Source organism: Amblyraja radiata, chromosome 22, assembly GCF_010909765.2.
Source record: "Amblyraja radiata isolate CabotCenter1 chromosome 22, sAmbRad1.1.pri, whole genome shotgun sequence".
Lineage (NCBI taxonomy): Eukaryota > Metazoa > Chordata > Chondrichthyes > Rajiformes > Rajidae > Amblyraja > Amblyraja radiata.
In genome coordinates, this window is record NC_045977.1 from 87,726 (window position 1) to 159,814 (window position 72,089).

The following is a 72,089-nucleotide window of genomic DNA, read 5'->3' on the forward strand; positions in this document are numbered from 1 at the left end:
GCCAAGTCATTGTGTATTCTTAAGGCACAGATTGACTGATTCATGGTTAGTATGGGTGTCACGGGTTATGGGGAAAAGGCAGGAGAATGGGGTTGAGTGGGAAAGATAGATCAGTCATGATTGAATGGCGGAGTAAACTTGATGGGCTGAATGGCCTAATTCTTCTCCTATAACTTATAAACTTATGATTTCTAACAACTTTTACAGATGCAAGATAGAGAGCATTCTATCAGGATGCATCACAAGTTGGTTTGGCAACAGTTTTAGCGAAGATACAAGAACTTACAGAGTTGTGGATGTAGCCCAGTCCATCGCACAAACCAATTCCCCACCATTGACTCCACCTATACTTCACATAGCCTTGGAAATGCAGCCAACATAATCAAGGACATTTTTCATCCTTTTTCATCCCCTCTTCCCTTCCCTGGGGTTTGTAGATACAAAAACATGAAGGCACATACCACCAGATTCAGGAATAGCTTCTTCCTTGCTTTTAAGTAACTACAGACAGGCCTCCCATTAGGGTGTAGTCTCAATCTTCCAATCTACCTGACTGCAGAATTTAGACTTCTTCTCTGCAACTGTAACGCTATAAGGCTGCAACAGTATATTCTTCATTCTGGTATTTTTTCTCTTGTTGTATTTGTATAGGACTTGATTGTCCAGTATGGTATTATTAGACTGGATAGCACACAAGTAAAGCTTTTTCACTGTATCTCAGTGCATGTAACCATAATAAACCCCAATACCAAAACCAACAGTAATCAATAAACCATTTAGCTTAACATCAGTGGTGCTAGAAACTGCGTTTCAAGACTTGTAAAGTGAACATTTGTTAAGAGAGAATGTAAGAGTATGATGTAAACTTTCTTACAGAATGTAGCGGCAGGTTTTTATATCGTTCAAGCGATTACTCCCTCTAGCCGCTAAATGGACTGCATGGTTTAGGGGAATGTCTTTATACGCATGCGATCTCACCGTCAGACCTTCAGAGCTTCTTCACAGATAAGTTTGCAAAACACAGTCTTTTGATTTATAAATTATTTATTGTTGATGAAAAACAATAAGGCATATCCAAACTTCTTCCGACTCGTTACTATAATCTTCATTGAACTCCAACTTATCGCTTTAAACATTAGAAAAATCCTTGTGTCTCTGTTACACTTCGCATGGTCAAAGGGTAAATCTTCTCCATGCTGGTCTGAAACTAAACTAACAACTAAGCTTCTGTGCAAGAAACTTAGCTCGAAACACGCCCAAACATACGTCATAAATCCCACCCACAATATAACGGGCAGTCTAAAAGTTAAAGACACATGCCATCATCAATAACAGACAAAACAAGCTAAATGGCCACCACACAGAATGCTATAATGTTCTGGGTAAAAGGTTATGCTTCATATTATTAGAGATTTACAGTATGTATTGGACCGAGAATAATAGTTAACTGAAAGCAGTAGAAGTAAACAGTTGTTTGCAGAGTGTAGCCAGTGGATACCATGGGGATGTGTAAACTCTACAAGTCACTGATGTGGGAAAGTACGTTGTGAAGCTGAATGTGCTACAGACAACTGGAGGACTGGCAAATGTATTGCTGTATTGTGTGTTGAAATGTGAAGTCATCCACTTTGGTCGGATAGCTATTAAGGCAGGTTAGTGAAATGTGTTGCACCTGTAGTCAGGATCGATCCCTGGTCTCTAGTGCTGTAACCAGCAACTCTACCGCTGTGCCACTGTGCCACCCTCCGGCTTTTCCTTCTTATCCTCCCACTTTCCCTTCCTTCCTGTTCCCTTGCATCCATATCTCTCCACCCGGCTTTACATTTCACTCCTTCACATTTCATTCATTTACTTGTCTGAAACGCTTTTGTCTCCTTTTCACCTCTTACAAACCTTTGTCACTTGCTCCACCCATCTGCCAATCAACTCCCTTGTCTATATCCACCTATCGCTAACCAGGCTTTGCCCCTCTCTTTTCCAGTTTCCATCGGTCTGTAGAAGCCTCCTGACCCAAAACATTGTCTGTCCTTACCGCCACAGATGCTGCCTGTCCCGTTGAATTCCTCCAACCTTTTGTTTTCTTGCTCAAGATTCCTGCAGCTGCATTTTCTTGTGTCACTGCTGGTATCACTGTGGGTGGAGGAAGGGAAGCCAATGCTGCTCATTCTTTGGCTGCATCAGGACAGAGAAGAAAAGAGTCAGACAGCTCGGCAGATGCTGGGCTGACTGGAGAGATTCTGGTGTGTGACCACATGCCTGACCTTATCAATAAAGTCTGGGGAACATAAAGTTCCTGACGAGGGTTTCATGAACAGATGGGCTGAATATGAGAGGAGGTGGACAATGTCATTGAGATAATGCAAGCCGATTTTATGGTGAAAAAGACGGATGTAAGAAGCTCAAGGTCGTTGGAAGCTTAAAGTCAAGTGGAATGCAGTTTAAAAGCAACATACAGGTCCACCACTGATTTTCCAGCAAATGGTGTTCTGCACCCCTCCCCCCCCCCCCCACCCTTTAATCCGGTCAAAATCCCTCCCCGAATGTGGCGCCTAGGCCGGTGAAGCGGCCGGTCTCGATCTCTAGCGGACCTCTGCGCCGATCAGTGGGTCAAATTTGTTGCCCGCGGCTAGGAGCTGGAACTATGGCCCGTCCCCACAGCTGTCTTCCATGGCTGAATTTGTGGGCTGGTATCTCGGCCCTTAAGCCGTGACCTTTGTTTGTCAATGGTTTGTCAAATTGGTGGTGGACCTGTACCTCATTCTGATGGAGAGTAAGAATTAAATTGTTATTGTGCAAACAAAGGGAGAGAAACACTATGTTGAATCCCCTCCACATCTAAACTGTAGTTCCACTGACTTCATAAAGTCTTAGACTCATATGGGATACAGCATAGAAATAGACCCTTCAGCCCAATGAGACCATGCTGACCATCAAGCACCTACTGACACTAATTCTACATCATCCCTATTTGTTCTCACATTCCCATTAACTCCTCGAGACTTTATCACTCACTTAAATATCAGGATAATTTAACAGTTAACCTATGAATTCTCATTAGTTTAGTTTAGTTTAGAGGTGCAGCGAGGAAAATAGGTCCCTCGACCCACCGAGTCCATGATGACCATTGATCACAAGCACACTCATCCCACTTTCACATCCTACACGCAATTTGACAGAAGCCAATTAACCTACAAACTCACACATCTTTGGAATGCGGGAGAAAACCGGAACACCCGGAGAAAACCAACGCAGTCGCAGGGAGAACGTACAAACTCTGCGCAGACAGCAAAAGTAGTCTGGATCGAACCCTGGTCTCTGGTGCTGTGAGGCAACAGCTCTTCCAATGTGCCACTGTGCTACCCTCATGTGTGGGAGGAAATCAGGGCACTGGGAAGAAACAAATCTGTCCACAGGAAGAATGTGCAATCTTCACACAGCCAGCACCATAAATATGTATCATATAATTCATCAGAATTTCTCAGCAAACAGATAATTGCAGAAGTGCAAAGGGGATCAGAAATAGAAAATAAGTAGGCGTAGGAGTAAATATCTTAGATGCAGAAACAAAAACATTTGGAACCTATTGTGATACTTGAAGACATCCTTTGAATTCCAAATAGGCAATCAGTGTACATGTGCAGGAAGGAACTACAGATGCTGGTTTACACCGGACGATACAGAATGCTGGAGTAACTCAGCGAGTCAAGCAGCATCTCTGGATTCCTCGTATTATCCTCGACTCATCATTACCTGTAATTCGTTCAATAATGTTGGTATTGTCAGTGAATTTAAAGATGGAGAAGGAACTGTGTCCTGCTACACAGAGTGAGTAGAGCACTGGTGCTCCTGCACTGATAGTTATTGAGGAAGACTTGTTGTCAATCCATTCCAATTATGGTCTGTTACTGAGGAAGTTGTGGATCCAGTTGGAAAGGGATGCAGAGAGACCCAGTTCCCTGAGCTGAGTAACATGTTTGGAGGGGATGATGGTGTTGAATACGGAGCTGTAGTCGTTGAACAACAGTCTGCCGTGTGTGTTTTGATTGTCCAAGTGGTCCAGTGCAGAGTGGAGAGTCAGTGAGACTGCATTCTCCATTGATCTATTGTGGTTGTAGTCAAATTGTGTTGGGTCCAGGTTCTTGCTAAGGAAGGCATTGACTTTCTGCATAACCAACCTGTTGCTCAATGTTGGGAGCAGGAGGAAGAACCAATTAACAAACCTATCCATCTTGGCCCATTGGTACCATTTAGGTTATTCCTGTGTTGAAGTACTGTGTTGGCTCTGTGGAAGCTACAAAAACTAATTATTTTAATTATTTAAAACAAAATTTAAAAAAAACAATGGAGTGGGTGATAACGGCAGGTAAAATAAAGTACCTAAAGTTCTACTGAAGACATATGCAAAGGTGATGTTTCTGTGAGCAAAATAACTGATAACTAACAAACTACTCAATATAATACAATACTGAGTCTGAACGAGTGTCGATCCAAAACGTCACCTATTGATGTTCTCCAGAGTTGCTGCCTGACCTGTTGAGTTACTCCGGCACTTTGTGTCCTTTGCATATTAACCAGCACCTTTGCTTAGACTAATACATTTGCCTAGATTGGAGCCTAGCGCTCAGAAGGGACAAGTGTACTCTGGGACATGTTGGCCGGTGTGGGCAAGTTGGGCCGAAAGGCCTGTTTCCACTCTGTATCACTCTATGACTCCATGACTAAGCGAAAGGGAGGAGAAAAAAACCTGCTAAGTAGCAATATTTTTAACAAACTCACTTTGCCATTCTTTCACTTCTCAAATGAAGCATCAGGTCGGAATTATCACCATGAAGTGAGTGTTATGATATGAGAATAAATTGGAAGAATCATTGATGAGATTTAATAATAATGACTACAGACCAGTAGCGCTCACTTCACATATAATGAAGACATTTGAGAGACTTGTCCTTTCCTACATCAGGACTAGTGTGTCAAATCAAATGGATCCTTTACAGTTTGCATATCAGCCTAACATCAGTGTCGATGATGCCCTCATTTACATGCTGCAGAGGGTGTACACACATTTGGACACTACTGATGCATCTGTAAGGATTACTTTTTTTGACTTTTCAAGCGCCTTCAACACAATTCAGCCCCGACTGCTAGGGGAGAAGATGGAGAAGATGAAAGTGGATCCATCACTGGTACTGTGGTGTTTGGATTACCTTTCCCTCAGACCACAGTACGTGCGCCTACAGAACAGTGTCTCGGGCACCATCTTGAGCAGCACAGGGGCTCCACGAGGAACTGTGCTGGCTCCGTTCCTGTTTACCATCTACACAGCGGTTCTCCAATGTAACACCAACAGCTGCTTTTTGCAGAAGTTTTCGGATGATACAGCTGTTGTCGGCCTCATTAAAGGGGGCAATGAGGAGGAATATAGAGACATAATAAGTAACTTTGTGGAGTGGAGCGCACACAATAACCTCCATCTTAACACCAAAAAAACAAAGGAGATAGTTGTGGACTTCAGGAGGGGGAGGAGGAGGACTCAAGCAACGCCGATCACCATTAAGGGCACTGAGGTGGAGGTGGTCGCTAATCACAGGTACCTTGGGGTGCAGCTTGACAGTGAGCTGAACTGGAAGTGTCATATGGAGGCGGTGTACAGGAAGGGACAAAGCCAACTGTATTTTTTAAGGAGGCTGAGGTCATTTAATATCTGCCAACCCCTACTGTGCAGTGTCTACCATTCAGTGGTGGCCAGTGCTCTGTTTTTTGCTGTGGCCTGTTGGGGAGATGGCGCCCGTATAGCGGATAAAAACAGACTGGACAAACTAATCAGGAAGGCCGGCTCAGTGGTCGGGGCTGAGCAACGAACGGTCCAGCAGGTGGCAGAGGCCAGAACTCTGAACAAACTAGGTTCTATAATGACCAACCCCACTCACCCACTCCATGCCCTGAAGGTGATCAAGAGCAGCATCTTCAGTCAGAGGCTGATTGCACCAATGTGCAAAACGGAGAGACATAGGAAGTCCTGTTTACCAGCTGCTATAAGATTATATAATGCGCATAAATAACTGCACTTTTTTAAATTAATTGTATTTTAACTTGTATTTTAACGTATTTTAACTTGTTAAGTATGGAAGCCATTTGAGGAAATGTGTGGTGTTATGTCTGTCTTGAAGCTGTCGTGGCACTGTAATTTCCTGAAAAGGATTACTAAAGGTATAATCTAATCTAATCTAATCTAATATGATGTTAGGTTAAGTGATTTAGGCTGGCACTACATCCTGTGAGAAAATAATTTCTTTGCATATTTCATGTGGTATGATTTGTAGCTCGAGTGACACAATTGTGCATGAACACTCCTGGAGGTGGATTTGAGTGATAACAAATTACTTGTCACAACAAACCACTTTGCTCTAACTATGATAGATTGCAGGAGCTGTACAGTATCCATCTTTCAAATTTGCCAGGCAAATGGGGGTTACTGCAGTTTATTGTTTTATTTATATACAAATAGCATAATATTTATTTCTTACATTCTGGACAAGTTTATTCATGGTGAGTGTCACAGGCCATCCTTATTTTGTTATCTGTTAAATAGAGCCTCAAAATAATAGCGTAAAATGGTGTCCCTTGTGGAGCTGCTGCTTCACAGTAACCTGGGTTCGATCTTGACCATGGGTGCTGTCCGTGTGGAGTTTGCACATTCTACCTCTGACCATGTGTGTTTCTTTTGGGTGCTCCAGTTTCCTCCCACATCCCAAAGACGTACGGGTTTGTAAGTTCGTGTGTAGATTGTGCGTAGCGAGTAGATGAGGCGAGTGCGATAGCAGAACTAGTGTGAGCGGGTGATCAATGGCTGGCGTGGACTCGGTTGGCTGAAGGGCTTATATCTGTACCGTTTGGTCAATCAATCAAGTGTGGAATGTGATGGGTGTGCAGCAAGGCTTCCTCTTGCTAATAACACATCTTCAGAAGTATTTGTACTTCCTGGACATACTTATTCCACACAAGGTCACTAAAACTATATTGACCAAAAGAGATTTCCATTTCATTAATTCAAATGACAAAGATGAACACAAAAAGCTGGTGTAACTCAGCGGGATAGGCAGCATCTATGGTTTAAACTAGCATCTGCAGTTCCTTCTTAGACAAAAATGAACGATCTATTCAAAAATGTTCTCTGTCTAAACCTTAAAAATGGTTTCCCCACAATTAAAGATTGATTGGCAAAACACTAGGCTGACATATCAAACTAAGTGTTTGTTAAGATTCTCTAACTTTTAGTATTTGTGTGAAAAAAATGAAAGATGCATTGATTTCAAATATCTATCCTCAGGCAGTTTAACAATCCAATTGTTAATATGCTCCAGCATTTAAATTTGATATCGAGAAATGCCTTCATTATATAGTAACTTATTGTAAGGTTTATTTGCAGGTTGCAAAATTAGTCATGACCTAAAATGTAAATCCACTGTGCAATGGTGACAGCCACATTGATTTCAGAATTGGGACTATCACGCATTAGGCTGTTGTCGTTGTAAAATGGTGATGTTTCAGGTTAAGACCCTTTTTCAGAATGATTGTCGGGGGGAGGGAGAAGAAACCTGGAAGAGGGGAGAGGCAGGATAAGGCATTGCAGGTTAACACAGGGGAGTGTTTATTCTTTCATAAGCAGATGGTTGAAACAAAGGCCAGAGATAAAAGCAGGTGTGAGAGAGAGTTGAGTGGTTGTGAATTGTAAAGCCAGAGGACGGAAAGTGGGGGTGGGGGGGATATGTGGGGTGGAGGCGGTGGGAAAGGGGAGAAATAGCTGGGAGTCTAGGTTGGACACAGAGGATTATAGGGGAGGGGGAAGAAATGGGGGGTTTGCAGGGGAGAAATGGAGGGGTTTTATTTGAGAGATTTATTAGGAGGTTACCTAAAATTGGAGAAATTGTAAGCTATGATGTGCTGTTCATCCAGTTTGCTTGTGATCCCATTCTGGTAATGGAGGAGGCCCAGGACAGAAAGGTCAGTATGGGATTGAGAAGGGGAGTTAAAATGGTGGCCTTGACTTACTGAGCGCAAGTGTTCAGCTTGTGTAAGACCTACTGGATCTCTCGGTTGCTAAGCATTTTAACGCCCTTTCCCATTCCCATACTGACCTTTCTGCCATGGGCCTCTCTCTCTACTGATGTTGTTTGAACAGTGGAGCATTCCCAGCACTCTGCTTTTGTAGTTTTACACTCCATCACCAATTTCTCACATTCAATATCATCCTAGTGCACCTCCCTGGCAAAATGATGCTGAATGAGTTGAAGTAAAAATGGTGCTGTCAGGGACCTTGTATCGTAGAGTCATGGAGTCATACAGCGTCAGCCCAACTTACCCAGACCCACTACACTAGTTCCACCTGCCTAATTTGGGTCCATATTCCTCTAAACCTACTCCATCCATGTATCTTTCTAAATGTTTCTTAAATGTTCCGATAGTACCGGCCTCAACTACCTCCTCTGGCAGCTTGTTCCATACACCCACCACCCTTTGTGTAAAAAAAGCTACCCCTCAGTTTCTAATTAAATCTCAGGTTTTTAATTGCCCGACTCTGGGAAAAAGATTGTGTTTACCTAATCTATTCCTCTCGTGGTTTTATACCTCTATAATATCATCCCTCATCCTCCTGCACTCCAAGGAACAAAGTTGCCCCCGCATCCTAAAGTTGCGCAGGTTTGTAGATTGATTGGCATCGGTAAATTGCTCCTAATGTGTCGGGAGCGGATGAGAATGTGGGATAACAAAGAACTAGTGAGAATGGGTGATCAATAATCAGTGTGGACTCAGTGGGCCAATGGGCCTGTTTCCATGCTATATCACTAAGATAAATTAATTGCAATTCAAACCACTTTACAGAGGATTTCACTGGGTTAGTTTTACTTTGCTGAAAACAAGATTTTGTACATGTGGTAGGCGGTAATGCCATCTTTGCGTCTGTGCAATGATCTTACAGAATTGAATTAAATTTATAAATTAAAAGGCCATAAACTTTAGAAAATGATTAGTAATTTGATGATGCCAAAATGTAAAACATCCAGATGTTGGATTATGGAGAGATTTGAAACAAGGATGGGAGTTTCAGTAGAAAAAATGAACTTCAGATACTGGTTTACAAAAAAAATGCACAAAGTGCTGGAGTAACTCAACAGATCAGGCAGCATCTCTGGAGAACATGGAGAGGCGATGTTTCAGGTCAGGTCCCTTCTGTGGACAAAGAACTTCAGATGGGAGTTTTATTTAGTTAGTTTAGTTTATCGTCACATGTTCTGAGGTACAGTGAAAAGGTTTAGTTGCATTCTCCCTAGTCAGCGGAAAGACTATACATGATTACAATCGAGCCATGTACAGCAACATGATAAAGGGAATACCATTTAGTGCAAGATAAAGTCCAGTAAGGTCTGATTAAAGATAGTCCAAGGGTCTCCAATGAATAGATGGGAGCTTGGGACCACTGTCAAGTTGTTGATAGGATGGTTCAGTTGCCTAATAACACTAACTTTCAGTGCTTATTCAAATAATTTATAGGGAGAAGTCAAGAATGGAATAGCATGACTCAGAATTTAGAATCAGGCATCATAGTCTGGCAAGTACATTAAACAGAACTATGGTAAGCTGCAAACAGTACAGACAAAAAGGAGGCTTTGATTGCTGACAGCCGTCACAGATTTACTTGAAGCCTTCACTCAGAAAATTATTCCAAGCACTGAATTTACAGCCTGATCTTTGGATCCCTAGGATTGAGTGATGTCTTCCCTTGTACAGGCCATTAAAGAATCAGGGACATCAAATTGCTCCTCAGAATTGAACAGTGTTCAGCTACATTAACGTGAAAGAAGTTAATAAAAGAGAAGATAACTCACCACATCAGGTCTATCAGTTTATCCATATTAGTAAGATGGTTTGGTTGCTGTGGGCCTTTTCTATTAGGAGATGATCGTGGACGCAAAGGGCATAAAGTAATAATGGCAAATTCCTCAGAAGAGCACCAGGCCACTCTACAACTTGAATATGGCATCCTCCTGTCGTGTCCAACGTTGCTCGGTCCTCTGATGAGATGCACTCATTTTGCTTGCATTGCAGCAAGAGGAAATGGCATCAAATGCATTAGTGATGCTCACACAATGTGTGCCGGGCTGAATTTAAGGGTCTAAAACACAGTTAAAGTCTCCTCCAATTATAACATTTTGATAATTAAATTCTGCAATTATATTCAGAATTTTATTAAAAAATTGAGGGTTAACAAAATTGGGTGCATATATGTTTACCAGCGTAATTGGCATATTATTGATCTCTCCTGCTACTATAAGGTATCTCCCTTCGTTATCTGAAATAATATTCTTTGATTTAAATGGAATTCCTTTACGAATAATGATAGCGGTACCTCTAGATTTGGAAGTAAATGAAGAGTGAAATGTTTGGCCTATCCAGTTCGCCCTCAGTCTCGTCTGATCTTGATGTTTAAGATGCGTTTCCTGTAGAAACGAAATATCCGTGTTGTATGATTTCAACTGAGCTAGTATCTTGCCCCTTTTAATATGTTCATTAATACCACTTATATTCCAACTACATAGTGTGATTCCTCCCATTTTCTTTTGATTGTCGTCATACATTTTTACCTATTTTGATGACCTTATTTATTATGGTGCATTCATACCTCAGGACTCTGGTTATTTTGGGAGCATTTATAATATAGACTTCCTTGGTAGTTCCCCTCTGCGATTGTCCTTGAAAAAAAAACACATAGATGTGACATATTGTGATAAAAAAAAAAGTATATCAAATAAATTTACGGTGTCTGAGTTTCGGACACCGTAGTGAGTGGCCCACTCGTCTGTGGGGTACGACATCGATATCGCTTCCGGCGTAGATGTTATAAGGTTAGCCCCGCTGCCTTTATTACCCAAAACCTAGGGGGTCGGTACCGTTTCCAAATCAGTTCTATTTCACCCAGTTGCAGTATATATATACATGTTTCATTCCGACTTATCAAATCTAATCATGTATTCAGTTACTTATATTCCCCACTCTTTATCTCTTAACTATTTGTAATTGGTTTTAGTATTGTTAAAAGTGAGTTGTTCGCTGAAAGGGTTAACCGAAGTCAGGCTCCTGGAATTATGCCAGGTGCCTGAGTCTCCTCCCCTCCCCACTCGAGCTGCGGAACATATGTGATTACTGTTGTCTGCGTTATAAAGCAGGCAACACATTTTTATCAGTTTCAGTTGCTATTTCTATATTAGTATTGTTAATTATTAATTATTATTAATTCTCAATATTTTGTAAAACCAGATAAGCCATGTGATGTTTTTCGCTCTCAGCTCAGCAGATCGCCACTCCCATGTTATCAGTCTTTCCTCATTTGAGCACAGAATGTCCTTGAGTTAGATTCCGCAATGTTCAAGGCGAGATAATAATGTCTAGACACGTCTCGTGGAAAATCTGTTGCGTGTAGTAATTTTTAAAGATTGGTGTTGTTCACTTATTTCACTTTTCTTGTGATATTCTTGTTGGGGGAATAAGCAAATTAATTTGTTCATGACGTCTTGGTGATCAATCTTCAATTGTTGCTGCCTTGGCCACGATTTCTTGAGCGTATTTAAGAGATTCTACCGAGTTAATGAATGTTTTTGAGATTCCCATGAAAGTAATACGCATTCTGGCCGGATAATACACTCCACATATGACACCCTTGACACCGTAAAGAGCTTCTCTGGTCTGTGAGAACTTTCATCTCTTTTGCACAATCTCGTAAGGGTAGTCCCGTAGGAGTTTAATAGAATCATTTCTGTACATCATCTTCTCTCCGTATTTGATATTTTTCATCAGCGCTTCCATTGTTGGGATATCCCGAAGTTTAATTATGATCTGTCGTGGGTAGGCATGTTCTCCTTGAGATCTTGGTTTAAATCTGGGTAGTCGATGTGCTTCTTCAATTACAGGTGCCTCAGGTAGATTGAGCACGTGTTTAATTAGGTTGGCAGTGTACTCACGAGCATTGTCCCCCTCAGCTCCCTCTTTTACTCCACGTATTCGTATATTTTGACGTCTTGAGCGAGCTTCTAGGTCAACATATTTATCAGAAACATTTGTAAGTTGGCTCTTGAGGCTGTCTATTTCTAACTTCATCGTCTGCATCTCTCCGGTCATCTCTTCCACAACAGCTTCCATATCTTTCACTGCAGTTACATTTGCAGAAACAGTTTCATGCACAGCCTCAAACATCTTTGTGGTCTCTTCTGCCACCTTATTAATTTTTCCCGTTAATTCTTCTTGCACATCATCAACTTTTTTTTGCAGAGCACCAATGCCCGCAAGTATTTTTTCATTACCGGCATTAATAGATGCATGCATGTTTTCCATCAAATTTAAGTTTCCAGCTTTCAAATCATTTTTCAAATCTCTTACCGAGTTCTTTAACTCCTTTCGGTTTTCTCTTTTGTGGTCATCTCAGTCTTAGATCGTGTAGCCATTCCAGAGACCACTCCAGAGGTCAGTTTTGCAGTTTCTTGATGTTCCTGAGTCTTCAGCAGTTGTTTTGTGACTTTCCTCTGTGGGCTCTGACCTGGAGACGTACTTTTCATTTAAAATGACTTTCCCTCCGTTAAATTCATGGCATCAGCACCGCGACATGAGACTCCGGTAAGTCTTTAAAAACGGTCCCGACCTCCAGACCCGATTTTAACGCGAAAAATCGCGATTTTTTTCAGCGGAGCTAGAAAGTTTGTGACTGCTAACAAAGCATGTCGCCACCGGAAGCCTGTACCTCATTCTGATGGAGAGTAAGAATTAAATTGTTATTGTGCAAACAAAGGGAGAGAAACACTATGTTGAATCCCCTCCACATCTAAACTGTAGTTCCACTGACTTCATAAAGTCTTAGACTCATATGGGATACAGCATAGAAATAGACCCTCCAGCCCAATGAGACCATGCTGACCATCAAGCACCTACTGACACTAATTCTACATCATCCCTATTTGTTCTCCTCACATTCCCATTAACTCCTCGAGACTTTATCACTCACTTAAATATCAGGATAATTTAACAGTTAACCTATGAATTCTCATTAGTTTAGTTTAGTTTAGAGGTGCAGCAAGGAAAATAGGTCCCTCGACCCACCGAGTCCATGGTGACCATTGATCACAAGCACACTCATCCCATGTTATCCCACTTTCACATCCTACACGCAATTTGACAGAAGCCAATTAACCTACAAACTCACACATCTTTGGAATGCGGGAGAAAACCGGAACACCCGGAGAAAACCAACGCAGTCGCAGGGAGAACGTACAAACTCTGCGCAGACAGAAAAAGTAGTCTGGATCGAACCCTGGTCTCTGGTGCTGTGAGGCAACAGCTCTTCCAATGTGCCACTGTGCTACCCTCGTGTGTGGGAGGAAATCAGGGCACTGGGAAGAAACAAATCTGTCCACAGGAAGAATGTGCAATCTTCACACAGCCAGCACCATAAATATGTATCATATAATTCATCAGCATTTCTCAGCAAACAGATAATTGCAGAAGTGCAAAGGGGATTAGAAATAAAAAAGAAGTAGGCGTAGGAGTAAATATCTTAGATGCAGAAACAAAAACATTTGGAACCTATTGTGATACTTGAAGACATCCTTTGAATTCCAAATAGGCAATCAGTGTACATGTGCAGGAAGGAACTACAGATGGTGGTTTACACCGAAAGATACAGAATGCTGGAGTAACTCAGCGGGTCAAGCAGCATCTCTGGATTCCTCGTATTATCCTCGACTCATCATTACCTGTAATTCGTTCAATAATGTTGGTATTGTCAGTGAATTTAAAGATGGAGAAGGAACTGTGTCCTGCTACACAGAGTGAGTAGAGCACTGGTGCTCCTGCACTGATAGTTATTGAGGAAGACTTGTTGTCAATCCATTCAAATTATGGTCTGTTACTGAGGAAGTTGTGGATCCAGTTGGAAAGGGATGCAGAGAGACCCAGTTCTCTGAGCTGAGTAACATGTTTGGAGGGGATGATGGTGTTGAATACGGAGCTGTAGTCGTTGAACAACAGTCTACCGTGTGTGTTTTGATTGTCCAAGTGGTCCAGTGCAGAGTGGAGAGTCAGTGAGACTGCATTCTCCATTGATCTATTGTGGTTGTAGTCAAATTGTGTTGGGTCCAGGTTCTTGCTAAGGAAGGCATTGACTTTCTGCATAACCAACCTGTTGCTCAATGTTGGGAGCAGGAGGAAGAACCAATTAACAAACCTATCCATCTTGGCCCATTGGTACCATTTAGGTTATTCTTGTGTTGAAGTACTGTTTTGGCTCTGTGGAAGCTACAAAAACTAATTATTTTAATTATTTAGAACAATATTAAAAAAAACAATGGAGTGGGTGATAATGCCAGGTAAAATAAAGTACCTAAAATTCTACTGAAGACATATGCAAAGGTGATATTTCTGTGAGCAAAATAACTGATAACTAACAAACTACTCAATATAATACAATACTGAGTCTGAACGAGAGTCTCGATCCAAAACGTCACCTATTGATGTTCTCCAGAGTTGCTGCCTGATCTGTTGAGTTACTCTAGCACTTTGTGTCCTTTTGCATATTAACCAGCACCTTTGCTTAGACCAATACATTTGCCTAGATTGGAGCCTAGCGCTCAGAAGGGACAAGTGTAGCTGGGACATGTTGGCCGGTGTGGGCAAGTTGGGCCGAAAGGCCTGTTTCCACTCTATATCACTCTATAACTCTTATGACTAAGCGAAAGGGAGGAGAAAAAAACCTGTTAAGTAGCAATATTTTTGACAAAACACTTTGCCATTCTTTCACTTCTCAAATGAAGCATCTGGTCGGAATTATCACCATGAAGTGAGTGTCATGATATGAGAATAAATTTGAAGAATCATTGATGAGATGTAATAATATGATGATTAGGTTAAGTGATTTAGGCTGGCACTACATCCTGTGAGAAAATAATTTATTTGCATATTTCATGTGGTATGATTTGTAGCTCGAGTGACACAATTGTGCATGAACACTCCTGGAGGTGGATTTGAGTGATAACAAATTACTTGCCACAACAAACCACTTTGCTCTAACTATGATAGATTGCAGGAGGTGTACAGTATCCATCTTTCAAATTTGCCAGGCAAATGGGGGTTACTGCAGTTTATTGTTTTATTTATATACAAATAGCATCATATTTATGTCTTACGTTCTGGACAAGTTTATTCATGGTGAGTGTCACAGGCCATCCTTATTTTGTTATCTGTAAATAGAGCCTCAAAATAAGAGCGTAAAATGGTGTCCCTTGTGGAGCTGCTGCTTCACAGTAACCTGGGTTCGATCTTGACCATGGGTGCTGTCTGTGTGGAGTTTGCACGTTCTACCTCTGACCATGTGTGTTTCTTTTGGGTGCTCCGGTTTCCTCCCACATCCCAAAGACGTACGGGTTTGTAAGTTCATGTGTAGATTGTGCGTAGGGAGTAGATGAGGCGAGTGCGATAGCAGAACTAGTGTGACCGTTTAGTCAATCAATCAAGTGTGGAATGTGATGGGTGTGCAGCAAGGCTTCCTCTTGCTAACAACACATCTTCAGAAGTATTTGTACTTCCTGGACATACTTATTCCACACAAGGTCACTAAAACTATATTGACCAAAAGAGATTTCCATTTCATTAATTCAAAAGACAAAAATGAACACAAAAAGCTGGAGTAACTCAGTGCGATAGGCAGCATCTTTGGTTTAAACTAGCATCTGCAGTTCCTTCTTAGACAAAAATGAACTATCTATTCAAAGATGTTCTCTGTCTAAACCTTAAAAATGGTTTCCCCACAATTAAAGATTGATTGGCAAAAACACTAGGCTGAGATATCAAACTAAGTGTTTGTTAAGATTCTCTAACTTTTTGTATTTGTGTGAAAAAAATGAAAGATGAATTGATTTGAAATATCTATCCTCAGGCAGTTTAACAATCCAATTGTTAATATGCTCCAGCATTTAAATTTGACATCGAGAAATGCTTTCATTATATACTAACTTATTGTAAGGTTTATTTGCAGGTTGGAAAATTAGTCATGACCAAAAATGTAAATCCACTGTGCAATGGTGACAGCCACATTGATTTCAGAATTGGGACTATCACGCATTAGGCTGTTGTCGTTGTAAAATGGTGATGTTTCAGGTTAAGACCCTTTTTCAGACTGATTGTCGGGGGGAGGGAGAAGAAACCTGGAAGAGGGGAGAGGCAGGATAAGGCATTGCAGGTTAACACAGGGGAGTGTTTATTCTTTCATAAGCAGATGGTTGAAACAAAGGCCAGAGATAAAAGCAGGTGTGAGAGAGAGTTGAGTGGTTGTGAATTGTAAAGCCAGAGGACGGAAAGTGGGGGTGGGGGGGATATGTGGGGTGGAGGCGGTGGGAAAGGGGAGAAATAGCTGGGAGTCTAGGTTGGACACAGAGGATTATAGGGGAGGGGGAAGAAATGGGGGGTTTGCAGGGGAGAAATGGAGGGGTTTTATTTGAGAGATGTATTAGGAGGTTACCTAAAATTGGAGAAATTGTAAGCTATGATGTGCTGTTCATCCAGTTTGCTTGTGATCCCATTCTGGTAATGGAGGAGGCCCAGGACAGAAAGGTCAGTATGGGATTGAGAAGGGGAGTTAAAATGGTGGCCTTGACTTACTGAGCGCAAGTGTTCAGCTTGTGTAAGACCTACTGGATCTCTCGGTTGCTAAGCATTTTAACGCCCTTTCCCATTCCCATACTGACCTTTCTGCCATGGGCCTCTCTCTCTACTGATGTTGTTTGAACAGTGGAGCATTCCCAGCACTCTGCTTTTGAAGTTTCACGCTCCATCACCAATTTCTCACATTCAATATCATCCTAGTGCACCTCCCTGGCAAAATGATGCTGAATGAGTTGAAGTAAAAATGGTGCTGTCAGGGACCTTGTATCGTAGAGTCATGGAGTCATACAGCGTCAGCCCAACTTACCCAGACCCACTACACTAGTTCCACCTGCCTAATTTGGGTCCATATTCCTCTAAACCTACTCCATCCATGTATCTTTCTAAATGTTTCTTAAATGTTCCGATAGTACCGGCCTCAACTACCTCCTCTGGCAGCTTGTTCCATACACCCACCACCCTTTGTGTAAAAAAAGCTACCCCTCAGTTTCTAATTAAATCTCAGGTTTTTAATTGCCCGACTCTGGGAAAAAGATTGTGTTTACCTAATCTATTCCTCTCGTGGTTTTATACCTCTATAATATCATCCCTCATCCTCCTGCACTCCAAGGAACAAAGTTCCTCCCGCATCCTAAAGTTGCGCAGGTTTGTAGATTGATTGGCATCGGTAAATTGCCCCTAATGTTTCGGGAGCGGATGAGAATGTGGGATAACAAAGAACTAGTGAGAATGGGTGATCAATAATCAGTGTGGACTCAGTGGGCCAATGGGCCTGTTTCCATGCTATATCACTAAGATAAATTAATTGCAATTCAAACCACTTTACAGAGGATTTCACTGGGTTAGTTTTACTTTGCTGAAAACAAGATGTTGTACATGTGGTAGGCGGTAATGCCATCTTTGCGTCTGTGCAATGATCTTACAGAATTGAATTAAATTTATAAATTAAAAGGCCATAAACTTTAGAAAATGATTAGTAATTTGATGATGCCAAAATGTAAAACATCCAGATGTTGGATTATGGAGAGATTTGAAACAAGGATGGGAGTTTCAGTAGAAAAAATGAACTTCAGATACTGGTTTACAAAAAAAATGCACAAAGTGCAGGAGTAACTCAACAGATCAGGCAGCATCTCTGGAGAACATGGAGAGGCGATGTTTCAGGTCAGGTCCCTTCTGTGGACAAAGAACTTCAGATGGGAGTTTTATTTAGTTAGTTTAGTTTATCGTCACATGTTCTGAGGTACAGTGAAAAGGTTTAGTTGCATTCTCCCTAGTCAGCGGAAAGACTATACATGATTACAATCGAGCCATGTACAGCAACATGATAAAGGGAATACCATTTAGTGCAAGATAAAGTCTAGTAAGGTCTGAGTAAAGATAGTCCAAGGGTCTCCAATGAATAGATGGGAGCTTGGGACCGCTGTCGAGTTGTTGATAGGATGGTTCAGTTGCCTAATAACACTAACTTTCAGTGCTTATTCAAATAATTTATAGGGAGAAGTCAAGAATGGAATAGCATGACTCAGAATTTAGAATCAGGCATCATAGTCTGGCAAGTACATTAAACAGAACTATGATAAGCTGCAAACAGTACAGACAAAAAGGAGGCTTTGATTGCTGACAGCCGTCACAGATTTACTTGAAGCCTTCACTCAGAAAATTATTCCAAGCACTGAATTTACAGCCTGATCTTTGGATCCCTAGGATTGAGTGATGTCTTCCCTTGTACAGGCCATTAAAGAATCAGGGACATCAAATTGCTCCTCAGAATTGAACAGTGTTCAGCTACATTAACGTGAAAGAAGTTAATAAAAGAGAAGATAACTCACCACATCAGGTCTATCAGTTTATCCATATTAGTAAGATGGTTTGGTTGCTGTGGGCCTTTTCTATTAGGAGATGATCGTGGACGCAAAGGGCATAAAGTAATAATGGCAAATTCCTCAGAAGAGCACCAGGCCACTCTACAACTTGAATATGGCATCCTCCTGTCGTGTCCAACGTTGCTCGGTCCTCTGATGAGATGCACTCATTTTGCTTGCATTGCAGCAAGAGGAAATGGCATCAAATGCATTAGTGATGCTCACACAATGTGTGCCGGGCTGAATTTAAGGGTCTAAAACACAGTTAAAGTCTCCTCCAATTATAACATTTTGATAATTAAATTCTGCAATTATATTCAGAATTTTATTAAAAAATTGAGGGTTAACAAAATTGGGTGCATATATGTTTACCAGCGTAATTGGCATATTATTGATCTCTCCTGCTACTATAAGGTATCTCCCTTCGTTATCTGAAATAATATTCTTTGATTTAAATGGAATTCCTTTACGAATAATGATAGCGGTACCTCTAGATTTGGAAGTAAATGAAGAGTGAAATGTTTGGCCTATCCAGTTCGCCCTCAGTCTCGTCTGATCTTGATGTTTAAGATGCGTTTCCTGTAGAAACGAAATATCCGTGTTGTATGATTTCAACTGAGCTAGTATCTTGCCCCTTTTAATATGTTCATTAATACCCCTTATATTCCAACTACATAGTGTGATTCCTCCCATTTTCTTTTGATTGTCGTCATACATTTTTACCTATTTTGATGACCTTATTTATTATGGTGCATTCATACCTCAGGACTCTGGTTATTTTGGGAGCATTTATAATATAGACTTCCTTGGTAGTTCCCCTCTGCGATTGTCCTTGAAAAAAAAACACATAGATGTGACATATTGTGATTAAAAAAAAAAGTATATCAAATAAATTTACGGTGTCTGAGTTTCGGACACCGTAGTGAGTGGCCCACTCGTCTGTGGGGTACGACATCGATATCGCTTCCGGCGTAGATGTTATAAGGTTAGCCCCGCTGCCTTTATTACCCAAAACCTAGGGGGTCGGTACCGTTTCCAAATCAGTTCTATTTCACCCAGTTGCAGTATATATATACATGTTTCATTCCGACTTATCAAATCTAATCATGTATTCAGTTACTTATATTCCCCACTCTTTATCTCTTAACTATTTGTAATTGGTTTTAGTATTGTTAAAAGTGAGTTGTTCGCTGAAAGGGTTAACCGAAGTCAGGCTCCTGGAATTATGCCAGGTGCCTGAGTCTCCTCCCCTCCCCACTCGAGCTGCGGAACATATGTGATTACTGTTGTCTGCGTTATAAAGCAGGCAACACATTTTTATCAGTTTCAGTTGCTATTTCTATATTAGTATTGTTAATTATTAATTATTATTAATTCTCAATATTTTGTAAAACCAGATAAGCCATGTGATGTTTTTCGCTCTCAGCTCAGCAGATCGCCACTCCCATGTTATCAGTCTTTCCTCATTTGAGCACAGAATGTCCTTGAGTTAGATTCCGCAATGTTCAAGGCGAGATAATAATGTCTAGACACGTCTCGTGGAAAATCTGTTGCGTGTAGTAATTTTTAAAGATTGGTGTTGTTCACTTATTTCACTTTTCTTGTGATATTCTTGTTGGGGGAATAAGCAAATTAATTTGTTCATGACGTCTTGGTGATCAATCTTCAATTGTTGCTGCCTTGGCCACGATTTCTTGAGCGTATTTAAGAGATTCTACCGAGTTAATGAATGTTTTTGAGATTCCCATGAAAGTAATACGCATTCTGGCCGGATAATACACTCCACATATGACACCCTTGACACCGTAAAGAGCTTCTCTGGTCTGTGAGAACTTTCATCTCTTTTGCACAATCTCGTAAGGGTAGTCCCGTAGGAGTTTAATAGAATCATTTCTGTACATCATCTTCTCTCCGTATTTGATCTTTTTCATCAGCGCTTCCATTGTTGGGATATCCCGAAGTTTAATTATGATCTGTCGTGGGTAGGCATGTTCTCCTTGAGATCTTGGTTTAAATCTGGGTAGTCGATGTGCTTCTTCAATTACAGGTGCCTCAGGTAGATTGAGCACGTGTTTAATTAGGTAGGCAGTGTACTCACGAGCATTGTCCCCCTCAGCTCCCTCTTTTACTCCACGTATTCGTATATTTTGACGTCTTGAGCGAGCTTCTAGGTCAACATATTTATCAGAAACATTTGTAAGTTGGCTCTTGAGGCTGTCTATTTCTAACTTCATCGTCTGCATCTCTCCGGTCATCTCTTCCACAACAGCTTCCATATCTTTCACTGCAGTTACATTTGCAGAAACAGTTTCATGCACAGCCTCAAACATCTTTGTGGTCTCTTCTGCCACCTTATTAATTTTTCCCGTTAATTCTTCTTGCACATCATCAACTTTTTTTTGCAGAGCACCAATGCCCGCACGTATTTTTTCATTACCGGCATTAATAGATGCATGCATGTTTTCCATCAAATTTAAGTTTCCAGCTTTCAAATCATTTTTCAAATCTCTTACCGAGTTCTTTAACTCCTCCATTTCGGTTTTCTCTTTTGTGGTCATCTCAGTCTTAGATCGTGTAGCCATTCCAGAGACCACTCCAGAGGTCAGTTTTGCAGTTTCTTGATGTTCCTGAGTCTTCAGCAGTTGTTTTGTGACTTTCCTCTGTGGGCTCTGACCTGGAGACGTACTTTTCATTTAAAATGACTTTCCCTCCGTTAAATTCATGGCATCAGCACCGCGACATGAGACTCCGGTAAGTCTTTAAAAACGGTCCCGACCTCCAGACCCGATTTTAACGCGAAAAATCGCGATTTTTTCAGCGGAGCTAGAAAGTTTGTGACTGCTAACAAAGCATGTCGCCACCGGAAGCCTGTACCTCATTCTGATGGAGAGTAAGAATTAAATTGTTATTTTGCAAACAAAGGGAGAGAAACACTATGTTGAATCCCCTCCACATCTAAACTGTAGTTCCACTGTCTTCATATAGTCTTAGACTCATATGGGATACAGCATATAAATAGACCCTCCAGCCCAATGAGACCATGCTGACCATCAAGCACCTACTGACACTAATTCTACATCATCCCTATTTGTTCTCCTCACATTCCCATTAACTCCTCGAGACTTTATCACTCACTTAAATATCAGGATAATTTAACAGTTAACCTATGAATTCTCATTAGTTTAGTTTAGTTTAGAGATGCAGCGAGGAAAATAGGTCCCTCGACCAACCGAGTCCATGGTGACCATTGATCACAAGCACACTCATCCCATGTTATCCCACTTTCACATCCTACACGCAATTTGACAGAAGCCAATTAACCTACAAACTCACACATCTTTGGAATGCGGGAGAAAACCGGAACACCCGGAGAAAACCAACGCAGTCGCAGGGAGAACGTACAAACTCTGCGCAGACAGAAAAAGTAGTCTGGATCGAACCCTGGTCTCTGGTGCTGTGAGGCAACAGCTCTTCCAATGTGCCACTGTGCTACCCTCGTGTGTGGGAGGAAATCAGGGCACTGGGAAGAAACAAATCTGTCCACAGGAAGAATGTGCAATCTTCACACAGCCAGCACCATAAATATGTATCATATAATTCATCAGCATTTCTCAGCAAACAGATAATTGCAGAAGTGCAAAGGGGATTAGAGATAAAAAAGAAGTAGGCGTAGGAGTAAATATCTTAGATGCAGAAACAAAAACATTTGGAACCTATTGTGATACTTGAAGACATCCTTTGAATTCCAAATAGGCAATCAGTGTACATGTGCAGGAAGGAACTACAGATGGTGGTTTACACCGAAAGATACAGAATGCTGGAGTAACTCAGCGGGTCAAGCAGCATCTCTGGATTCCTCGTATTATCCTCGACTCATCATTACCTGTAATTCGTTCAATAATGTTGGTATTGTCAGTGAATTTAAAGATGGAGAAGGAACTGTGTCCTGCTACACAGAGTGAGTAGAGCACTGGTGCTCCTGCACTGATAGTTATTGAGGAAGACTTGTTGTCAATCCATTCAAATTATGGTCTGTTACTGAGGAAGTTGTGGATCCAGTTGGAAAGGGATGCAGAGAGACCCAGTTCTCTGAGCTGAGTAACATGTTTGGAGGGGATGATGGTGTTGAATACGGAGCTGTAGTCGTTGAACAACAGTCTACCGTGTGTGTTTTGATTGTCCAAGTGGTCCAGTGCAGAGTGGAGAGTCAGTGAGACTGCATTCTCCATTGATCTATTGTGGTTGTAGTCAAATTGTGTTGGGTCCAGGTTCTTGCTAAGGAAGGCATTGACTTTCTGCATAACCAACCTGTTGCTCAATGTTGGGAGCAGGAGGAAGAACCAATTAACAAACCTATCCATCTTGGCCCATTGGTACCATTTAGGTTATTCTTGTGTTGAAGTACTGTTTTGGCTCTGTGGAAGCTACAAAAACTAATTATTTTAATTATTTAGAACAATATTAAAAAAAACAATGGAGTGGGTGATAATGCCAGGTGAAATAAAGTACCTAAAATTCTACTGAAGACATATGCAAAGGTGATATTTCTGTGAGCAAAATAACTGATAACTAACAAACTACTCAATATAATACAATACTGAGTCTGAACGAGAGTCTCGATCCAAAACGTCACCTATTGATGTTCTCCAGAGTTGCTGCCTGATCTGTTGAGTTACTCTAGCACTTTGTGTCCTTTTGCATATTAACCAGCACCTTTGCTTAGACCAATACATTTGCCTAGATTGGAGCCTAGCGCTCAGAAGGGACAAGTGTAGCTGGGACATGTTGGCCGGTGTGGGCAAGTTGGGCCGAAAGGCCTGTTTCCACTCTATATCACTCTATAACTCTTATGACTAAGCGAAAGGGAGGAGAAAAAAACCTGCTAAGTAGCAATATTTTTGACAAAACACTTTGCCATTCTTTCACTTCTCAAATGAAGCATCTGGTCGGAATTATCACCATGAAGTGAGTGTCATGATATGAGAATAAATTTGAAGAATCATTGATGAGATTTAATAATATGATGATTAGGTTAAGTGATTTAGGCTGGCACTACATCCTGTGAGAAAATAATTTCTTTGCATATTTCATGTGGTATGATTTGTAGCTCGAGTGACACAATTGTGCATGAACACTCCTGGAGGTTGATTTGAGTTATAACAAATTACTTGCCACAACAAACCACTTTGCTCTAACTATGATAGATTGCAGGAGCTGTACAGTATCCATCTTTCAAATTTGCGTGGTTTTATACCTCTATAATATCACCCCTCATCCTCCTGCACTCCAAGGAACAAAGTTCCTCCCGCATCCTAAAGTTGCGCAGGTTTGTAGATTGATTGGCATCGGTAAATTGCCCCTAATGTGTCGGGAGCGGATGAGAAAGTGGGATAACATAGAACTAGTGAGAATGGGTGATCAATAATCAGTGTGGACTCAGTGGGCCAATGGGCCTGTTTCCATGCTATATCACTAAGATAAATTAATTGCAATTCAAACCACTTTACAGAGGATTTCACTGGGTTAGTTTTACTTTGCTGAAAACAAGATTGTGTACATGTGGTAGGCGGTAATGCCATCTTTGTGTCTGTGCAATGATCTTACAGAATTGAATTAAATTTATAAATTAAAAGGCCATAAACTTTAGAAAATGATTAGTAATTTGATGATGCCAAAATGTAAAACATCCAGATGTTGGATTATGGAGAGATTTGAAACAAGGATGGGAGTTTCAGTAGAAAAAATGAACTTCAGATACTGGTTTACAAAAAAAATGCACAAAGTGCTGGAGTAACTCAACAGATCAGGCAGCATCTCTGGAGAACATGGAGAGGCGATGTTTCAGGTCAGGTCCCTTCTGTGGACAAAGAACTTCAGATGGGAGTTTGTATTTAGTTAGTTTAGTTTATTGTCACATGTTCTGAGGTACAGTGAAAAGCTTTAGTTGCATGCTCCCTAGTCAGCGGAAAGACTATACATGATTACAATCGAGCCATGTACAGCAACATGATAAAGGGAATACCATTTAGTGCAAGATAAAGTCTAGTAAGGTCTGATTAAAGATAGTCCAAGGGTCTCCAATGAATAGATGGGAGCTTGGGACCGCTGTCGAGTTGTTGATAGGATGGTTCAGTTGCCTAATAACACTAACTTTCAGTGCTTATTCAGATAATTTATAGGGAGAAGTCAAGAATGGAATAGCATGACTCAGAATTTAGAATCAGGCATCATAGTCTGGCAAGTACATTAAACAGAACTATGGTAAGCTGCAAACAGTACAGACAAAAAGGAGGCTTTGATTGCTGACAGCCGTCACAGATTTACTTGAAGCCTTCACTCAGAAAATTATTCCAAGCACTGAATTTACAGCCTGATCTTTGGATCCCTAGGATTGAGTGATGTCTTCCCTTGTACAGGCCATTAAAGAATCAGGGACATCAAATTGCTCCTCAGAATTGAACAGTGTTCAGCTACATTAACGTGAAAGAAGTTAATAAAAGAGAAGATAACTCACCACATCAGGTCTATCAGTTTATCCATATTAGTAAGATGGTTTGGTTGCTGTGGGCCTTTTCTATTAGGAGATGATCGTGGACGCAAAGGGCATAAAGTAATAATGGGCAATTCCTCAGAAGAGCACCAGGCCACTCTACAACTTAATATGGCATCCTCCTGTCGTGTCCAACGTTGCTCGGTCCTCTGATGAGATGCACTCATTTTGCTTGCATTGCAGCAAGAGGAAATGGCATCAAATGCATTAGTGATGCTCACACAATGTGTGCCGGGCTGAATTTGCAGAGCTGAATGAACGATTTAGAAGTGATCATTTTTCATCAAATTTCTCCAACTCAATGCTTTAAGCACTGCATGTTATCTTTGAAAAAAACATTATTAATTTAAAATAAAATATGCTAACTGGCTTTCTTAATGCAGGACAAGGCTTGATTTATTCAGACACTGAGTGAGGATTTCTGTATCTTCTCCAGAGATGATTAACACTTACCAGCAATAAGCCAAGATTTTCCCTGAGGATAAACACAATATCAAGAAAAAATAACTTTGTATAAAATCATTAGGCTTCTCATGTATCTATAACTGCATGCCGTATAAAATGAAATATTGCCTTTTAAGGGATATATATATTAAAACAAATTTACTCACTGGCTCTTTTAAAACATTTATACACTTCTATTATGCTAGTAATAAGTGCATCACAAATATAGTTATAAATGTTCAAATACTTTCAGCTAAGCACAATTATCGTATCTGCATCTTTAATATTGAAGGGGAATTTAATAGTTATATAAGTTAACAAACTCTTTAATAAGATGCCACAAGGAGACAGTTAAAATAAGTTCAAGAACAATATACAAAGTATTTTTTTTTAAATTGAAGTGCATTTCCATCAATGAAGGCAGTTTGCACTTGAGTTACCTCTATCCCTAATTAAATTTGCTTTGGGGATCTTTGAAAATGACAGATGCTGCCTAATTGTAGAATGGCTGCAAAATGACAGCAAAAAGCAGGTGAGAAAAATATGGGCAACTGGATATGGAGAGAAGCATGAATGGTAGCAATGTCCTCAAACTATTTAGAAACATAGAAAATAGGTGCAGGAGTAGGCCATTCGGACCTACGAACCAGCACTTGATATGATCATGGCTGATCATCCAAAATCAGTACTCCGTTCCTGCTTTTCCCTTTGATTCTGTTAGCCCTAAGAGCTAAATCTAACTCCCTCTTGAAAACATCCAGTGAATTGACCTCCGCTGCCTTCTGTGGCAGAGATTTCCACTGATTCACAACTCTGGGTGAAAAAGTTGTTCCTCATCTCAGTGCTAAATGGCCTACCCCTTATTCTTAAACTGTGACCCCTGGTTCTGGACTCCCCCAACATGGGGAACATTTTTCCTGCACCAATTCCTTAAGAATTGTATATGTTTCTAAAATAATCCCTCTCATCCTTCTAAATTTACCAGGAATAATTGATGACTCCATCATGCATTTTCCCTGTGGATCAATTGCTGTTGACCTCATTATGAGCGACGGCTTAAAAAAAATGCTTGAATACTCTCCCTCCCCGGCTCAAACTTCCACCAGTAAAACACTATTAAAACATTACATTTTCTACTACCTGCAACATTTACTCCTGCAGTGATTTGCACAACCTCAATATGAAGTACAACACAGTACAACAAATGGATACAGTATGACATAATATATATATATATGACACAAAAAATATATAGTCCTCCTTGTGCCCTTTAAACTTAATTGATATTTTATATTACGAGAGCTAAATAAAAATTATGATGACAATCAATAAACCAACATCAACTTACACTAAAAAATTTGGCTGCCAAAAGTATTTTGATAATTGAACACTGTTCTTTGGGCAAAAGCCAAATTAATTCAGGATAAGAAAATCATTTGTAGGACTGTTTATACCAAGGTGCTCATCTGAATATTAATATGTAACTGAAATCATTTTGAGATGAATTCAAACACTTTAACCTGTTATGTTTTGGAATATTACAATTAAATCTAATAAGTGAAGAACATGGGATTTAGGGAGACATGCATGCTGGTTCCTGATTCAGTCAACAAATAATTGTTCACAAGTTCATAAGTTATAGGAGCAGAATTGGGACATGGTAAATGGTAGGGAATTGAAGGTAGGGTAGGGAATTGAAGAATACAGTTGAACAGAGGGATCTGGGAATAACCATGCATAGTTCCTTGAAGGTGGAATCTCATATAGATAGGGTGGTAAAGAAAGCTTTTGGTATGCTAGCCGTTATAAATCAGAGCATTGAGTATAGAAGCTGGGATGTAATGTTAAAATTGTACAAGGCATTGGTGCGACCAAATCTGGAGTATGGTGTACAATTTTGGTCGCCCAATTATAGGAAGGATGTCAACAAAATAGAGAGAGTACAGAGGAGATTTACTAGAATGTTGCCTGGGTTTCAACAACTAAGTTACAGAGAAAGGTTGAATAAGTTAGGTCTTTATTCTCTGGAGCGCAGAAGGTTAAGGGGGGACTTGATAGAGGTCTTTAAAATGATGAGAGGGATAGACAGAGTTGATGTGGACAAGCTTTTCCCTTTGAGAATAGGGAAGATTCAAACAAGAGGACATGACTTCAGAATTAAGGGACAGAAGTTTAGGGGTAACATGAGGGGGAACTTCTTTACTCAGAGAGTGGTAGAGGTGTGGAATGAGCTTCCAGTGGAACTGGTGGAGGCAGGTTTGTTGGTATCATTTAAAAATAAATTGGATAGGCATATGGATGAGAAGGGAATGGAGGGTTATGGTATGAGTGCAGGCAGGTGGGACTAAGGGAAAAAAGTTGTTCGGCACGGACTTATAGGGCTGAGATGGCCTGTTTCCGTGCTGTAATTGTTATATGGTTATATGGTTACAAGCTATTGGAAGTTTCATCGATCTGTTGAGATTCAAGAGACAATCTAGCGTTTTCTCCATTTAATTAAGAAATCACATCAATGTTTTATCTAAGTATTCTTTTTCTACACTGTAATTGCTGTTAGTTTCAAGGGCAGCAAAGGGCAGCGACTCCAATCCGATATTAATTTAGATGCGGAATTTACTTCCCTAAATGTCAATGATAAATTAAATTTGCCATGTTTGTCACATATACTCTGTTGGGGCACTCTTAATCTAAAGCACTCTGTAATATCTTAAGTTATACACGCTGATGATCTTCTTATCTACACCAACAACATTGCTGAAGAAAAATAAATCTAAAAATCAAAATCTAAATAAAAATAAAAATAAATCTTCTGAATTTACAGTATATGGTAGATGCAGAGTACATTTCTTTAAACTTTATTTTAGTTTAGAGATACAGTGCAGAACCAGGCTCTTTGGTCCACCAAGTACACACCAGCCAGCGATCACCCCTTACACTAACACTATCCTACATAGTCGGGACAATTTACAATTTTACCAAAGCCAATTAACCTACAAACCTGTACGCCTTTGTAGTGTGGGAGGAAACTGAAGACCTCGGAAAAAACCCACATGGTCACGGGGAGAACACACAAACTCCATACAGTCAGCACCCGTAGTCAGGACCGAATCTAGGTCTCTGGCGCTACAATCGCTGTAAGGCAGCAACTCTTCTGCTGCGCCACCGGGCAACCCTATGTATTTTTAATTGTTTTTGTTCCCATGGAAGCTTATTACACATCAGTAGTCAATGGTTCAATGGTGCTTTTAATCCATGGGGTTGGGAGGGAGAGATAGATCTGCCATGATTGAATGGCGGAGTAGATTTAATGGGCCGAATGGCCTAATTCTGCTCCGATCACTTATGAACAATAGGTTGTGTGCTACTGAAGAGAGTGATTCATAATTTAAATTATATAGCTTGTGTACACTGCAAAAGTGCCGCATTGATTCTTGATCATCAACTTGTCAAATGATAAATGCTCTTTGAATTGCATTCCTGCTTAAAACAGCAACAACAACAAAATACTTCATGGTTATTTGCGGATCTGAGAGCTGTAACCGTTACAAAATGTCAATCTAATTTCAATCAACAAGCCCATTTTCGGAAAACCATTCATGTTGCTTTACATAACAATTGATCTATGCCTGGGGCTGTCTTTCAAAGACCATTGTCAGGGTAATTGAGAATATGGAAACATAATAGTTAATGGATAAGTCTCTGGACCAGAGATGGATTTTTAGCTACGCATTGGAGACTGTACAATTTCCATGTGTTTTGTCAGTTTTATACCAGTTTTAGCATGATATCTGCCTGCATTGTTGCTGTGTCTCCATGCACACTGCATCAAGTAAATGTACTTTAGAAAGAAACTCTAGGCCAACGGATCAGCGGGACTGTAACCTCTAAACCATGGTTTAATTGCAAATACATTGACAAAGTAATACTGATGACAATGCATCTTTTCCTCTCTTGATTCAAGTCTCTGGATGCGATTTAAATGAAAGCACCAACATTTTAAATTCTGATCTGAGTGATCTTAGCTGCAGATAGATGCATTTTTAGAAGTTGGACTGGAGGTGGAAGAGATTTTTAAAAGGACTAGATTGACTTATGGGGCTTGGCCATATATTGTTTAGTTTAGTTTAGTTTGGAGATACAGCTTAGAAACAGGCCCTTCTGCCTGCCGAGTTCATGCCGACCAATGATCACCCCATACATTAGTTCTATCCTACACACTAAGAACAATTTACAGAAGCCAATTAACCTACAAACTTGCACATCTTTGGAGTGTGAGAGAAAACCAGAGGACCCAGGGAAATCCCATGCAGTCACAGGTAGAATGTACAAACTCTGTATAGACAATACCCATAGTTAGGATCGAACCCAAGTGGCTGGCGCTGTAAAGTGGCAACTCTACCACTGTGCTGCCCTAAATTATATTTGGAGCATTTGCATACGATGATGAAAGCAGTTCTGAAATCTATATTGTGGAAATTAATGATTGGTCCACTCTTACTGCGTATTAGTATTATCAGAAATTAGTGTTTTAAGATACAAAGAAAGGTTGCAGAAAATGAATGCCAAGAGAATCAACCATGCAAAATGAGTGGCGTAGCTGCAGCATATTACAACACATTGCAGGGAATGGGGTACATGTCATGTGCGATTAGTTTAACTTGGTTGTATGTTCAGGACAAACATTGTGGTGTGAAGGTACACAAAAATGCTGGAGAAACTCAGCGGGTGCAGCAGCATCTATGGAGCGAAGGAGATAGGTAACGTTTCGGGCCGAAACCCTTCTTCAGACTGATAGGGGGTGGCGGGGAGAAGGAAGGAAAAAGGGAGGAGGAGGAGCCCGAGGGCTGGGGGATGGGAGGAGACAGCTCGAGGGCTAAGGAAGGGGAGGAGACAGCCAAGGCTAACAAAATTGGGAGAATTCAATGTTCATGCCCGCCGGATGCAGGCTCCCCAAGCGGAATATGAGGTGCTGTTCCTCCAATTTCCGGTGTTGCTCACTCTGGCAATGGAGGAGCCCCAGGACAGAGGTCGGATTGGGAATGGCAGGGGGAGTTGAAGCGCTGAGCCACCGGGAGGTCAGGTAGGTTCTTGCGGACCGAGCGGAGGTGTTCGGCGAAATGATCGCCCAACCTCCGTTTAGTCTCACCGATGTAGATCAGCTGACATGTAGAGCAGTGGATGCAGTAGATGAGGTTGGAGGAGATACAGGTGAACCTCTGTCGCACCTGGAACGACTGCTTGGGTCCTTGAATGGAGTCGAGGGGGGAGGTAAAGGGACAGGTGTTGCATTTCTTGCGGTTGCAACGGAAAGTGCCCGGGGAGGGGGTGGTACGGGAGGGAAGGGAAGAATTGACAAGGGAGTTGCGGAGGGAGCGGTCTTTGCGGAAGGCAGACATTGGGGGAGATGGGAAGATGTGGCGAGTGGTGGGGTCACGTTGGAGGTGGCGAAAATGACGTAGGATTATTTGTTGTATGTGACGGCTGGTGGGGTGAAAGGTGAGGACTAGGGGGACTCTGCCCTTGTTGCGAGTGCGGGGATGAGGAGAGAGAGCAGTGTTGCGGGGTATGGAAGAGACCCTGGTGTGAGCCTCATCTATGGTGGAGGAGGGGAATCCCCATTCCCTGAAGAATGAGGACATTTCAAATGTCCTGGTGTGGAATGCCTCATCCTGGGAGCAGATGCAGCGTAGGCGGAGGAATTGGGAGTAAGGGATGGAGTCTTTACAGGGGGCAGGGTGGGAAGAAGTGTAGTCCAGATAGCCATGGGAGTCAGTGGGTTTGTAGTGGATGTCGGTCAGGAGTCTATCACCTGCGATGGAGATAGTAAGGTCCAGGAATGGTAGGGAAGTGTCAGAAATGGTTCAGGTGTATTTCAGTGCCGGATGGAAGTTGGTGGTGAAGTGGATGAAGTCAGTCAGTTGTGTGCGGGTGCAGGAGGTGGCACCAAAGCAGTTGTCGCTGTAACGGAGGTAGAGGTCGGGGATGGGGCCCTGTTATGTATTGAACAAGGATTATTCGACGTACCCGACAAAGAGGCAGGCGTAGCTGGGGCCCATGCGTGTGCCCATAGCTACGCCTTGTCTTTGGAGGAAATGGGAGGAGTCAAACGTGAAGTTATTGAAGGTAAGGACCAGTTCCGCTAGGTGGAGGAGAGTGTCAGTGGCTGGGTATAGGTTGCTTCTCTGGTCGAGGAAGAACCGGAGGGCTTTGAGGCCATCCTGGTGGGGGATGGAGGTGTAGAGTGACTGGACGTCCATGGTGAAGATGAGGGGGTGAGGGCCTAGAGAATGGAATGCCCAGAGATGACGGAGAGTGTCTGAGGTGTCTTGAACATAGGTAGGGAGGGATTTAACCAGGGTGGGTAGGATGGAGTCAAGGTATGTGGAGATGAGTTCGGTGGGGCACAAACAGGCAGAGACAATGGGTCTACCGAGATAGTCAGGTTTGTGTATTTTGGGGAGAAGGTAAAACCGGGCCGTGCGGGGCTGGGGAACGACGAGGTTGGAGACCCGGTCGGGCAGGGCGTGGGAGTTGATGAAGTTGGTGATGGTGCTAGAGATGGTGGCCTGGTGCTCGTCAGTGGGGTCATGGTCCAGGGGTAAGTAGGAGGAGGTGTCCGAGAGTTGGCGCGTGGCCTCAGCTTTGTAGAGATCGACGCGCCAGACTACCACGGCACCTCCCTTGTCGGCTGGTTTTATAACCCAATCTGGGTTTTTGCGGAGTGATTCAATGGCAGTACGTTCAGGGGGGGAGAGATTGGAGTGAGACAGGGGAGTGGAGAAGTTGAGGCGGTTGACGCCGCGACGGCAGTTTTGGATAAATAATTCCAAAGCTGGGAAGTCATGAGGGGGGTTCCACGAGGAGGGGGTGCGTTGGAGACGGGAAAAGGGGTCATCATTGGGGGGCGAGGACCCCTTCCCGTGGAAGTGCGCTGTGAGGTGGAGGCGATGGTAGAAGAGCTCCAAGTCGTGGTGGGCGCGGAACTCATTGAGGTGGGGATGGAGGGGGACAAAGGTGAGACTTCTGCTGAGGACAGACCGTTCGGTGTGGGAGAGGGGGAGGTCGGGGGGGATGGTGAACACCCGGCAGGGATGGGAGTGGGGGCCGGAGGAAGGCAGGTGGGTGGACTGGGGACGAGGCGATGGGGGTTGTGAGTGAAGGGGGGGGGTGGGTGGTCAGGGGGTGGGGGGGTGAGAGGGCTGTAATGTGGGTGGGGAAGAGCAGGTGTCACATAGTTAGAGGGGGATAGGGGGAGAGTCAGTGGAACAGCCACTGAGGTTAACAAGGCTGGGCAGACGGGCATTAGGACCCAGTGGAGTTGAGCCCAGGAGAGAGGGAGTGAGCAGCGTGGAGGCTTCAGGCCCAGTGGAGAGTCCTGGCTCCAGGTGAGACGACGGCTGTGGGTTGTTCGAGGGGGGTGGAGTGGCGCGGGTCAAGGGTTATAGGACCCGATGGTCGGTGTCCAGTGGCGGTTTAGTCGGGGTCGGCGGGAGATGTTTGGGAGGGAGGGAGGTCCCGGTGGGTGGATGGGCGGCGCGGGTCGGGCATAGCGGTGGGGGCGGCGGCCATGTTGGGGGAGCCCTGGTTCGGTGGTGATGTCGGGTGGGCCCAGTCCGGTAATGATGCTGGATGGGCCCAGTGGGGCGGCGATGTCGGGTGGGCCCGGTACGACAGCGATGTCGGGTGGGCCCGGGGCGGCGATGAGGCTGGGCAGTCCAGGGGGGCGGCGAGGGTCGGGTGGGCAGTCCAGGGGGGCGGCGAGGGTTGGAGGAAACAGCGAGGGGGAGGGAGTCCAAGTTACCGTTGAGGCGGTGAGACTGGGCATCATCGGTGGGCAGGTGAGGGTCGGCGGCAACATCGATGGGGAGGTCGGTGAAGGCCGCGTCCTGGTGAGTATTGAAGTCGCTCCTTGTGGCCAAGATGGTGTCGCGGGACTCGGGCAGGCGATGTAGGCCGGAGTTGGGGCCCGGAGTCTGCATCGCCTGCCCGTTGTGGGGTAAGGTCTTGTTCCTGTGCTGCACTTGTCTATGGTGTGCATTATATTACATTCTTCCTTCACAATTCATTCATAGTCATGGAGTCATACAGTGTGGAAATGGGCCCTTTGGTCCAACTTGCCCACACCACCCAACATGCCCCATCCACAGTAGTCCCACCTGCCCAAACCTACGTATGTTGGGCCCAGATTCCTCTAATCTTATCCTTTCCATATACCTGTCCAAATGTTTTTTAAACACTGTGATAGTACCTGCGTCAACTACCTTCTCCAATAATATTCCATTGCAAAGAATGTTTCTAGGCTGTTGTTATCATCGTGGTTGTTAAAACAAATTCAAAATGATGAATGTCGCTCCTTCGCTCCATAGATGCTGCTGCACCCGCTGAGTTTCTCCGGCATTTTTGTGTACCTTCAAAATGATGAATGCTTAACTGGATAAGTAACATAGAAACATAGAAACATAGAAAATAGGTGCAGGAGTAGGCCATTCGGCCCTTCGAGCCTGCACCGCCATTCAATATGATCATGGCTGATCATCCAACTCAGTATACTGTACCTGCCTTCTCTCCATACCCCCTGATCCCCTTAGCCACATCTAACTCCCTCTTAAATATAGCCAATGATCTGGCCTCAACTACCTTCTGCGGGAGAGAATTCCAGAGATTCACCGCTCTCTGTGTGAAAAATGTTTTCCTCATCTCGGTCCTAAAAGATTTCCCCCTTATCCCCCAAGTAGAAAAACAAAGCTTGATTTCATTGCTTGTTTAAAATAAAAGAGGATTAGCATTGGCAGGACAATGGATGATGTTACCAAAGCCAACTACTGCAAGAAGATCTGACAATTTGAAAGAAAATGGACAGTAATGAATTGGAAAATGTATCTAAAATACAAAGATAAAGGTAAAAGATAAAGGAGATTAGCCTGAACAGCTCTTATGAGATAGTCTGCATTGTTCCAGCAAAGATGTACTGAATGGCTTCCATCCACACTGTTACTGTGTTAGTTCTATGCCTGATCAAATGTTGCTTACATTGAAGTCAGTCCATGAAGTGAAAGACTGGCCAAACCTTTACCCAAGGTCTGGCCCTGCTCTTGTTTACAAATCGGATGAAGTGAAGCTGTCAGTAAATAACTTTGGAAAGCTAACAGATGGAAAAGCAAGTGTAAATCAGCAGGAAACATGGGTAAATCTCAATAGACTAATAATGTACACTAGGCAGAATATTCTTTGAAATAAAACCAGAAATACAAGCAGGCCTGCCAGAAAACAAAGGATGACATTTGGAACCATAGTCCGGTTGTTTTACTTACTGCCGATTCAAACATCCAACTCAAATCAGTAAATAAGAATGTTTTGGTGTTAAATTAGCTTTGAGAATGCATTAGGACCAATTTACTTTGGACTTTACACTTTGGACCCAGAGCTACAGCACAGAAACAGGGCTCTTCGGCCTACCGATTCAACGCCGCCCAGCAATCACCCTGTACACTACAATTGTTCTACACATTAGGGACAATTTACCTCCCCAGTTTCCTCCGACACTTCAAAGGTGTGCAGGTTTATAGGTTAATTGGCCTCTGTAAATTGCCCGCAGTGTGTAGGGAGTGGATGCGAAGGTGGAAATAGCGTAGACCTAGTGTGAACGTGCGATTGATGGTCGATGTGGACTTGGGTGAAACAATGGGGCTGTTTCCAATGCTGTATCTTTCATAGAAACATAGAAAATAGGTGCAGGAGTAGGCCATTCGGCCATTCGGCCCTTCGGGCCTGCACCGTCATTCAATATGATCATGGCTGATCATCCAACTCAGTCAATTCAATTGATTACATGGTTGACACTTAGTGCTCATAGCAAGGTCACCAATTGGCCCTGCTCACCAAAGTTCACCTGGTCTTGTGAGTTGACAGCCCACAGTTGAGTTTTGATATGGGTGAGGTGTAGCAAGGCTTCAGTGGTAAGTCGCAGCTTTGTTTTCAGGTCCCACCCAGACTTTGCTGACAGCCCTTAAAAGGAGGCAAAGTGGAAGCAGAGCTCTCTGCTTTTAGTTTTTAAATATCCACAGAAATATTTCCAAAATCATTAAAGTTACAACAAACAATTAAAAAAAAGAATAAAGCTAAATTATAATGTAAATAATAATTATTAAAAGTACTAAAATAATCCACAAGTTATTCACTAAAGGAACAAAGTGCTGGAGTAACTTGGCAAGTCGGGCAGTATCTCTGGAGAATATGCATAGGTGATTATTCAGGTTAAGACCCTTCTCAGTCAGAAGAAATATTGTCAGTCTGAAGAACGGGCTCGACCTGAAACATCATCAACCAATGTCATCCAAGGATGCTTCTCCCCAGAGGTATTCTTTTGTGTATTAACCAACATCTGTGGTTATTTGTTTCCATGAATTCACTAATGGAGCAGGATGTCAGATGCTCTAGGCATCTGAGACCTAGAATAGGTCAGAAACATAGAAAATAGGTGCAGGAGTAGGCCATTCGGCCCTTCGAGCCTGCACCGCCATTCAATATGATCATGGCTGATCATCCAACTCAGTATCCTGTACCTGCCTTCTCTCCATTCCCCCTGATCCCTTTAGCCACAAGGGCCACATCTAACTCCCTCTTAAATATAGCCAATGAACTGGCCTCAACTACCTTCTGTGGGAGAGAATTCCACAGATTCACCACTCTCTGTGTGAAAAAAGTTTTCCTCATCTCGGTCCTAAAAGATTTCCCCTTTATCCTTAAACTGTGACCCCTTGTTCTGGTCCTTGTCCATATATTGGTATTGAATATAGGTAGTCCACGGGCTAATAATGGGAAAAAAGCTCATACTTAAATTTTGGAAAAATGCGCCCACACCAACAATAAAAATGTGGACATCAAATATGTTTGAAACATTACATCTGGAAGAGATGAGGTTCCTCTTAGCAGGTAAAGCAAACCAATTCCAAAAGACGTGGTCTACGTTTATGGACCTATTACAAGCATGAGGTGCAATAGTAATTTTAAAAATAAATAAATAAATAAATGGTATCAGGACCTGGCATTGGGAGGTAAAACAATAAAAACAGACTTGGTTGGTAGTCTTTCTGCGGAGTTTAATGTTATAATAGAGCGATTGTCCTTACTTTCTTTTTCTTTCTTTTCTAGGGTCTACTTTCTTACTTTACTTCCTTCTCTAACTTCTTTTCTAAGGGGCTTTCTTTTCCCAACACTCTCTTGCACTTCACAACTCTTGCGCACCTTCTTTACTTTCCTTACTTCTATCTTTTTCTTAAAGCTTAAAAAAAAATAAAAAATGAAGCGGTACAAAAAATGTATTAAGATATATGTGCTGTGTGTTATTGTAATTTACCGTACTTCTAATAAAAAATAAATAAATAAATAAAAAGAATATAGGTAGTCCTCTTTGAAACCTTTGGCCATTGCCACCACGATTCAGCCTGATATGTCAGACAGCAACCTTTGTATGGATTCAATGCCTATCTATAATGCGGTGATGGACCACCTAGACCTGCTGCAGTCGCTTGGTGATGGTCCTCCTGTAGTCCTATTGTTCCTGGATTTTACACTCCATAATGACGGAGGATCAGTAATATATTTCCAAATCAAGTTGATGTGTGATGAGTACTGGAAGTTGAAGTTTGAGATATTTCCACACGCCTGCTGGCTTTGTCCACCAAGGTGGTAGAAGACACGAGGTTGCCAGATACAATGGGTGAGTAAATGCTGTGCACTTTGCAAAGGGAACAACTACAGCCAGTGTGCCCTGTACAATGCCGATGGAAGGAATTGAGAGATATCCACCTAATAAGTTTATTTGACTTGGATGGTTTGACTTGGATGGTGGAATGGTTTTGGGATGTCAGGATATGAGACTGTGTGATATTCCAGAAGAGTTTCTGATAAAGCGAAGGAAATAGGCGACGTTTGGGGCCGAAACCCTTCTTCACTGAAACGTTGCCTATTTCCTTCGCTCCATAGATGCTGCTGCACCCGCTGAGTTTCTCCAGCATTTTTGTGTACCTTCGATCTTCCAGCATCTGCAGTTCCTTCTTGAACACGAGTTTCTGATAGGTTTAGTTTAGAGATACAGCATGGAGACAGGCCCTTCAGCCCACTGAGTCCATGCTAAACACTAATCACCCATTCAGCACAGTGGCTCAGCGGTATGGTTGCTGCTCTACAGCACCAGAGATCCAGGTTCAATCCTCACTACAGGTATATATATATGAAGTTTGTATGTTCTCCCTGTGACCACTTTTGCTTTCTCTAGGTGCTGCGATTTCCTCCCACATTCCAAAGAGGTGCAGGTTTGTAGGTTAATTGGCTTCCGTAACAATTGTCCCTAGTGTGTAGGATAGAACTAGTGTACAGGTGAACACTGGTCCCCGTGGACTTCGGTGGGTCGAAGGGCCTGTTTCCACATTGTTTCCCTAAACTAAACTAAACAAACTAGGTCTAGGTTATCCCACTTTATCATCCACTCCCTACACACTGGGGACAATTTACAGAGGCTACTTAACCTACAAACCTGCACGTCTGGCATGTGTGTGGAAACTGGAGCACCCAGAGGAAGTCCATCTGGTCACTGGGAGAACATGCAAGCTGGTCACAGGGAGAACATGCAAGCTCTGCACAGGATCAAAACCGGGCCTCTGACGCTGTGAGGCAGCAGCTCTACCACCTGGGCAACTCTGCTGCCCACTGGTTACGCAAGATTCAGGTTGTGCAAGATTTTCTGTAAGTGCTGCTGGTTGAGAAGGTCAAGAGTAGCTGCAGTAAAAATGGAGAAATACAACGATATCCAAGCACTACATTAAAACTCACCATTGGACAATGGCTCGATTTCAATTGGATATTTATTCCAGCATTATGAAGATGAAAGAGAATGTTACTGACAGGGAATAAAAGAATGAGATCCAGACTGGCGTATAGATGCTCCCCGATTTACAATGCTTCGACTTACGATATTGCGACTTTACAATGGTGCAAACGCTGGGCAACAGCAGTGAGTCGCAGCTCAATTTCGGTCACGTGATCACATTGCATTAAATGCGTTTTCGACTTACGATATTTTCGATTTACAATGGGTCTATCGGACGTAACCCCATCGTAGGTCAAGGAGCAGCTGTATTGGTCTTATAGTGATCCTGAAAACAAACAGCAAGAAACAAATCCGTATAAAATGCCCTAAGTTATCTTTATAAAACTCCCTCTGTGCAGAGCCTGTGTTCCCAGACTCAATGTAGACGGAGAATTTAATCAAGTGATGTTATTTCTGATAATTGCTCTGATCGTACTATTCTGGAAACCACTCTTAATCATAGAATACAGAAAAGTACATCACAGGAACAGGCCCTTTGGCCCACATTGGTTGTGCTGAACTTCTTCTTCTTCTTGCCTTTGAGGCAGCAGAAGTCCGCAGCAGGGTGATGTCATCTAGTTCGAAATCCGCAGGTGCCCGCCCTAAAAAGGGCTCATGCTCCATGTTGGCGCCAAGCTGTGGTGCTGCTGCTGCTGTTTCTGTTTGTAGTTGTTAGCCTGACTGAGGTCAGTTGACAGTGCTCACCACGGGGAGGTCGATAACATGAGCCCCTAGGATAGATAGTGCCAGTGTACAGGGTGATCACTGTTCAGTGGGCAGGAGGGCCTGTTTCCACAAACAAGTGCAATCACTGTTTGTGGGTCAAAGGTCACCGGGCCCGATGGTGGGTCCAGTGGCGCGGGTCAAGGGTCACCGGGCCCAATGGTGGGTCCAGTGGCGCGGGTCAAGGGTCACCGGGCCCGATGGTGGGTCCAGTGGCGCGGGTCAAGGGCCAAAGGCCTTACTTCCATGCTGTATATCTAAACTAAAATAAACTAAACCTGATCGCAACTCCCCCCCCACCCCATTGTCTCCATTGCCCTTCTTGCACTTACTTATGCTCCCTTTGGGAGAACAATACATGCATTACTGGCAACCCCCAGCGCCAACAATGCATCCTTTCAGACTTCAAAATCAGATTGAGGAAGGATGCTTCGAACAAATAACATTTATAGCATTTTCATGATTTTGCAGCATAAAGCTCAAATGACCTCCAAGCAATGAAAATAAAGTAATAAATGTGCCCAGAACAATATGTAACCTGATTCTATCGAAGGCAAATTTATTGTCCATTTATCTTTGAGCAATGGGGCCATTCAATCCACTAATTAAGTGTCAACTAGATTATTTAATAGGACTCTCAAATGCAAACTCGTGTATAGGATGTTATAACCCTGATGTTGGCAGACACTGCAGATCTGTGTTCAGAGATGGCTCTGCATTGATGCAGTCTCAATTATGCTAGGGTGTTAAACCAGGGTGAACATATCCAGCCCCATGGGTATTCAGATAAAACAGTGATCCTCTTCTGCCATTAACTGTGTATGCCGTGGCCTAGTTTAACTTTCTGAAATACGTCACTCCGTACTTGTCTGAGATAAATTTCACCGCCCAATCTTTGCCCACTTTCCCAATTCATCTAGGCTCCATTTTAAATTGTAGACAACATTCTTCAGTCCATCGTATCAATTTTGATATAATCTGGAAACGTACTGATCATCTCACATATATATTTGCTTCCAATTCATTATTAAATGTGATTATATAATAAAGGAACCAACAGGGGGCTGCGCAGTGGTGCAGCGGTAGAGTTGCTGCCTTACACTGCCACAGACCTGTGTTAAGGGGCTGTCCCACTTGGACGACATAATCCGCAAGTTCTGGCAAGTTTGCCCTCGACTCATACTCACAGCATGGTCGACATGAGGTCGAAGGGGGTCTTTGTAACTCTCCTTCATGCACGAGAGTAGTCCCCGTGTACTCGAGGCCTCAGCTAAGTCGCGGTGTATTTATCAACGTTGAAAATGCCCGCGAGTAAAAAAAGGTCGCCATGGAAAAATCGATACTTTTTTTACTCGTAAGTTTAGTCGTAGTAGGTCATACTATGTCAAGGTAATCGTAGGTTAGTCGTAGGTAATCGAAGGTAGTCGAAGGTAGTCAAAGGTAGTCGTAGATAGTCTTCATCATAGTCGAAGGGAGATCGAAGGAGATCGAAGGAGGTCGTCTTCACTCTCCACTATTTGGTGACCAATTTTCCTGAAGTTATGGGGCTTTTTCACGGGGCGACTTGACGCAAGATGTAACCAGAGTGAAGTGGTCGTGGTCTAGCACGATATCACACGATATAACGGGGTGTAGATAAAGAGTTCCCACGGTACTCGGCATTTCCGTTATTTGTGCGAGTGACTTGTCCGTCTCCCGAGCTTTCCCGTTAAATCTTGAATGAACATTGTGAACTACACGTGGCACAAATGATGTCACTTTTTTTTCCACACACTATAAATATCCTCCCTTGGTTGAATTGGCTCATTTGGAGAGAGTCTGAAGAAGGGCCCATTTTGTGTCTATCAGTCATATCAATTTACACGTAAATCTTTGATCTTAAACTCATGGTCCAGTTTATCACTGCTGCTGTCCTAATTACTCCCCCAATTCCCCATTTACTGGTGCGCTCCTCTAATTCCCCATTTACTGGTGCGTTCCCCAAATTCACCATTTACTGGTGCCCTCCCCTAATTGACCATTTACTGGTCCCCTCCTGTATTGTTCTATTTTCTGTAAAATCACCCTTCCCATTCCCAGGTTTAAAGCTGGGCTGGGATATTAAAACACAGACAGGGAATCTTGGAACGGCACAGCGGCACAATAGTGGAGTTGCTGCCTAACCCAGAGATTAGTGCGGGTGTCACAGGTTATGGGGAGAAGGCAGGAGAATGCGGTATGAGGGAGAGATAGATCAGCCATGATTGAATGGCGTAGACTTGATAGGCCGAATGGCCTCATTCTACTCCTATCAGGGAGAGTTAGATTTCGCTCTCAGGGCTAACGGAATCAGGGGAGATGGGGAGATGGGGAGAAGGCAGGACGGGGTACTGGTTTTGGGTGATCAGCCATGATCATAGTGAATGGCACTGCTGGCTCGGAGGGCCAAATGGTCCTGCACCTGTTTTCTATGTTTCTAAAGCCACACCATCATCTCTCATGGATGGACGGATGCTAGCCACAAGGTAACCTCTAACAACCTCTCTCTCCTCCCATTTCTTACCCTTCCCTCGCCCGCACCCCACCCCACCCCACTGTGGCCCATCTAGACTCGCACCTCTTTCAGCCCTCCCCTCACCCTTCTCACCCCCCACCACCCCCTCCTCCCCCCCCACCCCCCCTCAAACATTCCTTCCCCATGCTTCACAATCCTATCTTACAGACTATGCTTTAATCTAGGGTCTTTGTTCAAACCATCTGCCCCCTCGCCCGTGTCCATCTATTACCTGAGATAGACACAGAATGCTGGAGTAACTCAGAGGAACAGGCAGCATCTCTGGAGAGAAAGAATGGGTTTAAGGACTGGGTGAGTTTGGGAAACCCATTCCTTCCATCCAGAGATCAAAATGCTGGAGTAACTCGCTGAGTTACTCCAGCATTTTGTGTATCTTCGATTTAAAGCAGCATCTGCAGTTCCTTCCGACACCTGCCACGCTTGATCCTGCCTCCTCTTTCCCAGCTGGAACCGAAACGTCACCTATCCATGTTCTCCAGAGATGCTTCCTGCCTGAGTTATTCAAGCATTTTGTGTCGAAAAGTGGAACTTGCTATGAAAAGTGGAATCAGATACAATCAGCAGGTTTGAGAGACATTTGATTTGAAGTTTGAAATTTCCAAACACTTTTTAATCAACTCGCACCGAATGACTAGTTCCAAAGTTTTCGCCAGTTAAAGGATATTGAGAACACCTTTTTTACTCACCTTCTGTCCCCTCTGTCCAGCTTCCGGGTTTACCGTTCGCAGGAGTTCCCACGGTAACCGCAAGAGTTATTACGGATATCGCACAGGCCACTACGTTCATATAATGTAGCAATACTCAACCACAAGTGTACAAGTCACTCTTGGAGAAATTCAAGCTTGCTTGAATTTTCTCCCGAGTGACCAAGTTACACGATTACCTGCCGTTAGCGCCACGGTGGTCCACGGTGGTCCACGAATGCCGTACTGTTATCGCACGAGGCTCCCACGATGTTAAACTCTGGTTAACTCTTGCGTCAAGTCGCCCCGTGAAAAAGTCCCATTAGTCATAGCTAGTCGAAGCTAGTCTTCAACATAGTTAAAGGAGGTGAAGGAGGTCTTCTACATAGTCGAAGGAGGTCTTCAACATGACATTTGTTCAAACTCTCCTAAACTCGCCAATTAGGTCGCCCAAGTGGGACAGCCCCTTTAGATCCAGAGTACAGGTGCTATCTGTATGGAGTTTGTACGTTCTCCCTGTGGCGGCGTGGGTTTTCTCTGGGTGCTCTGGTTTCCTCCCACACTCCAAAGACGTACAGGTTTATAGGTTAATTGGCTTCTGTACAATTGTTCATAGTGTGTAGGATAGAACTAGTGTACAGATAGTCACTGGTCAGCACGGACTTGGTGGGCTGATGAGCATGTTTCCACGGTGTATCTCTAAACTAAACTAAACTATCCCAGTGACACACCATTGGCTACTGGTCTCAAATGTAAAGCATCTCTGGAGAACATGGATAGGTGAAGTTTCGGGTTGGGATCCTGAGTTACTCCAGCACTTTGTTTATTTTTTTGTAAACCACCATCTGCAGTTCCTTGTTTGTATAATTTTGTCCCCAATTTTCTAACTCACTCTGGATCCTATGTAATCACACCTGAACCAGCCTACCATGGACCTTGTCAATGGATCTCGTCCATATAGACAATGTCAATCCTTTTGGGCATCTCCTCAAAATCTCAATCAAGTTTGTGAGACACTATCTCCCACAGAGTCATGCAGATTATTCCTAATCAGTCCTTACCTTTCCAAATGCAAACAAATCCTATGTATTCCTCCCAGTAGCTTTCTCGCCACTGCAAGGCTCACCACCCTGCAGTTCCCTGGCTTGTTCTTGCAGCCCTTCTTAAATCAAAGCAGTTTCCAATCTTCTGGTACCTTACCTATGACTAGTGAAGACACAGTAAGGCCCCAGAAACTCATTCACCTGCTTCCCACATTGTTCCAGAATTCTCTCAGTCAGGCCATTGTGGATGTGTCCACCTTTTTGTGCTTCACATCTGCAAGCATCTTCTCATTTGTTTGTTGATATGTTGCTGGATAACTTTATTCTCCTCCATGAACTCACTAGCTTCCATGTTCTTCACCATAGTAATTGCAGATGAGCAGCAGTAATTTCAGATCCTGCCCATTTCAAATGGCTCCACATATAGAATACAAAATTGATCCCTAAGGAAATTTGTTTCCTCCCTAGTTAATGCACTTAATGTTTAGGGATTCTATTTTAACCTTTTCTTCCAAGGATCTGACCATTTTTCCCTCCTAACCTCCTTCTTGAGCATATTCCTACCTCCTTTAGACTTCAATCTTTAGACTCTTAGAGATACAGTGTGGAAGAAAGCCCTTCCGACCACCGTGCCCACGCCAACCAGCGATCACCCCATACACCAGCACTATCCTACACACTAGGAACAATTCACAATTTAAAGAAGCCAATTAACTGACAAGCCTGTACATCTTTGGCGTGCGAGAGGAAACCGGAGTTCCCAGAGAAAAGACACACAGTCAAAGGGAGAACATAAAAACTCCATGCAAACAGCACCCATAGTCAAGATCAAACTCAGATCTCTGGCACTGTAATGGAGCAACTCTACCAATGAGCCACCTTCTACTCCTTACAGGATTCATTTGAACGCAGCTGCTTACACCTGACATATGTCTCCATTTTCCTGACAAGGGCTTCAAAAGGGTGTCAAAGAAAGGATGTTATTTTAGGAAAGAGAAGTGAAGGAATTTCTTTAGTCAGAGGGTGGTGAACCTGTTGAATTCTTTGCCACAGAATGCTGTGGAGGCAAAGTCAATGGATATATTTAAAGCAGAGATTAGTATGGGTGTCAGGTTATGAGGAGAAGGCAGGAGAATGGGGTTAGGAGAGATAGATAAATCATGTTTGAATGGTGGAGTAGACTTGATGTCAAATGGCTGAATTCTACTCCTATCACATGATCATGATCTTATGAATATTCCTTGTCAACAAGGGTTTCTTCATTCTGCAAGCTTGCCCTTCATGCTGGACCTCATCTTCATCTTCTTCTTCTTCTTTGGAGTTTTACGGCAGCCGGCATCCGCAATGTTGCATTGCTGCCACCGTGCTCATGTCTTTATATTAGATCCTTTTTATAAGGCCAGAGGCTCTCAAGAAATCAAACAACACCTTTATTCCTTTTCCTTTCCCTCCACACTCTAGAATGTTCTTTACTGATACTTCTGTCAATCCAATTTTCTTAATTTCACTGGTCATAATTCCTCTTTCTGTCTCATATCTCCTACATGCAACTAGGGCATGCTGAACTGTTTCTGGTTGATGGCATTCCTCACACAGCCCAGTAGGGTGTTTTCCCGATATTTTTAATGTGCTGTTCAGGTGAGTGTGTCCTATCCTCAATCTTGCTAATACTACCTGTTCTCTCCTGTTCCACCCTCTTCTTGCTGTAATGCCCACTCTGTTTTGTAGCGAATAGAGGTGTCTCCCCTTTGTCTCCTGTTCCCAGTATTGTTGCCATTCCTGATTTATTTTCTTCCACACAATGTGTTTTCCTTCAGATTTGGATAATTGTAAGTTTACCTCTGTGTTTCTTTTTTTTAAAGCCTCCTTTGCTAATTTATCCACCTTTTCATTTCCTAGAACACCAATGTGTGCTGGGACCCACAACAAAGTCACGTCACTGCCCCTCCTTGTCACTTGGCTTAATAGTAGCAGAATTTCATACACTAGGTCAGGCCGCCTATGGGATGCACCAGACCCAATACTCTGGATTGCAGATAATGAGTCGCTACATATTAATACTTTGCATGGTTGCACCTGTTCCATCCACCGAACTGCCATCAAAATAGCGTACAGTTCCACTGTATATACTGTCAAATAGTTATTTGTTCTTTTGCAAAGCTCAACATTCATCCCTTGCACTACCACAGCTGCCCCTGTTGTTTCAGCTACTGGGTCCTTTGATCCATCTGTGAAAATTAAGAGGTGTTCCCTGTATCTATTATCTATATGGCTATTATATTCTGTCTTTAGGCCTGAATTTTTGTTCCTCCTTTTTGCCTCCCATATCTCCAGATCAACTTTTGGGATGTTCAGTAACCATATTGGCACAGATGGCTGCTGGACCTCATGGCTTCCTATCTCTCCTTTAAATGCCTCCCACTTGCCAGGTGGCCCTTTAAGTGGTAACAGCCTTTCCCAATCAACCTTTATAAGTTCCTGTTGAGTACCATCAAAATTAGCCTTGCCCAATATAGGTCTTTCATTTGAGGACTGGTCCTATCTTTTTCCATAACCAACATCTATGTTATGATGGTAAAACAAAATAAAGGCTAGATTTTCAAATTTTGGCCATTTTTTTTATAGTACAAAAAGAGTACACGTGGTACAAAAAGACTCAAAAGATTTTAAATAAAATAAATTAATAAGCTGAACAAGCCTTTAGACAGACACAAAAAGAGCCTGGTGATTGTTGGAAAAAGCTATTCATGAACATAGATGGACACAAATAGCTGGAGTAACTCAGCGGGACAGACAGCATCTCTGGAGAGAACAAATGGGTGACGTTTCGGGTCGAAACCCTTCTTCAGACTGACCATTTATACAGGTTAAGCAGTTTATAGAAGGACAATCTGCCATGGACACCAACAGCAAGAAATGATAAATATGCCTGCACTTTTTAATCTACAAAACACCCAACTCATAACTAGAAACTAATTGATATGTGGATTGATTCCATATTTCCATAATCCTTGTATTTGTTTCCAATTTCAGAAAGCACTATTCTCTCTTTTGTTTTTATAGCTATGTAGGATTATAATTTATAAATCAAGCAAAATTTAATACAGGAATTAAATAAAACCAACTTTCCCACCGGATCAGGCAAATAGCCTGATTCTATGATTCATTAAAGGAAATACTGGAAAACACAAATCAAAACAGCTAAAATATTTGATCAGTCATGTGTACCGAGGTACAGTGAAAAGCTTTATGCATGCTAACGTCAGCGGTAATACAATACATGATTACAATCGAGCCATTTACGGTGTATAAATACATGATAAGGGAATAATATTTCCTGCAACGTAAAGCCAACAAAGTCCGATCAATGTTAGTCAGAGAGTCATCAATGAGGTAGATAGTAGTTCAGCACTGCTCACTGGATGGGGTAGGATGATTCAGTCACCTGAGAACAGCTGGGAAAACACTGTCCCTGAATCTGAAGTTGTGCGTTTTATACCTTTTGCCTGATGCGAGAGGGGAGAAGAGGGAGTGGCCAGGGTGCGACTCGTCCTTGATTATGCTGCTGGCCTTGCCAAGGCAGCGTGGGGTATGAATTGAGTCAATGGAAGGGAGGTTGGTTTGTGTGGAAAGAACAAGGAGTGAAACCTTATGGATGCTGGAAAACGCATTGAGAAAATTGCAAACAGGAACTAGAATAAGAGAATTTTAATGAGGTTGAAAATCTTATCAAGTGAAAGGTTTGAGTGAAAAGAGAGATGAGAATACTTTGGGGAATTGAAACTGAAGGAGAGAGTGCAGTGAAATTCTGGAGACATTAAGTAAGGGCGGCACTGAACAACAGCACAAGACAAGGTCAAAAGAGTACGGTGAATTGAGCAGTGGAATGAAAAGATCATAGCTAACAAAGAAATACTGAGAAAGTCAGACAGTCCAATTGGCCTTGGTGCAATGAAGAACAGCAACTGGAAAAATATGAAGACTGAAGCAATGATTTTAACATGCAAAACCAGAGATGAGATGCTTCGGGTCAGGGACCTTCATCAGTGATTGTAGCGGGGGGGGGGGGGGGGGGGGGAAGAAAGCTAGAAGAGAGAAGGAGGTGGGACAAAGCCTTGTGAGTGAAAGGTGGCTACTGGTGAGGGGAGTGATTGGAAAAAGCCAGAGATGAAAAGACAACAAGGTGTGAGGTGAGGAAAGTGTGAATAGTGAAGCTAAGGAAGGAATGGAAGTGGAAGGAGAGGGGTGGAGGTTTCAGTAACCCGAGGAGAGGTAAAATATTACAAGTTTTATTTCAACACTGGAAATGGAATTGCTGTCAGTCACTAAGATATTTATTTTCATAGTTAAATAACTTCTTGTATTTTTCTAAATAAAGTCTCACAATTTTTTTTCCAAGTCATCTGTGAAATCACACTTTCATTACATAATCACCTCATATAAATTGACTTGTTTTTTTTAACTTAAAATGTACGTGTTAATTGTTTCCGGGTGGGAAAAATAAAGAAGACATTAGGAAATTTGTGGTTTTGAGACAGATGAGAAATATTGAGTAATATTCACACATTGGTAATCATGTTCATTTTAAAAGCTATCAAAAACATTTGTAGGTGATTAGGTTTCTTCAGGTGTTTATATCATGCAGTATGCCAGACAATTCTCATCTCTTGGAAACAGAGCTGATATTAAGTAGGAAGGAACTGCTGGTTTACACTGAAGATAGACACAAAATGCTGGAGTAACTCAACGGGACAGGCAGCATCTCTGGAGAGAAGGAATGGGTGATGTTTTGGGTCAATTTTTTTGCACTTTACCAGAGTTATTTGCACATTACCAGTTATTTATTCATGTGTGTATATATTTAGATCAGGGTGTATGGACAGGGTATATTTATCTGTTTTGTAGTAAATGCTTACTATTTTCTGTGTGCTTAAGCAAAGCAAGAATTTCATTGTCCTATACAGGGACACATGACAATAAACTCACTTGAACTTGAACTTGAACAAGACCCTTCGAAGGGTCTCCCATTACTTCTATCCAGAGATGCTGCCTGTCCTCCTGAGTTACTCCAGTATTTTGTGTCTATCTTTGCTAATAATAAGTAGTTTAACAAGCAGCGATCTTCATTACTTAAACATAATGTTGAGAATAAGTGAGACCTGAGATGAATGCAAGTGGAATTTAATTAATCTAATTTAATTTAGAAGACAATGAATTATAGTTGGAAACCCATCAATAATTAATAACATTCTGTTGCACTTGTTCAGGCTTTACATAATGTTTTAATGTTTACAGAAATATTCATGAAATACGTCTCAATGTGACTTAAATTTATTAAGCAAATGTTAGCACATGGAGTCCTGTGCAGTAAGCGATGTATTTACATGTGGAGCCTCTTTCATCTAGTCTTTGGGCAACATCTTACAGGCTATTAGAGAAAAGATTGGGCTAATAATTAATCTTGCGTTGCAATAATGCTTAACAGTTTGACACATTGATATATAGATTGGAAATTTGAGCGTCAGTTGCAAATAATACTTTCCTGTCCATTTTTTAATTAATGATCAGATAATTATTCAAAGCTTGTCCCCATTTTTTCATCAATAATCTTGATGGAGAAAGGTTTTCACCATAAATCTTTGCCTTCCAAGCTGTATAAATTGTGAGGCTTTGCTTTTCTAAAATTAAAACAGTGATTAGACTTTTTTAATTTCCCATTGGCAGTAAAGCACTTGGGGGACATCTTGAAATCATAAAAGGCATCATGTTTAGTTTAGTTTTTAGTTTGGAGATACTGCGCGCAAAGAGGCCCTTTGGCCCACCGAACCCGCGCCGACCAGCGATATCTGAACACGAGCACTATCCTGCACACTAGATATAGTTTCCAATTTTTACCAAACCCAATTAACCTGTAGGACTTTGGTGGGTGGGAGGAAACCAGAGCTCCCAGGGAAAACCCACGCGGTCTCGGAGCGAATGGACTTGTCTCTATACAGACAGTACCCATAGTCAGGATCGAACCTGGGTCTCTGGCGTTGTAAGGCAGCAACTCTGCTATTGTGCCACTCCATGTCTCTGGTTTATAAATTCTCCAGTGCCTTGAAAGGTAAATTAAACAAGGGGGTGCAGAAAGACACAATTTTTTTACGGCAATATTTGAATCTTGTTAATCGCAGCTGCACTTGTGGCTCTATCTAAAGATTAGGCTCTATCTAAGAAAGGCACAGCAGCGCCTTTACTTCCTGAGGAGGCTCAAGAAAGCCCACCTGTCCCCCCAGATCCTGACCAACTTCTACCGCTGTACCATCGAGAGCATCCTGACCGCCTGCTTCACGGTATGGTACAGCAGCTGCACTGTTGCGGACAGGAAGGCACTACAACGGGTGGTGAAAACCGCGCAGCACATCATCGGTGCCCCGCTCCCTGCCATGGATGCCCTCCACCGAAAACGGTGTCTGAAACGGGCTGGGAAGATCATTAAAGACCCCTCCCACCCCAACCATGGACTGTTTGCCCTCCTCCCATCAGGGAGGCGGTACAGGAACCTCAGGTCTCGTACCAGTAGGATGAGGAACAGCATCTACAATCATACCGTCGCATTGCTGAACTCGGAGTCCCGCCGATAGATTCCTCCGGTCCCTCCGTCCCCATTGTTTAATTATTCTGTATTTTTTATTATTCTGTATCCTCTTTTTTTTTAAATTTCTATATTGCACTACTACGAACTGACGCAAAACTGCATTTCGTTGTACCCATACTCAGTATTTGTGCAATGACATTAAAGTTGAATTGAATTGAATTGAATTAGGAAGTAGTCATTTAATACTGGTGCATGTAAGAATTTCTCACAATCAGTGATAAAACTCTGGAATTCACTACCTCAGACGGTTGTGGAGATCAGATCATTGGTAATTTAAGGAGGGAGTAAATACAGATGAGAAAGATCAGGACATTGAGAGCAATGGGAGATTGGCACAGAAGAGAAGATGAGACCTGGGGCAGATCAGTCATGATCATACTGAATGGTGGGTACATAGGCTTCACAAGCTACATGGCTATTCCTGCACCTAGATTCATATGTTATTATGTTGTTGGGGCAGGGTCATTGTGAATGAAGGCTGGGGGAAGGGGGGATTGGAAGTGGGGTTGGAAGATGCAATGGGAGGTGTAGGAAAGAACTGCAGATAAAGTCGAAGGTAGACACAAAATGCTGAAGTAAACTCTGCAACTCAATCCTCGGCCATGAGCAAATAATAATGATATCGATCCGCTGACGTGAATTGCTCCTTGACTCAGACCCTGATTTCCATTAACAGAAACCTCCCATTGCACAAAATACTGGAGTAACTCAGTGGGACAGGCAGCCTCTCTGGAGAGAAGGAATGGGTGATGTTTCGGGTCTTGATGTTTCTCTCCGGAGATGCTGCCTGTCCCACTGAATTACTCCAGTATTTTGTGCAATAAGAGGGTTCTGTTAATGGAAATCAGGGTCGGAGTCAAGGAGTAATTTACATCAGCGGATCGGTATCATAATTATTTGCTCGTGGCCGAGGTTTGAGTTGCAGAGTTGCACAGCATAGAAACAGGCCCTTTGACCAACCATCATGGCTATCTGTCATATTCCCAATTCCTTACATTAATTCCAAATCCCGCTATGCTTTGTTCATTTAAAACCTGCCCAAATGTACCTTAAATGCTTACAGTTCCTGCTTCCAGAATCTCCTGGCAGCTCATTGTAAATACTAACTTTGCAACGTGTGATAAAAGTTAGTCCTCAAATCCTCTTAAACCCCCTCCTTCTCACCTTAAACCTAATTTTAGACATCCCTAACCTGGGAAAATCCTTGACTGGACTTTACCTTGCTGGCTTTACCTTGCATTAAACATTATTCCCTTATCATGTATCTGTACATTGTAAATGGATTGACTGTAATCATGTATTGACTTTCTGCTGACTGGGTTGGCATGCAGCAAAAAGCTTTTCACTGTACTTCAGTACACGGGACAATAAACTAAACTAAAAAGCCTCTTGTTGATTACCCTATCTATGCCTCTCATACTTTTACATACTTTTAGCACACTACAATTTAGCCTTCACTGGAGCAAGTCTACCCAATCTCTCTTCATAACTCATTAATCCAGGCAGCATCCTTGTGATTCTCTTCTGTACCCTCTCTTGTGCAATCACATCTTTCCTGTAGTGTGGGGACCAATACTACGTACAAAACTCCAAGTGCACCCTAACCAACGTTCTACACAATTGTAGCATGACGTCCAAACTCTTGAGCAGGGGGAGATGTGTGTTCAGGGTCCTGATGGAGATGTGGTTTGGGTAGTCAGAAGATTCTAAAGTAGATCTGCTTCAAGGTCTTAATTTAATGGGCACTAATCTGTAGCCTGTTCTGACTGCTGGATTACATGGACGAGAATGTGTTATGGCAAGTTGTCTTTAAGCATCTTTGAACCAGGCCATAAAAGACTACTTCTACAGGATTGGCCAAACCATCTCAAGGCAAATGCTTGCACATGAATCCTGTGCCATTCAATACATTTCTAAGCTTTTTGTATTGAGCCCTTGTAACCCAACGCTGTGAAAGGTAAACCTCTTTGCCCAGCAGACTTTGTTTGATGCCACAACAACCTCTGCTGTGCAATCTTGCTGTTCTGGTGAATCATATCTTCAATGCATTTGTACATTGTGCTACAGAAACTGGATTTCAGAACAGAATTTGCCCATCAACAACAATGAAATTGAATAACAGCCATGTTTTTATAATAAGCGAGTTCGGTATCTCGATAAATGCAAGGAATCATGGGATTTGTCAAAGGTCATTCAGGATTTTTTTTAAAGCGAACGCAGCATTGTATAAACTGAATAAATTGTTAACGATTCTACCAAGGATTTAATCTAGAACTCTGTCAGCTCAATAGCTTCCTTTCTTGTCCTGCTGTTCGCACACAATTTACACAGTCCTAGTTCTAGTTCAGTTCATTAATCTTCAATTAGGAGATATTCAAAAATTTAAAGAATTTATTATTTTCATTTAATCCTTAATGTGTTTGCTACTGGAATAAGAAAATGTTACTTGTGTTTGAAACATCTTATTTATATTCATAATTTATGTGTAAAAATATTTTTAATCTGAGGCAGGCAGCGACTGTATCAGTGTGATGTGGGCTGATGCTTTACCTACAGGCGGTGTGAATGTACCGTTAAGGCAAAGATTCATCTCCGAGGAAAACTGAGTACAGGGTTGGCCCTGTGAAGGAGTCGCCAATCCGATATACCACATTTAACTGTGAAATGCCTCCCCTTTAGTATAGGTTAGATTGAGTGGAGGGTCTATGCTGTTCCAAGTTTGCGGTGGTTGCAGTGTGTTTCCCCCAGCCATCTCGCCCAGTGCACGTTGGCCAGCACAGTTTGCCAGCCCTAGTTAGTAGAGGCTCTTTGTGCAGGTGCGACCCGAAGCCCAAAGGTTTTGTGGAGGTTCTGCGTTAGGATCGGGCACACAGCGAGCTAGTGAGAGGGCTGTCAGATCAGATCAACCCAGGTTGTCGAGTGGCCGAAAGGCGGTTTCAATGGGTCGTTATTAAACTGTTACGTCTGTGCAACGTCGGCAACTCTCTCTCTCCCAGATCCCTCTCCCCAACTGTCCACAAAGCATGACTGAGAAAATGCTCCCACTTATATTATGGGTTGGCTCCGCGTTTGCCCACTCGCTGGGGCGGACGGTGCCTCCTTCAAAGAGCGAGAACAGGCCCCTTCAGCTGAGGAGCTGCAGCCCACTCCTCAGTGACGTCTCTAGTTTGGCTGTGGTTCAAATGGCTGCAAATTCTCATAATTATCACCGCCCGGTCACCCGGACCCGGCTCCCAACTGTGAGCCCTGACAGACTGGAACAAACCCCACAGGTTATTTCCAAGCTACCCCCACACAGCACATTCTCCTTGTTTCCCTCAATCCAGGAAGATTGTTTAGATAGGAATGTAAGGACAGTCTTAAATTGGTTGACCACACAATTTATAATTTGTGTAAATCAATGTCGAATTTGAATGGCTGTGACTCAGGCTAATGACAGGGATTTGATAATTGACAGGTTTTGTTCCAGGCATTCTTGCATTTTCAAGGCTGGTGCTGTATTGAGTCAATAATTTAAATAGATACAATTGTGGATTGTGCAGCCTGCAGTACTCTGGGGCCTACTGCTGACATATTTGACGGATACATTTAGTTATAAATCTCATTGAAATGAATATGCAGGTCCGTACATACACAGGTGCTCAGCTGGCACATACGTTTTTTTCCCGAATGACCCATGACCCATGACCTGGGCATGCGCAGTTGAGTATAGGAGCAGGGAGGTTCTACTGCAGTTGTATTTGAGTATAGGAGCAGGGAGGTTCTACTGCAGTTGTACAAGGTCTTGGTGAGACCACACCTGGAGTATTGCGTACAGTTTTGGTCTCCTAATCTGAGGAAAGACATTCTTGCCATAGAGGGAGTACAGAGAAGGTTCACCAGACTGATTCCTGGGAAGGCAGGACTTTCATATGAAGAAACTTACAACATTCTTAAGGGGTTGGACAGGCTAGATGCAGGAAGATTTTTCTAAGGGGTTGGACAGGCTAGATGCAGGAAGATTGTTCCCGATGTTGGGGAAGTCCAGAACAAGGGGTCACAGTTTAAGGATAAATTAAATTTCTTTATTTATATAGCACATTTTTAGTCAACTTGCATTGACCCCAAAGTGCTTCACATAATTACATCCACACACACAGGCAAAGGTGGGTGAAGTGTCTTGCCCAAGGACACACACAGGCAAAGGTGGGTGAAGTGTCTTGCCCAAGGACACAACGACAGTATGCACTCCAAGCGGGATTCGAACCAGCTACCTTCCGGTTGCCAGCCGAACTCTTAGCCCATTGTGCCATCTGTCGTCGATAAGGGGGAAATCTTTTAGGACCGAGATGAGGAAAACAGTTTTCACACAGAGAGTGGTGAATCTGTGGAATTCTCTGCCACAGAAGGTAGTTGAGGCCAGTTCATTGGCTATATTTAAGAGGGAGTTAGATGTGGCCCTTGTGGCTAAAGGGATCAGGGGGTATGGAGAGAAGGCAGGTACAGGATACTGAGTTGGATGATCAGCCATGATCATATTGAATGGCGAATGGTGCAGGCTCGAAGGGCCGAATGGCCTACTCCTGCACCTATTTTCTATGTAATGCCGAACTCGCTTTTTATTCATCCATTGTCAAAATGAAATTGCTATTCGTTTTTTGGATTTAATTTGTAGAATACTGGGGAGAGATGGTGCCTCACAGTGACAGAGACCAGGTTTCGATCCTGACCTCGGGTGCTGTCTGTGTGGAGTTTGCACATTCTCCCAATGACTGCATGGATTTCCTCCAGGTGCTCTGGTTTCCTCCCATAGAATTAGAATTAGAATTAGAATTACCTTTATTGTCATTCAGACCATATGGTCTGAACAAAATTTCGTGCCTGCAGTCCTACATACAATAATACAATAATAAACAACAGTAAACACAAATTAACATCCACCACAGTGAGTCCACCAAGCACCTCCTCACTGTGGTGGAGGCAAAAATCTTAGGGCTGCAGTATCTTCCCTCCTCTTCTCCCTCTGCGCTGAGGCGATACCCCACCGGGCGATGGTGCAAACAGTCCCGCGGCTCACCGAACCCCGCAAATCCCATATCCCAAAGACGTGCAGGTTTGTAGGTTAATTGGCCTCTATAAAATTGCTGCCTAATGTGTCAGGACTGAGATAACATAGATCTAGTGGGAATGAATGATTGAAAGTCAACGTTGACTGTGGGCCAAAAGGACTACTTCTATGCTGAATGTCTAAACTAAACTACATTTTTGAAATATAGGCCATGATACCTGAACAATAGGTACCAGTCTGTCTCTGCCATGCTAAACTGCAATCATCATTTCCCCATTACACAACTCAGGACTGAACCATCAGGCAAATGTACCTCTCAATCCATTTGGTGCTAAAATAAATAATTGAACATATCCTGGACGAGGAACCAGTTAACTTGCCAATAAGTAGGCACTTACATAAATTACAGGTTGTCAAACAAGTAATATATTAATTGCAATTAATGCCAGATTTAACAAAATTGCTGCAGCTCTCACCGCGTGATTAAACAATAATAGAATACCAATACTTTTGATGGTTTGATGATGTGGGAAGCTTTAAGGGCCTGTCCCACTAGGCGATTTTTTTCGGCGACTGCCGGCGTCATATCAGTGTCGCCAAATGATTTTGAACATTTCAAAATCCAGTGGCGACAAATAAAATGTTGAAAACTTGAAAAAAACATCGCGCGTCATACGTCATCGTGCCGCATCGCCGCCGCATCACGCCGCTAATTGTTCGCTGATCTGATACGTCAGTCAATGATGCCGTCAGTCGCCGAAAAAAATCACCAAGTGGGACAGGCCCTTTACTGACATGCATGGACTTTGCCCAAGCATTCAACCCAGCTGCAGACCAGTTAGAGGGCATAGCTTTAAGGCGAGAGGGCAAAGGTTTAAAGGAGATCTGTAGAGCCGTCACCTCAGGAGTGACTAAAACTCTACCTCCTGCCAAGTCATTCCCCAAAATCACAGAAACTCCCCCAACGGGAAAACACGGCCGTAACCCAACAGTTACCCGGCCTGAAACCAACTCGGACTCGAGACGCACGGTATGCAAAGGCACTACCATGTCATCCATCCCGAATCCTACCACTGGGACACTTGACCCAACTGATGATTCCCCAGAAAACGGCAGTACACCATCCAATATAAAGGACTGAGTAGCACCAGTATCGCGCAAGATGGATACTGGAACTCTGTCACCCCCATCCTCTAGAGAAACAAAACCATTCATGATGAACGCAGAATAATTCCTACACTCATCAGACTCAGGCACCTCAGGTACGACAGGTGCCTTCTGTGCACCCACCAAAGCCACAGGCTTTGCATTTTTCTGCTTCAGAACGGGACACGACTTTAACATGTGCCCTCTCCTTCTACAATAGTAGCACACAGGACCTTCATTTGTCCTCTCATTTCCGTCAACCTTATCAGCTCGGACCTCCCTCTGTATCAACGTGCTGCCACTTGCAGGCACAGAAACAGCTTTGACACTGCCACCGGCGACACCACCACGATCAACCGGCCGTGCACCAAAACTATAGGATCGCCCAACAAAATCAGATTTATGAGTCAATACATACTCATCTGCCAACACCGCAGCCTTAGACACCTCATTCACGTTCTGCTCATTAAGGTAAGTAGTAACCCTCTCAGGGAGACAGTTCTTAAAGTCTTCCATAATTATCAAGGCCCGCAGTAGCTCAAAATCCTTCACTCCTTGAGAAGCGCACCACCTGTCAAAAAGTGCCTCCTTCTCCCTAGCAAACTCCACATAAGTCTGACTATCAAACTTCCTAAAGCGCCGGAACTTCTGCCGGTACGCCTCTGGAACTAATTCATAAGCCCTTAGTACCGTAGACTTCACACACTCATAGTCCAGACTGCTTTCAACAGATAAAGACGAGTACACCTCCCGTGCTTTACCCACAAGGACACACTGCAATAGCAAGGTCCACACGTCCCTAGGCCACTTCAAGGACAAAGCCACCCGTTCAAACACTGTGAAATACTTGTCCACCTCCTCCTCACGAAATGGGGGAACCAGGCGGATGTTCTTGCTCATATCAAACTCCCGTTCCCTAGAAGAAACCCGGGAATTATCTATTTCTTTTTTCCGCAGCTGAAATTCAGCCCTTTTGGTTTCCTCCTCAAGCTCAAGCCGTTTCATTTCAAGAACATGCATGAGCTCTTTCTCTTTTAACAAAGAGGCAATTCTCTGTGACTCAAGCTCCATCTCCTTCAGTTTAATAATGGCCTCCATGTTCTGACCGGGCTGAACAGAAGGTGGGGGACTGTCTGCACCACCAGGCAAAACCCCAGCCTCCACCAACGCAGCCCACAACTCCGATTTAATGGAGTGTTTCTTTGAATGCTTGTCAATAGTCACGGCATAGTTCTCAGCCAGCAAAATCAAATGCTCTTTCGTACATCTATCAAACAACTCCCGACTAGGAGCCTCAACAAATTCTTTCACCTTAAATTCCATTTCTAAAGTAGCCCCAAAACACCAGCTAAAACCTGAGCACTAATGCTACCACAAACAGGGAAGAAAAAATTCCCTCTCAACACACAGACTTCCTCAGTCCAGAAGCCTACCAAAAATACCCCCTAAAAACGTCTAGGGTCCTCAAAACTTAGGACGAGCCCCCATTTTGTTACGACTCCCGAATGCAAGTTCTTCAGAGCCACGTAACACAAGTCAAAAACCAGGTTCAGGTTCAAAAACAGTTTTAATTATTCACTGGAACACAAAACTCAAACCTGATATAAACAACCCAGTCAGGGATATGGATAAACCGACAAACAATTTAACAATGCTCCAGCCAGCCACACCATGGGCCGTCGAACCGGAGATTCCAAAACCTGCCCAAAGAGATACAACCCTGAAACCAAAATACACGAAAACTCTAAGGTCAGCCCTTATCCGTCCCAATACAATATCTGTTAACAAGGAATGGTGAAAATACACAAAGTTCTATGCCATGTGGTCAGGCTGCCTCGGCCCCCACCAACAGACTGCTCATCAGTCAGGGTCGACGAAGAAGAGCGAGAATCCTGGGAAGCTCTGGTCTTTATACTCCAGATGAGTCACCCGTCACCTGACGCAGCTGGGCCAATCGGGTACAGGAGCCTTTAACCGCTCGATTCCAGACTCACAGCCACGAGGCCTGTACTTGGGATAGAAACAGAGAAGTAAGTACATAGCATTCACCAGGGGGGGGAAAGTGCCTAACAGTCAACCTGGAGCCATGTCTCCGTGATCCCAACTATATCATAATCATTAATAGCTATCTGCAGGTTCAACTCATCCACCTTATTACGAATGCTCCTTGCATTGAGACACAAAGCCTTCAGGCTTGTTTTTACAACACTCTTACCCCTTATAAAATTATGTTGAAAAGTGGCCCTTTTTGATTTTTGCCCTGGTTTTGTCTGCCTGCCACTTTTACTTTTCACCTTGCTACCTATTGCTTCTACCCTCATTTTACACCCCTGTGTCTCTACGCTCACACATTTAAGAAACCCTTTCCCTTTAACTCCATCCTCCACTATCCCATTCGACACCCCACCACATAGTGTCTACCTGGCGGCAGGAGGCCGCGGTGCAGCGCCTCTGGTCCTCCGACTTTAGCGCCTACCTGGCGGCAGGAGGCCGCTGTGCAGTGTCTCTGGTCCTCCAACGTTAGCGCCGCTTGGCGGCGGGAGGCCGCGGTGCAGCGTCTCTGTTCCTCCGACTTTAGCGCCCACCTGGCGGCAGGAGGCCGCGTTGCAGCGTCTCTGGTCCTCCAACGTTAGCGCCTACCTGGCGGCAGGAGGCCGCGGTGCAGTGTCTCTGGTCAGCCGGCCTCAGCGCGGCCGGGGAGTTGAGCTTAGTTTATTGTCACGTGTACCGAGCTAAGCAGTCAGCAGAAAGACAACACATGATCACAATCGATCCGTCTGCAGGGTACGGGATGGAGGGAATAACGTTAGCTGCAAGACTTGTGTGACTTGTGCAGAGACAAGGTTTCTCCCTGTATAGGGTCAGAGGTGAAAGCAGAATTAGGTCATTCGGCCCATCAAGTCAACTCCACCATTCTATCATGGAAGATCTATCTCTCCCTCCTAACTGCGTTCTCCTGCCTTCTCCCCATAAACCCTGACACCCGTATCTCGGTACACGAAACGGTAATGAACCAATATTAGGAGAAGGGGAGATGCAACGAGCCCTGGGTGTCCTTGTACATCAGTCACTGAAAGTGATGAATAGAAATTCTGAATCAATGCTATAAGATTGTTCTGTAAGACAAAATGGTTGGCCAGGTAGACTGAAACAAAGGACATAAGATGGCTGCTGACCAGGCTTGCTGGAGCAGGCTGTAAGGAGGGAATACACAATGTCTTGCAGTTACTGCGTTGTCATGAATAAAGGATCACAGGCCCAGTCTGACAAGATTGAGGAATACACAACTTGCCAGGAAGACTAAGGGATGTACTGGTCTGAGATTATGTGTGGTTCCTCTATCATCTCCTTATATGTACCTACTTGGTTTCCTGTATTCTTCGTACGTGTCGGTTCTTTGATCGGGGGAATGTGGGAGGTGCTAAACGGTGGCATTAACATATAAAGAGCTTTGCAATTAAGGGCAGTCAGCTTGACTCTTTGCTAGGTTGTTAAACCTGTGTGGAGACTCCTGCTCAATAAACGTACGTTTAAAGTGACCCCGGTGCCTGGTCGATTATTGTCGAAACAACCGATGTGAGAGAAAAACGTGAATCAACATTTGGTGTCAGGAGTGGGATTTCAACCAGCGACTGATCGAGCCGGCGAGTGAATCCACTGGGCGACGGGATCGATGTGAAGGGTGCGCAGCCAAGTGAGTATATTTAGTTAAATCTCCTCTTGGTCCTTCCTCGTATCCCGGCGTAGCAGGGTAATTCGCTGACTTGCGTCAGTTGGTGGGACGACATCCGAACGTTCCGGTTGTGGGCACGGGGATAGGGCCGTCTCGAGGATTATCCTAGTCTGATCGAGCGGATAAAACACCCCGTAGAGGGGGACCGTAGACGGTATATAAGAGGAGTGCACTGGGTATAGGAAGTTAACTAGTATTGAGACGTTAACTGAGACCAAGGTACCCCTGTATCTCACAGAAAGTCCACTTCAAAGTGACTGAGTGAGATACGGTGGAACCAAGGACTCTAGGTTAACCCTGAAAGAGTTAACAAGTATTGAGTGTTAACCGAGACCAAGGTACCCCGTACCTCACAGAAAGTCCGCTTTAAAGTGGCCGAGTGAGATACGGCGGAACCAAGGACTCACGGTTAACCCTGAAATTTTGTTGTGATATTTGTGTAATAAAGTTAACTAGTATTGAGACGTTAACCGAGAACAAGGTACCCCCATATCTCACAGAAAGTCCACTTCAAAGTGACTGAGTGAGATACGGCGGAACCAAGGACTCTAGGTTAACCCTGAAAGAGTTAACAAGTATTGAGTGTTAACCGAGACCAAGGTACCTCCGTATCTCACAGAAAGTCCGCCGTAGACTGGTTGTTAAGAGAGGAAATCCTCCACGCGAAGGTCAGGAATTGAAGTGACCGAGTGAGATACGGCGGAACCAAGGACTCGCGGTTAACCCTTAAATATTGTGTGTAATAGTATAAGTTTAAAAATGGGTAATGGTATGGACACCAGTTGTCACCCAGACCGGCCATTACATCAGCTATGTTTCTTGCATCCAGAAATGGAGGAGACCTTTAGGCGTATGTCGGGAGGACTCATTCATAAACTGGGGAAGGATGAATGGCCTGAAGGGGGTTCCAAGGATATGGGTGTGTTATTAAGGGCCCAAAGTGTAATATGGAGAACGGATAAAAAATATATATATAAAAAGGCCATTCAGTTGTGGACCGATCATTGTAACAAAGAAAAGGCACGGTCTTTAACGGCCAGTTGGCAGAGTAATGCCTTGAAACTAGGAATACCCCTGACCGAGGGGGGTCAGGAGAAGTCAGTGACAGTATTAAAACAAGAATGCAGGCATGCAAAGGAAAGTAAGGATCGTCAGCAGAGAGAGAGACAAAATAAGGCCAAGATAGATAAAGACTTACGTAAGTCGGTGGCTGGCATAGATTTGGGAGGTGACGACGAGGAGGAGGTAGAGGATTATCCTTGGGGAGTCCGTGGAGCACCCCCGTTGAACCAGCCTGCCCCCGTTGCCAGTCCTGTGTCCGCTCCTCCAAATCCCGCTACCCGATCCAAGATTAAAACTCACCCTTCACAGATACCAGTTTCCAAATCTCCCGTACCCTCGCCGAACCACAGAAGACGGTCCCATTCAGGGGAGACCACCGGGAAGACAGTTGCCCCTAGTGCCCCTCCAGCAGACCGATCTCCTCCGTATTCTCCCGCTGCCCTGCAATCTATCGACTCCGTGGGAGGCAGAACTAAGCTGAACCCTCGGACCATAACCAGAAAGAATGTGGCACAGCGGCGAACTCAATCGCTCTCCTACAGTATACATGGACCAGATTGCCACAGGGCTTTGTAAACTCACCGACCCTATTTTCTCGTTGTCTGCAACAGCAATTACAAAACCTGCAGTTACCTGAGGGGTCTGCATTGATCCAGTACCTCGATGACCTTTTAGTGGCCAGTGAAACGGAGGAGCAGAATAGGGAAGCTATAATTTTGTTGTTGAACTTTGTAAAGACATTGGGGTACGTTGTGTCCCCCTCCAAAGTACATGTCGGACAAAAGGAGGTGAAATTCCTCGGAGTCATAATCTCAGCAGAAGGCCGTCGCTTGGACAAGAGCCGCACTGACCCCATTTACAGAACAGCACCCCCCACGTCAGCCAGGGGAATGCGACAGTGGCTGGGAATGATCAACTACTGCTGTCAGTGGATTCCGAATGTGGCCCTGGACATAAAGCACCTGATCCCTTACACCAGCGAGGAAAGTACCTTTGTGTTGTCAGGTGAAGCCTTGACAGTGTTCAATAATCTACGAGAGGCCCTGCAGAAGGCTCCTGCGCTGGGGCGACCCCTGTATGATAGACCTTTTCAGCTCTATTGTACCGTCCTGGGCGAATGTGCCACTGCGGTTTTGACCCAGCTGCATGGGGATAAGCATCGACCAGTGGCGTATTATTCATCCAAGTTAGACCCTGTGGCACTGGGGTATCCCCATTGTACACAGATTCTGACAGCGGTATACAATAGTCTTCAGTCGGCAGCCAACCTCACTCTCCAGCAGGACATTACCGTATATTCCTCCCACTCTGTGACCGCCCTACTGGGACAACTCCAGACCCAGCATTTGACCTCAGCCAGACAAAATAAATATGAGATCTACCTGTTGAATAATCCCAAGCTACAGTTCCGGCACTGCACTACTATCAACCCCGCTGCGTTTCTCTGCTCTCCTCCTGACCCCCTCGCTCCATGCGACCATAACTGCTTGGAGGCTATTCTCGCGGATACCAGTCCGCGCCCTGACCTTAGCGATCAACCTCTAGCCTCTCCAGATTTGATCCTTTATACCGATGGAAGTTCGTCCATCAACGAGCAGGGACGCCGTCTGTCAGGCTTTGCGGTAGTTAAGCAAGATGGAACCTTGCTGGATTGTGGCAGTTTTGACCCACCATTTTCAGCTCAGCAGGCCGAGTTGTTTGCCCTCACCTGAGCCTGTGTCCTTGCAGAGGGGCACTCCGTCAATATTTATACCGACTCCCGATACGCATTTGGAGTCGTTCACGATTTCGGACAGTTATGGAAAAACAGGGGATTCCTCACCTCGACGGGCCATAAGATTGCCAATCAGATCCTGGTCTCTGACCTGTTGAATGCTATCCTCCTGACCTCTGCGGTAGCCGTAATTAAATGTGCGGCCCACATGACAGGAGATTCCCTGGTCCAAATCGGTAACAGGTTGGCTGACGAAGCGGCTAAGTGTGCTTCACGCGGTAGATTTAAAGTGGTGGGTAGTATGATGAGGCAGGTGAAAAGCCTTTATATGGGCTCGTCTGAATTTGAGAAATTTATGCCAACCATGAATGATGTATTGCTCTTACAGGGGGACGCCTCTGTTGATGTTATAATAGAATGGGAGCAGCTGGGCTGTCAGAAGGCTGATTCCGGATTGTGGCTCACGCCGGCCGGACAGACCTGTATGACAGACCAGTTAGCGACCTGGGTCATTGATTGCCTACATCTAGCCACTCACTGTGGGGCCACCTTGCTAGTAGACGCTCTCTTACAGGCATGGTGGCATCCTCGACTTAAGGTTTTGGCAGCCCAAACTAGCGCACGGTGCCTCACCTGTGCTACACACAACCCTGGTAAAGGAGTTGTCTGCCAGACAGGTCGTACTCCATTACCTACTGCTCCGTTTGAAACCTTACAGATGGATTTTATTGATTTGCCTAAGTGTCAGTGTTGTAAACATGTACTTGTTATTGTTGATGTGTTTTCTAGATGGATTGAAGCCTTTCCCACCACTGATTGTACTGCTTCTACGGTGGTGTCTATTTTATTACGGCAGGTTGTTCCTCGCTTTGGGGTTCCAAATACCATCAGTTCAGATAACGGCCCTCACTTTATTGCCGCTATCAATAAAGAATTGTACCGACAGCTGGGAGTAACTCAGCGGCTGCATTGTGCTTATCGCCCACAGGCTGCAGGAATGGTGGAACGCTTGAACCAAACCCTGAAGACCAAGCTTGCCAAGCTGGTGGACCAATCGGGCTCCACCTGGGTTAAAATGTTGCCTGTTGCTTTGTTCCAGATCAGAGTCCTTCCAGCAGGGAAGACAAGGTTGTCTCCTGCAGAGATCATCTATGGCCGACCTCTGCGCACCCCCTGGACAGACATTATCCCGGTCACAATGAGATTGCATCACATGACGGAGGAGATGGTCTCTTACGTCCTTGCCCTTACAAGGGCCCTGCGTGAGATTCATGGGGAGGTCAAGGCCGCTTATGTGGGCGACATAGATTTTCCCGTTAATGGACGGATCACCCCGGGCTCTTATGTGTTAATTAAGAATTGGGTTCGTAAGGACACGCTTTTTCCTCGATGGTTGGGCCCCTTCCAGGTTCTCCTCACCACCCCCACCGCGGTAAAGATAGAAGGACAATCGGCATGGGTGCATTTGCACCATTGCAAAGTGGTTGGTGACACCAAGCAAAGGGGGGAGGTCAAGGTCAGGGAGGGGGATCCAGTCCACGGGAAGCAGGGCACGAATTAATTTTGACATGAAATTGCACGTTCTTTTCTTTTTCCCTCCCTTGTCTTCACAGATACAAAATAAATCGCTAAGATGAGGGTCTTTGTGGCATTAATATGTGTGGTGACCACTGCAGGGTTAATCGATTTTGGCTGGAAATGGACAAAGCCTGAACATGGACGGAACGAACGAGGAAAGAGAGGGGAACGAGAAGACTCCAATTTATTCATCCAGGCACAAACGAGATTTGGCGAATGGGACTTTTAAATGGACTATGAGTGTTGCCATAAGAATGGCAAAAGGAGGGAATGATGAATAGAAATTCTGAATCAATGCTATAAGATTGTTCTGTAAGACAAAATGGTTGGCCAGGTAGACTGAAACAAAGGACATAAGATGGCTGCTGACCAGGCTTGCTGGAGCAGGCTGTAAGGAGGGAATACACAATGTCTTGCAGTTACTGCGTTGTTATGAATAAAGGATCACAGGCCCAGTCTGACAAGATTGAGGAATACACAACTTGCCAGGAAGACTAAGGGATGTACTGGTCTGAGATTATGTGTGGTTCCTCTATCATCTCCTTATATGTACCTACTTGGTTTCCTGTATTCTTCGTACGTGTCGGTTCTTTGATCGGGGGAATGTGGGAGGTGCTAAACGGTGGCATTAACATATAAAGAGCTTTGCAATTAAGGGCAGTCAGCTTGACTCTTTGCTAGGTTGTTAAACCTGTGTGGAGACTCCTGCTCAATAAACGTACGTTTAAAGTGACCCCGGTGCCTGGTCGATTATTGTCGAAACAACCGATGTGAGAGAAAAACGTGAATCAACAAAAGTAAACATGCAGGTACAGCAGGCAGTGTAGAAAGGGAATAGCATGTTGGCCTTCATTGTGAGAGGATTCAAGTCTATGAGCAAAGAGTTCCTACTGCAGTTGTACAGGGCCCTGATGAGCCCACACGTGGTGTATTGTGTGCATTTTAGTCTCTAAATTTGAGGATGGACATTTGTAATATTGAGGGGGTGCAGCGCAGGTTCACCAGGTTGATTCCCGGGATGGCAGGACTGTGATATGATGAAAGAATGCGTCGACTGGGCTTGTATTCGCTGGAATTTAGAAAGATGAGAGGATATCTTATTGAAACGTATAAAATTGTCAGAGGATAGGACAGGCTAGATGCAGGAAATTTTTCCCGACGCTGGGGTCCAGAACCAGGGGTCACAGTTTAAGAATAAGGGGTAGGCCATTTTGGCGGCGCCAATCATCCGGGCACAGCGACGAGCCTCCCGCCCGCACATGAGCCACCTGCGCCAAAGTTCTTAGAGCAGAGCAAGATGGGATCCGGTAGGCGGCGCGACTCTCGTCAGCAGCGGCCTCTGCAGTCCGTCTGCGTTTTTATTATTTTATGTCTATGTTTTTATGTAGTTTTTGTTATTTTTTGTTGGGGTATGTGTGTGGGGGGGTGGGGGTGGTGTGGGGGGGAGGGGGTAACTTTTAAATCTCTCCCTGCACGGGAGACCCAACCTTTTCTTTGTCGGATCTCCGTTGTCGTTGGGGCTGCAACGAGGAGCGGCCTCCAACAGGAAGACCGGGAGCTGTGGTGCCGACTACTCACCTCACCGTCGCGGAGCTGGCCGAGTCCAGAGCGGGTGGAGCTGTGGTGGACGCTGCTGCGGCCCGACCCCCGGAGATTCGGTGGCTGCAACTGCGGGTTTGGCGGGCGGCACCGGGAGCCCGCGGGTCCCTGGAGGGAGACCGCTTTTCCGGGCTCCCGCAACGGCGACTTCTCCCGCCCGAGTTGCGGGGTTGAAGAGCTCCTGGAGCGGGGCCTTACACCATCGCCCCGCGCGGCTTGGAATGGCCGCGGGACTGCGAGCGCGCGCCGGGGGCTCTAACACCAAGACCCGGTGTGCGACCTTGCATCACCCGGCGTGGCTTTAATGGCCACGGGACAATTCGCCATCGCCCGCCGGGGGCTTTGACTTTGACTCTGACATCGGGGGGGGGGGGGGGGGGGAGTGCAGTGGAGAGAAAAGTTTTTTTGGCCTTCCATCACAGCAATGTGATGGATGTTTATGTAAATTATGTTGTGTCTTGGGTCTATTTGTTTGTAATGTATGGCTGCAGAAACGGCATTTCGTTTGGACCTCAGGGGGTCCAAATGACAATAAATTGAATTGTATTGTATTGTATTGTATTGTACTCCTGCGAAATACAATGGGCTGGCGTCACGTGTAGTAGCTACGGAGGGGATCCTGGGCATTTTTCCCCGCCCATTTTAGTAACCGGAGCCTACCTGACCCAACCTGACTCGCAGTGTAATCAATGTTGCGGGGCAACAATTTGTGTGTGTGATATAGGGTTAGATTCATAATACTGTCAGTTCATACTTCTTGTCAAGAATAAAATATGACTCTGGTAATTGTCTTTTTTAATGTTTTTAAAATCATTTCTTTTTAAATGGCTCACAAGCAGTGTTTGAGTTGATTTTGTAGTAACCGGAACCGACCCGACTCGCAGGGTAATTGACATTGCGAGGGAAGTTTTTGTGTGTGATATAGGGTTAGATTCATAATTAAGTTAATTCTTGTTAAAGAATAAAATGTTTATAAACACACATACATGAATCATATAATACACACAATTATATTTTTTCTGATCCAATGATGAACTTTATTTCAGACTAGACAAGGGACATTAAATAAGAAACATTGTAAACCTCCCCGCAACTTCACACACACTAGGCCTTATCCCACCCCTCAACTCTCACCCCCACCCCCCCCCCCGGCACTACCTCGCCTGCCCCCACACTTCAATGTCTCCCCCCCTCCTATGCCCCTCTCCCGCTGCTCCACACCCCCTCTCCCCGGGCCCCACACTCCCTCTCCCCGGGCCCCACACACATACCCTCTCCCCAGGCCCTACACACACCCCCTCTCCCCGGGCCCCACACACACTCTCCCCGGGCCCCACACACACTCTCCCCGCTGCGGAAACAAAGATCCGATCTTTGGCCGGTAGCAAGATGGCGGAACAAGATGGCGGGGGCTGGTCGCTAAAATGAGTTCAATAATCACCCATGAATCCGCCCATGAGCGGACAACACGTTTGCCTGAGTGTAACCCATCTTGCTCCGCTATAAGATCTTTGATTTAAACTACCCCCATTTATCAGCATTTGGCCCATATCCCTTTAAACCTTCTGCGTGCCAGTGTGTGTGTAAGGGTGTGTGTTAGGTTGTGTGTGTGTGTTAGGTTGTGTGTGTGTTTAATGGTATGTGTTAGGTTGTGTGTGTAAGGGTGTGTGTTAGGTTGTGTGTGTGTGCGTTAGGTTGTGTGTGTGTGTAAGGGTGTGTATTAGTTGTGTGTGTGTGTGTTAGGTTGTGTGTGTGTGTAAGGGTGTGTGTGTGTAAGGGTGTATGTTAGATTGTGTGTGTTAGGTTGTGTGTGTGTGTGTTAGGTTGTGTGTGTGTAAAGATGTGTGTTAGGTTGTGTGTGTGTGTGTGTGTGTTAGGTTGTGTGTGTGTGTGTGTGTGTGTTAGGTTGTGTGTGTGTAAGGGTGTGTGTTAGGTTGTGTGTGAGAGTGTGGGTCAGTGAAGCGGCGACAACACCCGGTGTGTGCGGAAACTTGGCGATCTCAACGTTTCCCTCTCTCCCCCCTCCCGGGAATGCGGGCTGGCCCAGGTGCACTGAGTCCAGCTGGGGTCCGGGGGAGGTGAGGGTCAGTGACCCGGGGGTCGGGCATCCGGCCCGGGATTCATAGGTGATCCGGGATTCATCCCCGCGGCTCCTGAGGGGGCACCGTTGACCGTTCCTGGCTCCGGGCCAAGGTCAAAATTCCATGCGGTGTGGACAGAGCGGCCAACGGACACAAAGCCGCCGGTGGTGAGGGTGTGAGGGGTGAGGGGGTTCGGTACTGGGACCACCGCCGTGCCTCACCTATCACACCATTTGCACGGGAATGCGAATGCGGGTGAGGCAGCATCTATAGAGCGGTGGTCAAAAATGCTGGAGAAATGTTTGAGTGTGAAGAAGGGTCAAGCTCAGACATAGATGCTGCCTCACCCTCGGAGTTTCTCCAGCATTTGTGTCTACCACCTATTAAATTAAATTAAATTTTAAATAGTGCGCGATGGGTTCAAGCCAATTAAACTGCTCATTCTTTACGGGAAACCCACCAACAGAAACCTATTGTCATTGGTGAGTGTGGAGGAGCGTCACTTTATTTATTCATTTCTATATATATATTTTTTCATTTTTGAGCGTGAGAACTTCTGTCATCAGCGTGAGAGCGTGAGAATTTCGTGAAATGCGTGAGTCTCACGTGAAATGCGTGTGAGTTGGCAGCTCTGCACACCCCCTCATACACACACCCCTCATACACACACCCCTCATACACACACCCCTCATACACACACCCTCATACACACACCCCTCATACGCACCCCCTCATACGCACCCCCTCATACACACACCCTCATACACACACCCTCATACACACACCCCTCATACGCACCCCTTCATACGCACCCCCTCATACGCACCCCCTCATACGCACCCCTTCATACGCACCCCCTCATACGCACCCCTTCATACGCACCCCCTCATACACACACCCCTCATACACACACCCCTCATACACACACCCCTCATACACACACCCTTCATACTCACACCCTCATACACACCCCCTCACACGCACCCCTTATACACACCCCCTCATACACACCCCCTCATACACACCACTCCACCTCATACACACCACTCCACCTCATACACACACCCTCATACACACCCCCTCATACGCACCCCCTCATACACACACCCTCATACACACCCCCTCATACACACCACTCCACCTCATACACACACCCTCATACACACCCCCTCATACACACACCCTCACACACACCCCCTCATACACACCACTCATACACACAGTCTCTGTCCCATACACACCCCCTCATACACACCCCCTCATACACACCACTCATACACACACAGTCTCTGTCCCATACACACACCCTTATACACACACCCTCACACACACCCCCTCATACACACCGCTCATACACACCCCCTCATACACACCACTCATACATACCCCTCCACCTCATAGACACCCCTCTCATACACACCCTCTCATACACACACTGTGTCTCTGTCCCATACCCGCACACACACACTCTCTGTCCCATACACGCACTCTCTGTCCCATACACACACTCCCTCATACACACCCCCTCATACACACACCCTCATACACACACCCCTCATACGCACACCCTGTTACGGCCACCAAAATCAAATACCTCAAAGGCCAATAACATAATACAAAACCAGGTTCAAATGCAAAATTATTTATTTTTCACTAACAAAAAAAGAACTAAACCTGAATCAAATAAACAAAGAGGGGTCGGATGGGCTGGCAAACAAAAGATAAAGGGTGCTCTGGCCAACCACTCAATGGGCCGTCGGACCAGAGACTCTAAACCTGCCTCAATGTGAAAATAAACCTGAAACAAAACCACAAAAACAATAATGCCAGTCCCATCCTTCCCAAGCAAAATAAGTTAATACAGAATGAATAATTACATGAAGAAAACTATGCAATGAATCAAACAACCCAAAACAACACCAGACTGCTGCCACCAGTCTGAGGGGGACGAGAGAGAGAGCGTGAGACTGCCAGTGCACAGCTCTCTTAAAGCTGAGGCTCGTCATCAGGCTCACGTGATGCAGCTTGGGCCAGGAGCCTCCAATCAGGTACAGGAGCAACCAGGCAGCAAGAGGTACTAGTGGAAATCAGAGAAACAGATTAGTACAAAATTAACACCAGCAGAGGGAGCGCATAACACCCCTCATACACACACTGTCTCTGTCCCATACACACACACACGCATACACACCCCTCCCCCCTCTCTCTTTCCTCCCCTATCCCTCCCTCCTCCTCTATCTTTCTCTCTCTCCGCCTCTCTCTCTACCCCCCTCTCTCTCTCTCCTCTCCTATCTCTCGCTCCCCCCTCTCTCTCTCTCTCCACCCCCCTCTCTCTCTCTCCCCCCTCTCTCTCTTTCTGTACCTCTCCCGGTCCACCCCCTCCCCCCCCCCCTCTCTCTCTCCCCCCCATCTCTCTCCGCCCTCTCCCTTTCTGTCTGTCACTGTTTGTCATGTTTTCACTTGCGGGCGGAGCACCAAGGCAAATTCCCTGTATGTGAATACTTGGCCAATAAACGTATTCATTCATTCTCCCCACCTCTCTCTCTCCCCACCATTCTCTCTCCCCCTTCTCTCTCCTGATCTCTCTCCACCTCCATTTTCCCCCCTCTCTATCTCCCTCCTTCTCTCTCTCTCCCTCTCCCCCCACTCTCTCTCTCCCCCCCCCCCGTCTCCCACTCTCTCTCCCTCCCTCTCTCTCTACCTCTATTCTCCCTCTCTCGCTCCCTCCCCTCTCTCTTTCCGTCCGTCACAGGATGACATGTTGTCACTTGTGGTCGGAGCACCGAGGCAAATTCCTTGTATGTGAATACTTGGCCAATATTTCTTTTTATATTGTCATTTCACCGAGTACTTACATACACACAAGAAACAAAACAATTGTTTCTCATTAGTTTTTGTCAGTGCAATTAATAAAAACAGAAATAAATACATACAACATAAAATTATCATATCTAAAATAGACCTAAAATTGAACTAAAAACCGACATTCATACCGAACAGTGACTTTACCTTGACAGGTGTCTAGCTGTCAGGGTTGGGGCGAGGTTAGATGTGGGGGTGTATGTGTATGGGGAAGGGACACAGTCCCTTAACTATTTTTATTGATTGTGGGAAGAAGCTTTTTTTGACGTTCAAGAGGAGGCTGTTGTCCTGACACCAGAATGCCAGATCAGCGACCTCCTCCCAGTAGGCCTTCTCATCGTTGTCTGAGATCAGGCCCACCACCACAGTGTCATCAGCAAACGTGATTATAGAGTTGGAGCTGAATCTAGCCACACAGTCATGTGTGTACAGGGAGTACAGTAGTGGGCTGAGGACGCAACCCTGGGGCGATCCTGTGCTCAGGGTGAGGGACTTCGATGTATTCCCTCCCATCTTGACTACCTGGGGCCTGGCAGTGAGAAAGTCCAGGACCCAGGCACGCAGGGGGGTGTTGAGCCCCAATTCCAGTAGCTTCCCGGCCAGTCTGGTGGGGACTATCGTGTTGAAGGCTGAACTGAAGTCTATGAACAGCATCCTCACGTAGCCCCCCTTCTGGCTGTCAAGATGAGAGAGCGCGGTGTGCAAAACCTGGGAGACCGTATCGTCCGTGGATCTGTTCGGACGGAATGCGAACTGCAACGGGTCCATGTTGCAAGGGAGTAAGGCGCAGATTTGTTTCTTCACCAGCCACTCAAAGCATTTCATGACTACCGAGGTGAGGGCCACCGGACAGTAGTCATTCAGACAGGCTGGGGAGGCATTTTTAGGTACAGGTACTGCTCACCGTTGACTCCGGCGACTGTGCAATCCTGCTCCTTCTTGATCTCAGTGCAGCATTTGATACTGTCGACAACACCATTCTAATTGACCGTCTCCAGTACGGGGTTGGTATTGATGGCCCTGTAGCGAGCTGGCTCATCTCCTACCTCAAAGGTAGGAGTTTCTCTACAAACATAGGCAACTCTTTCTCTTCCCCAGCTAGCCTCTGCTGCGGGGTTCCACAAAGTTCCATCCTTGGCCCCATTCTCTTCTCCCTGTATATGTTCCCCTTAGGCCAAGTCATTGAAAGGCACAGCATT